Source organism: Poromitra crassiceps (genome assembly GCF_964638095.1).
Source record: "Poromitra crassiceps genome assembly, chromosome: 10".
NCBI classification, from domain to species: Eukaryota; Metazoa; Chordata; class Actinopteri; order Beryciformes; family Melamphaidae; genus Poromitra; species Poromitra crassiceps.
Genome location: NC_139631.1, coordinates 46,903,306 through 46,975,394, shown reverse-complemented (window position 1 = coordinate 46,975,394; position 72,089 = coordinate 46,903,306).

Below are 72,089 nucleotides of genomic sequence, written 5' to 3'. Positions count from 1 at the left end.
ACAAGTACAATTGTTCCTGCAACCACCACAACAGCTGCTTCCACAAGTACAACAGTTCCTGCAACCACCACAACAGCTGCTTCCACAAGCACAGCTGTTCCTGCAACCACAACAGCTGCACCCATAAGTACCACCGCCCAACCCACAAGTACAACAGCTCATCCAACCACCACAACAGCTGCTTCCACAAGTACAACAGTTCCTGCAACCACCACAACAGCTGCAGCCACAAGTACAACTGTTCCTGCAACCACCACAACAGCTGCACCTACAAGTACAACAGCTAATCCTACCACAACAACAGCTGATTCCAGAAGTACAGCCGTTCCCCCAACCACCACAACAGCTGCACTTACAAGTACAACAGTTCCTGCAACGACCACAACAGCTGCACCCACAAGTACAACAGTTCATGCAACCACCACAACAGCTGCTTCCGCAAGTATAACTGTTCCCGCTACCACCACAACAGCTACACCCACAAGTACAACAGTTCCTGCAACCACCACAACAGCTGTACCCACAAGTACAACCGTTCATGCAACCACCACAACAGCTGTACCCACAAGTACAACAGTTTCTGCAACCACCACAACAGCTGCACCCACAAGTACAACCGCCCAACCAACAAGTACAACTGTTCCTGCAACCACCACAACAGCTGTGCATACAAGTACAACCAGCGAACCCACAAGTAGAGCTGTTCCTTCAACCACCACAACAGCTGCACCCACAAGTACAACAGCTCCTGCAACCACCACAACAGCTGCACCTACAAGTACACGTGCTCCTCCAACCACCACCATCGCTACGCCCACCACAACAGCTGCTCCAACAACATCGGTCAGCTTCTCATCGGGCGAGACATTTAGAAGTGGCCTGCTGGATTCATCATCTTCAGATTTCGTATCTCGAGCCACATTGATAAGAACAAAGGTAAGACTCCCACTTAAAATTAAGCCTCTGGTAGCAACTATTGTAGTCTGATCAGTGCCCAATTCAGGGTCCCTCTTTTTGATGCCAATGCGGAAATTGCATTCATTCAAATGGCCAGTGGGGGGCGCAGTTTGTGTAGCACTCCGCAGGAACATCCATTCAACTCTATGGGAAACGAGCCAACTTCTCTCTCGGTCTATGTCTTAAATAAACACTTTCCAAATTAGTTTATGGTCTGAAAAAACAATTTCAAGTATTTTTCATGCTTTCAAGTCAAGTCCTCCATTTTCTGAATTATAGCCCCATTTCGAGGAAAATAGGCGATATACTTCGGATAATGAGAACAGTAATACTTCCGCACATTAGAGGCAGCAATGTGCAAGGCATCTAGTCTGCGGAAAGTACACGAATAAGAAATTTGTTAAGAAACCTAGCAAACAATGCTAGCAGATAGCATGTCATAGTTGAAAATAGCGTTACTTTATGATATTTTAATAATGTTAGTAGACACACGTAACTGTATAGATGGCATACATGTAACGTGACGCTCATAACATGGCGGACCATTTAACGTTATCTACTGTATGTATGTAAAGTAATGTTAAATGGTCTTCCCATGTTATACAGTAAGCGTCATAAGGTTATGTTAACGTGACATAACATCACAAGTTTTTGCAGACTTGAATGCTGTTGGTCGTTTGTTCAATTTGCTCTTCTGTATGGTATTGGACATTTAAAGATGATACACACTTGTCTTGAGGCATCGGCCAAGCTCAGCAATTTAATATGTCATCCTTATTTGAAAACATACTTTATCGGATCGATAGAACTCAAAATAGCCTAAGGTCTTGCACGAATATGTCTTCTGGTAAATTAGGCATATATAGATAATCTACCAAGCAACACTTGACACATAGGTAACCATTTCACAGCAGTCCATGTTGCATGGTGGAGCCTTTGTGTATGCCGAATTGTTACAGATCAACCATATTTCAATAAACATAAATCATTCGTTGATTTGAAGCAGTCGGTTGGTTCTCCATCTTCACATTCGTCTTCCTCTCATCATTTGGTCCAAGCTGGTTCACTCAACGTCAAAGATCTATATATCACATCTTATTAACAACCTGCCTGCTCTGACCAGACAACTATATAATGGGCTCGTTCTGTGATATTTGCGGTACCTTCGGGTACATGATTTACCTTAGTACATAGCCTACACAACAAGGTTCTTTGTTGGCAATGTTTATTGACAAAAGCACACTGGCAGATACATACCAAATGGTTCAAAGTAAATATCTCAGTCTCAAATCTGTCAGCATTATATTGTCAGCATTTGGCTTATGTTATTGCAATATCCTAGGTTGAACAACTGATCATCAGCAATATTCTCACAGTAATATGTTAACGTTATCATATAAGCTCAGGAGATATGTTAACATTACCATTATAAGCTCAGGAGAGCAGAAAATTATATAATGATCCATGCACATGGGAATTAAAACGTAGCATTAATTTTCACAAATCATTTGACCAGGGGACAATGTGCCTCTGTTGTGTTTTGCTGTTCCTGCTCCACCATGGTACTCCGGCGGCCATACTTTGAAGAAACAAACAACACTGTGTTATATTAATCCCTATAACATTAACGGCACAAAATTTCAGTTACAGTGCAAGGGTTACAGTATAGCAACGGTGCTCACCACCTTGCTCACATGTTTACGTTAGCACACAATGCTAATCGAGCTAGTGTTGGCTTACAAACATGAGCATCACTCAAACAGTCCAACATAGCAGAGCACCAAGTGCGCGATCAAATCCACCTCAGTTATAAAGTTTAGAGTCCGCCCAGAGATATAATAAGTATAATAGCAGTTTACCTTGTGGAGGCTTAGCAGCAGCTAGCAGGCTGGAGGCTCACACCAGGCTCACACCACGACCACACCATGGTCTCTTGGCCAGGCCCCGGACAAGACGATGGTCGGCTGGCTGGACTGCTACTCGCCCATATCTTCGGGCTAAAAGTTATTGGGCTCTATCTTCCAACAGGCGCTATCCCCTAATAGTGCTTTGCGCACTGTTTGCGCGTGCCTTAAGGCACGGAAGATAGCATTCCGCCTTGGGCCGTCCGCCAGGTGTTCTGCTGAGTTTTGCCCCCCTGCCGAGCAGCAAAAAAAAGCATCCCCACCTCACGGGAGCTACTGAGTATTTCTAAGTTAAAACAGCCCCGAAATATGTTGGGGATGCAATTCTCGGCGGGCATGCGGAAACGTTCACGGCACCTGTCGCAAGCGCAAATTAGAGGTGTGGCAAAATCATCTGCGCCCCGAAATGCCTGTGCAAAAGGGATTTGGGCGGTCTTAACTACCAGAATTATTCACAGGCGTGGCCAGGCAAGGCTGGGCATTACGTCAATCAAAACCAATCAGATTCCCGTCTCGCAATGGTTTGCTTGCGCGAGGCATGCAATATGCTGTAATTATCTCCCTGTGCGAGGACACAGGGAGCTTATTGACAGATCGTCTGTGGTGCCAACGAACCTCCGGCTTATGAAGGTAAATAGCCTATGTCCATTGTCTAACAAGTTTTCTCAATTCATTTCCCTCTTTGCGATGTGATAAAAGTTTCTCAGTGAGTTATAGTTGATTGCCTCACTGAATTATCTGCTAATACCCAATTTTAGCAGCATAATTTGATGTCTTGGCGTGGCAAGGCTGTGCGTAATGACATATCCAAAATTAATTCCACTTTCCACTGCGCAAATACCTCCCAGCGCAGAGAGGTATTTGCGCGTAAGAGGTCCTTTTCAAAGCTCTTAGCGCAAAGTATTTGCGCGCTGCTGACGATAGCATAATGCCATCTATCACCACATTTTAGCGCTGAAACGCCTGCTTTGGCTTGTGGCAGACAATGCCCAGTACAGTTATCAGAGGCATGCGCTTGTGTCCGCCCCTAATTTGCATTGCGCACGGCGTTAAACGAGCGCAAACGCTAAAATAGCGCTTTTGGGAAGATAGAGCCCATTATATTTGTTTTCCTGGACCATTTCACCACTGCAACCAGCCAGCCAGCGAGCAAGCTAGCAACCAGAAGCGAACAACAAGATGGCAGTCAGTTCAAGCCTGTGAGACAAATTTGGAAACTCCCCTGGCAGCCGCTAGGGGCAGCTGTGCCCTCTCCTCGTACTTCCGTGTAGCATTAATCCATTCAACCAATCAACGATGAGCAGGAAGCGGGAGATTCAAGCCTCATTGCGTTACATCAAAACCCAATGGGTGACGTCACGCTCACAATATCCAGATCTATATGTACTGTACAATCAATGAGTCTGATAGAGTAGTCTCTCACGCCCACAGAACATGGACACAGGAAGTTGGGGGGTAAAAAGGAAGTTCAAACCAAGAGGCCAGAGCTAACATTAACTTAGCCACTAATCATGTTAGTCCTAGTATGAGGAAGCAGAGTCATCAACCCACATTCGACCAGATGAAGGGGTTCATAGTCAAGATGAGTAAGTCCACGTCTGACAAAGTAACCAACTCACTGGATTTCCGTGGACTGTAGGCCACTTTCGGTGGTAGAAGATGTCAAATATTGATATGCGATTAAAATGCAATAAACTTCGATTAATTAATTACGAAGCCTCTAATTAATTAGATACATATTTTTACTCCCACCACTATAAAATAGATTAAGAAAAAAAGATTAACAAAGTATCCAAGTATGTTTACAATGTGCTTTTATTCTTGCAGCTGGAGCCTCTTTACAGAGCAGCCTTCTCCTCCTTCAACTCATTGACAGTGATGTCATTCAGGTATTTTTGTAATGTTCAGATTTGCTAGAACGAATGAATAATGGCCAGAAAGTCATGATGACAGACAATATTAAAAATAATCATCTGTAATTCTATTTGCAGTGATGGATCAATCGTCAATAACATGGAAGTAACTTTTGTGGACTCATCTGTTCCTAATGCTGCCCAGATTGGAAATGTGTTGTTGAATGCAGCTTCAAGTATTACAGCTTTCGACATTGACACCAACACTGTTTATGTGGATGAGAAGCTTATATCAAGACCCCCTCAAACCACCACAGTTCCTGCAACCACGACAACAGCTCCACTCACAAGTACAGCTGTTCCTGCAACCACCACAACAGCTGCAGCCACAAGTACAACTGTTCCAGCAACCACCACAACAGCTGCACCCACAAGTCCAACAGCTAATCCAACCACAACAGCTGTTTCCAGAAGTACAGTCGTTCCCGCAACCACCACAACAGCTGCACCCACAAGTACAACAGTTCCTGCAAGCACCACAACAGCTGCACCTACAAGCACAACCACCCAACCAACAAGTACAACTGTTCCTGCAACCACAACAGCTGCACCCACACGTACAACTGTTCCTGCAACCACTACAACAGCTGCTTCCACACGTACAACTGTTCCTGCAACCACCACAACAGCTGCAGCCACACGTACAACAATTCCTGCAACCACCACAACAGCTGCACCCGCAAGTACAACCGCCCAACCAACAAGTACAACTGTTCCTGCAACCACAACAGCTGCACCCACAAGTACAAATGTTCCTGCAACCACCACAACAGCTGCAGCCACAAGTACAACATCCCCTGCAACCACAACAGCTGCACCCATAAGTACCACCGCCCAACCCACAAGTACAACAGCTCATCCAACCACCACAACAGTTGCTTCCACAAGTACAACAGTTCCTGACACCACTACAACAGCTGCAGCCACAAGTACACCTGTTCCTGCAGCCACAAGTACAACTGTTCCTGCAACCACCACAACAGCTGCACCCACAAGTACAACAGCTAATCCAACCACAACAACAGCTGATTCCAGAACTACAGCCGTTCCAGCAACCACCACAACATCTGCACCCACAAGTACAACAGTTCCTGCAAGCGCCACAACAGCTGCTTTCACAAGTACAACAGTTCATGCAACCACCACAATAGTTGCTTCCACAAGATCAATTGTTCATGCAACCACTACAACAGCTGCTTCCACAAGTACAACAGTTCCTGCAACCACCACAACAGCTGCTTCAACACGTACAACTGTTCCTGCAACCACCACAACCGCCCAACCAACAAGTACAACTGTTCTTGCAACCACAACAGCTGCACCCACAAGTACAAATGTTCCTGCAACCACCACAACAGCTGCAGCCACAAGTACAACATCCCCTGCAACCACAACAACAGCTGCACCCATAAGTACCACCGCCCAACCCACAAGTACAACAGCTCATCCAACCACCACAACAGTTGCTTCCACAAGTACAACAGTTCCTGCAACCACCACAACAGCTGCAGCCACAAGTACAACTGTTCCTGCAACCACCACAACAGCTGCACCCACAAGTACAACAGCTAATCCAACCACAACAACAGCTGATTCCAGAACTACAGCTGTTCCACCAACCACCACAACATCTGCACCCACAAGTACAACAGTTCCTGCAACCACCACAACAGTTGCTTCCACAAGAACAACTGTTCATGCAACCACTACAGCTGCACCCATAAGTACCACCGCCCAACCCACAAGTACAACTGTTCCTGCAACCACAACAGCTGCACCCACACGTGCAACTGTTCCTGCAACCACTACAACAGCTGCTTCCACAAGTACCACAGTTCCTGCAACCACCACAACAGCTGGTTCCACAAGTACAGCTGTTCCTGCAACCACCACAACAGCTGCAGCCACAAGTACAACTGTTCCAGCAACCACCACAACAGCTGCAGCCACAAGTACAACAGCTAATCCAACCACAACAGCTGTTTCCAGAAGTACAGTCATTCCCGCAACCACCACCGCAGCTGCACCCACAAGTACAACAGTTCCTGCAAGCACCACAACAGCTGCACCTACAAGCACAACCGCCCAACCAACAAGTACAACTGTTCCTGCAACCACAACTGCTGCACCCACACGTACAACTGTTCCTGCAACCACTACAACAGCTGCTTCCACAAGTACAACAGTTCCTGCAACCACCACAACAGCTGCTTCCACAAGTACAGCTGTTCCTGCAACCACCACAACAGCTGCAGCCACAAGTACAACTGTTCCAGCAACCACCACAACAGCTGCACCCACAAGTACAACAGTTCCTGCAAGCACCACAACAGCTGCACCTACAAGCACAACCACCCAACCAACAAGTACAGCTGTTCCTGCAACCACAACAGCTGCACCCACACGTACAACTGTTCCTGCAACCACTACAACAGCTGCTTCCACAAGTACAACAGTTCCTGCAACCACCACAACAGCTGCTTCCACACGTACAACTGTTCCTGCAACCACCACAACCGCCCAACCAACAAGTACAACTGTTCTTGCAACCACAACAGCTGCACGCACAAGTACAAATGTTGCTGCAACCACCAAAACAGCTGCAGCCACAAGTACAACATCCCCTGCAACCACAACAACAGCTGCACCCATAAGTACCACCGCCCAACCCACAAGTACAACAGCTCATCCAACCACCACAACAGTTGCTTCCACAAGTACAACAGTTCCTGCAACCACCACAACAGCTGCAGCCACAAGTGCAACTGTTCCTGCAACCACCACAACAACTGCACCCACAAGTACAACAGCTAATCCAACCACAACAACAGCTGATTCCACAACTACAGCCGTTCCACCAACCACCACAACATATGCACCCACAAGTACAACAGTTCCTGCAAGCACCACAACAGCTGCTTTCACAAGTACAACAGTTCATGCAACCACCACAACAGTTGCTTCCACAAGAACAACTGTTCATGCAACCACTACAACAGCTGCTTCCACAAGTACAACAGTTCCTGCATCCACCACAACAGCTGCTTCCACAAGTACAGCTGTTCCTGCAACCACCACAACAGCTGCAGCCATAAGTACCACCACCCAACCCACAAGTACAACAGCTCATCCAACCACCACAACAGTTGCTTTCACAAGTACAACAGTTCCTGCAACCACCACAACAGCTGCAGCCACAAGTACAACTGTTCCTGCAACCACCACAACAGCTGCATCCACAAGTACAACAGCTAATCCAACCACAACAACAGCTGATTCCAGAACTACAGCCGTTCCACCAACCACCACAACAGCTGCACCCACACGTACAACAGTTCCTGCAAGCACCACAACAGCTGCCTTCACAAGTACAACTGTTCCTGCAACCAGAACAGCTGCACCCATAAGTACCACCGCCCAACCCACAAGTACAACTGTTCCTGCAACCACAACAGCTGCACCCACACGTACAACTGTTCCTGCAACCACTACAACAGCTGCTTCCACAAGTACAACAGTTCCTGCAACCACCACAACAGCTGCTTCCACAAGTACAGCTGTTCCTGCAACCACCACAACAGCTGCACCCACAAGTACAACAGCTAATCCAACCACAACAGCTGTTTCCAGAAGTACAGTCATTCCCGCAACCACCACAACAGCTGCACCCACAAGTACAACAGTTCCTGCAAGCACCACAACAGCTGCACCTACAAGCACAACCGCCCAACCAACAAGTACAACTGTTCCTGCAACCACAACAGCTGCACCCACACGTACAACTGTTCCTGCAACCACTACAACAGCTGCTTCCACAAGTACAACAGTTCCTGCAACCACCACAACAGCTGCTTCCACACGTACAACTGTTCCTGCAACCACCACAACCCCCCAACCAACAAGTACAACTGTTCATGCAACCACAACAGCTCCAGCCACAGGTACAACATCCCCTGCAACCACAACAACAGCTGCACCCATAAGTACCACTGCCCAACCCACAAGTACAACAGCTCATCCAACCACCACAACAGTTGCTTCCACAAGTACAACAGTTTCTGCAACCACCACAACAGCTGCAGCCACAAGTACAACTGTTCCTGCAACCACCACAACAGCTGCACCCACAAGTACAACAGCTAATCCAACCACCACAACATCTGCACCCACAAGTACAACAGTTCCTGCAAGCACCACAACAGCTGCTTTCACAAGTACAACAGTTCCTGCAACCACCACAACAGCTGCTTCCACAAGTACAACAGTTCCTGCAACCACCACAACAGCTGCAGCCACAAGTACAACTGTTCCTGCAACCACAACGGCTGCACCCATAAGTACCACCTCCCAACCCACAAGTACACCTGTTCCTGCAACCACAACAGCTGCACCCACACGTACAACTGTTCCTGCAACCACTACAACAGCTGCTTCCACAAGTACAACAGTTCCTGCAACCACCACAACAGCTGCTTCCACAAGTACAGCTGTTCCTGCAACCACCACAACAGCTGCTTCCACAAGTACAACAGTTCCAGCAACCACCACAACAGCTGCACCCACAAGTACAACAGCTAATCCAACCACAACAGCTGTTTCCAGAAGTACAGTCATTCCCGCAACCACCACAACAGCTGCACCCACAAGTACAACAGTTCCTGCAAGCACCACAACAGCTGCACCTACAAGCACAACCGCCCAACCAACAAGTACAACTGTTCCTGCAACCACAACAGCTGCACCCACACGTACAACTGTTCCTGCAACCACTACAACAGCTGCTTCCACAAGAACAACAGTTCCTGCAACCACCACAATAGCTGCACCCACAAGTACAACAGCTAATCCAACCACAACAACAGCTGATTCCAGAACTACAGCCGTTCCACCAACCACCACAACATCTGCACCCACAAGTACAACAGTTCCTGCAACCACCACAACAGTTACTTCCACAAGAACAACTGTTCATGCAACCGCTACAACAGCTGCTTCCACAAGTACAACAGTTCCTGCAACCACCACGACAGCTGCAGCCACAAGTACAACTGTTCCTGCAACCACAACAGCTGCACCCATAAGTACCAGCGCCCAACCCACAAGTACAACTGTTCCTGCAACCACAACAGCTGCACCCACACATACAACTGTTCCTGCAACCACTACAACAGCTGCTTCCACAAGTACAACAGTTCCTGCAACCACCACAACAGCTGCTTCCACAAGTACAGCTGTTCCTGCAACCACCACAACAGCTGCAGCCACAAGTACAACTGTTCCAGTAACCACCACAACAGCTGCACCCACAAGTACAACAGCTAATCCAACCACAACAGCTGTTTCCAGAAGTACAGTCATTCCTGCAACCACCACAACAGCTGCACCCACAAGTACAACAGTTCCTGCAACCACCACAACAGTTACTTCCACAAGAACTGTTCATGCAACCGCTACAACAGCTGCTTCCACAAGTACAACAGTTCCTGCAACCACCACGACAGCTGCAGCCACAAGTACAACTGTTCCTGCAACCACAACAGCTGCACCCATAAGTACCAGCGCCCAACCCACAAGTACAACTGTTCCTGCAACCACAACAGCTGCACCCACACATACAACTGTTCCTGCAACCACTACAACAGCTGCTTCCACAAGTACAACAGTTCCTGCAACCACCACAACAGCTGCTTCCACAAGTACAGCTGTTCCTGCAACCACCACAACAGCTGCAGCCACAAGTACAACTGTTCCAGTAACCACCACAACAGCTGCACCCACAAGTACAACAGCTAATCCAACCACAACAGCTGTTTCCAGAAGTACAGTCATTCCTGCAACCACCACAACAGCTGCACCCACAAGTACAACAGTTCCTGCAAGCACCACAACAGCTGCACCTAGAAGCACAACCGCCCAACCAACAAGTACAACTGTTCCTGCAACCACAACAGCTGCACCCACACATACAACTGTTCCTGCAACCACCACAACAGCTGCACCCACAAGTACAACAGATCATGCAACCACCACAACAGCTGAAGCCACAAGTACAACAGTTCCTGCAACCACCACAACAGCTGCACCCACAAGTACAACCGCCCAACCAACAAGTACAACTCTTCCTGCAACCACAACAGCTGCACCCACAAGTACAATTGTTCCTGCAACCACCAACACAGCTGGAGCCACAAGTACAACATCCCCTGCAACCACAACAACAGCTGCACCCATAAGTACCACCGCCCAACCCACAAGTACAACAGCTCATCCAACCACCACAACAGTTGCTTCCACAAGTACAACAGTTCCTGCAACCACCACAACAGCTGCAGCCACAAGTACAACTGTTCCAGCAACCACCACAACAGCTGCACCCACAAGTACAACAGCTAATCCAACCACAACAGCTGTTTCCAGAAGTACAGTCATTCCCGCAACCACCACAACAGCTGCACCCACAAGTACAACAGTTCCTGCAAGCACCACAACAGCTGCACCTACAAGCACAACCGCCCAACCAACAAGTACAACTGTTCCTGCAACCACAACAGCTGCACCCACACGCACAACTGTTCCTGCAACCACTACAACAGCTGCTTCCACAAGAACAACAGTTCCTGCAACCACCACAACAGCTGCACCCACAAGTACAACAGCTAATCCAACCACAACAACAGCTGATTCCAGAACTACAGCCGTTCCACCAACCACCACAACATCTGCACCCACAAGTACAACAGTTCCTGCAAGCACCACAACAGCTGCTTTCACAAGTACAACAGTTCCTGCAACCACCACAACAGTTGCTTCCACAAGAACAACTGTTCATGCAACCACTACAACAGCTGCTTCCACAAGTACAACAGTTCCTGCAACCACCACGACAGCTGCAGCCACAAGTACAACTGTTCCTGCAACCACAACAGCTGCACCCATAAGTACCAGCGCCCAACCCACAAGTACAACTGTTCCTGCAACCACAACAGCTGCACCCACACATACAACTGTTCCTGCAACCACTACAACAGCTGCTTCCACAAGTACAACAGTTCCTGCAACCACCACAACAGCTGCATCCACAAGTACAGCTGTTCCTGCAACCACCACAACAGCTGCAGCCACAAGTACAACTGTTCCAGCAACCACCACAACAGCTGCACCCACAAGTACAACAGCTAATCCAACCACAACAGCTGTTTCCAGAAGTACAGTCATTCCCGCAACCACCACAACAGCTGCACCCACAAGTACAACAGTTCCTGCAAGCACCACAACAGCTTCACCTAGAAGCACAACCGCCCAACCAACAAGTACAACTGTTCCTGCAACCACAACAGCTGCACCCACACATACAACTGTTCCTGCAACCACCACAACAGCTGCACACACAAGTACAACAGTTCCTGCAACCACCACAACAGCTGCACCCACAAGTACAACCGCCCAACCAACAAGTACAACTCTTCCTGCAACCACAACAGCTGCACCCACAAGTACAATTGTTCCTGCAACCACCAACACAGCTGCAGCCACAACTACAACATCCCCTGCAACCACAACAACAGCTGCACCCATAAGTACCACCGCCCAACCCACAAGTACAACAGCTCATCCAACCACCACAACAGTTGCTTCCACAAGTACAACAGTTCCTGCAACCACCACAACAGCTGCACCCACAAGTACAACAGCTAATCCAACCACAACAACAGCTGATTCCAGAACTACAGCCGTTCCACCAACCACCACAACAGCTGCACCCACAAGTACAACAGTTCCTGCAAGCACCACAACAGCTGCTTTCACGAGTACAACAGTTCCTGCAACCACCACAACAGCTGCAGGCACAAGTACAACTGTTCCTGCAACCACAACAGCTGCACCCATAAGTACCACCGCCCAACCCACAAGTACAACTGTTCCTGCAACCACAACAGCTGCAACCACACGTACAACTGTTCCTGCAACCACTACAACAGCTGCTTCCACAAGTACAACAGTTCCTGCAACCACCACAACAGCTGCTTCCACAAGTACAGCTGTTCCTGCAACCACCACAACAGCTGCACCCACAAGTACAACCGCCCAACCAACAAGTACAACTGTTCCTGCAACCACAGTAGCTGCACCCACAAGTACAATTGTTCCTGCAACCACCACAACAGCTGCTTCCACAAGTACAACAGTTCCTGCAACCACCACAACAGCTGCTTCCACAAGTACAGCTGTTCCTGCAACCACAACAGCTGCACCCATAAGTACCACCACCCAACCCACAAGTACAACAGCTAATCCAACCACAACAACAGCTGCTTCCAGAACTACAGCCGTTCTACCAACCACCACAACAGCTGCACCCACAAGTACAACAGTTCCTGCAAGCACCACAACATTTGCTTCCACAAGAACAACTGTTCCTGCAACCACTACAACAGCTGCTTCCACAAGTACAACAGTCTCTGCAACCACCACAACAGCTGCTTCCACAAGTACAGCTGTTCCTGCAACCACAACCGCTGCACTCATAAGTACCACCGCCCAACCCACAAGTACAACAGCTCATCCAACCACCACAACAGTTGCTTCCACAAGTACAACAGTCCCTGCAACCACCACAACAGCTGCAGCCACAATTACAACTGTTCCTGCAACCACCACAACAGCTGCACCTACAAGTACAACAGTTCCTGCAACGACCACAACAGCTGCACCCACAAGTACAACAGTTCATGCAACCACCACAACAGCTGCTTCCACAAGTATAACTGTTCCCGCTACCACCACAACAGCTACACCCACAAGTACAACAGTTTCTGCAACCACCACAACAGCTGTGCATACAAGTACAACCAGCGAACCCACAAGTAGAGCTGTTCCTTCAACCACCACAACAGCTGCACCCACAAGTACAACAGCTCCTGCAACCACCACAACAGCTGCACCTACAAGTACAAGTGCTCCTCCAACCACCACCATCGCTACGCCCACCACAACAGCTGCTCCAACAACATCGGTCAGGTTCTCATCGGACGAGACATTTACAAGTGGCCTGCTGGATTCATCATCTTCAGATTTCGTATCTCGAGCCACATTGATAAGAACAAAGGTAAGACTCCCACTTAAAATTAAGCCTCTGGTACCAACTATTGTAGTCTGATCAGTGCCCAATTCAGGGTGTTATGGAAAAATAATATAAACCTTGATGAACGAGCAAGAGCCAGATGAAAGAGATGTCACAACGGCAAGAGCACTCTTGAAAGTAAATGAAGTATTTATTAAATCTGCAGATTGAGCAATTTCACTGAGTCAATACAGGGTCAGTAAAAGAACTGGGGTTCCACCGCGCAGGATGAAACCTTTATACAGCCAAAGGCTGGGTCTCAGAAAAAGGGAAGTCCCCATGTGTTGCATGTAGATAGCAAATCTGCCCAGTCACAGGGTGTACCTTCAACCGTTCAACTGTCCTTGTGGCGAAACATGTGTACGTGCGTCTTTGCACAACAATAAGAAGAAGATTTCAAGAAACGGTTCGTTTCATGAAGTCTCCTTAGGACACGAAACTAAAAACCAGACTAGTGCACAACCTGTTTTAAACAGGGGTATCTCAGCAGTCTGACGTTACGATACATGAAACATAGTACTGAAACTCCTGTCTGGGTCCAACACATCCGTTATCATAGTTCTGGCACATCCTATAGGTCACGCATAATTATAAACAATTTTTTCCATCACAACGGTCCCTCTTTTTGATGCCAATGCGGAAATTGCATTCATTCAAATGGCCAGTGGGGGGCGCAGTTTGTGTAGCACTCCGCAGGAACATCCATTCAACTCTATGGGAAATGAGCCAACTTCTCTCTCGGTCTATGTCTTAAATAAACACTTTCCAAATGAGTTTATGGTCTGAAAAAACAATTTCAAGTCTTTTTCATGCTTTCAAGTCAAGTCCTCCATTTTCTGAATTATAGCCCCATTTCGAGGAAAATAGGCGATATACTTCGGATAATGAGAACAGTAATACTTCCGCACGTTAGAGGCAGCAATGTGCAAGGCATCTAGTCTGCGGAAAGTACACGAATAAGAAATTTGTTAAGAAACCTAGCAAACAATGCTAGCAGATAGCAAGTCATAGTTGAACAAATCATCAGAAAATAGCGTTACTTTATGATATTTTAATAATGTTAGTAGACACACGTAACTGTATAGATGGCATACATGTAACGTGACGCTCATAACATGGCGGACCATTTAATGTTATCTACTGTATGTATGTAAAGTAATGTTAAATGGTCTTCCCATGTTATACAGTTCAATCATGAGAGACCAGAGGGTAGAGTTTTAACAAGCAAGCTTTATTCAAGTATGGCAGAGTGATAAGATCTATGGCATGGGACGGTATGACAACTAATTCTGATGGCATGGCAGCATGGCGACTAGTTCTTTGGCGTAATGACTCTGCTCTAAGATGCCTCTCTTCTTGCGGTGAGAGAGGGCATCTGCTCGGACTAGAATAGAGAATCCCCCCCCGTAGGGGATTCTTCAGGAGTCAAGACATTGGTGATGGCCTGGGGAGGTGGGTGGGTCGAAACGCAGCTTTCAGAGAATGGGATGCGATCAGCTCGGGTACCGCGACCAGAAGATCAGGGAAAGAGGACGATGACCCACAGAGCATGGCTATAAATACTGCTACATCATAGCCTTGGCACTGACGACATTATCGGCGTCATATAGGCAAGTGCGTCACTGCTGGGATTACACTTGTGCTCGTCACACTAGGATTACATGAGGTGGGTGAGGTCACTAGGATTGCGCGTGGTGTGAGGCAGCGTGTCTGGTCTGCATCTTGAAACTAGGTTGAGACCACCATTAAGCGTCATAAGGTTATGTTAACGTGACATAACATCACAAGTTTTTGCAGACTTGAATGCTGTTGGTCGTTTGTTCAATTTGCGCTTCTGTATGGTATTGGACATTTAAAGATGATACACACTTGTCTTGAGGCATCGGCCAAGCTCAGCAATTTAATATGTCATCCTTATTTGAAAACATACTTTATCGGATCGATAGAACTCAAAATAGCCTAAGGTCTTGCACGAATATGTCTTCTGGTAAATTAGGCATATATAGATAATCTACCAAGCAACACTTGACACATAGGTAACCATTTCACAGCAGTCCATGTTGCATGGTGGAGCCTTTGTGTATGCCGAATTGTTACAGATCAACCATATTTCAAAAACATAAATGATTCGTTGATTTGAAGCAGTCGGTTGGTTCTCCATCTTCACATTCGTCTTCCTCTCATCATTTGGTCCAAGCTGGTTCACTCGACGTCAAAGATCTATATATCACATCTTATTAACAACCTGCCTGCTCTGACCAGACAACTATATAATGGGCTTGTTCTGTGATATTTGCGGTACCTTCGGGTACATGATTTACCTTAGTACATAGCCTACACAACAAGGTTCTTTGTTGGCAATGTTTATTGACAAAAGCACACTGGCAGATACATACCAAATGGTTCAAAGTAAATATCTCAGTCTCAAATCTGTCAGCATTATATTGTCAGCATTTGGCTTATGTTATTGCAATATCCTAGGTTGAACAACTGATGATCAGCAATATTCTCACAGTAATATGTTAACATTACATTATAAGCTCAGGAGAGCAGAAAATTATATAATGAGCCATGCACATGGGAATTAAAACGTAGCATTAATTTTCACAAATCATTTGACCAGGGGACAATGTGCCTCTGTTGTGTTTTGCTGTTCCTGCTCCACCATGGTACTCCGGTGGGCATCCTTTGAAGAAACAAACAACACCGTGTTATATTAATCACTATAACATTAACGGCACCAAATTTCAGTTACAGTGCAAGGGTTACAGTATAGCAACGGTGCTCACCACCTTGCTCACATGTTTACGTTAGCACACGATGCTAATCGAGCTAGTGTTGGCTTACAAACATGAGCATCACTCAAACAGTCCAACATAGCAGAGCACCAAGTGCGCGATCAAATCCACCTCAGTTATAAAGTTTAGAGTCCGCCCAGAGATATAATAAGTATAATAGCAGTTTACCTTGTGGAGGCTTAGCAGCAGCTAGCAGGCTGGAGGCTCACACCAGGCTCACACCACACCATGGTCTCTTGGCCAGGCCCCGGACAAGACGGTGGTCGGCTGGCTGGACTGCTACTCGCCCATATCTTCCGGCTAAAAGTTATTGGGCTCTATCTTCCGACAGGCGCTATCCCCTAATAGCACTTTGCACACTGTTTGCGCGTGCCTTAAGGCACGGAAGATAGCATTCCGCCTTGCGCCGTCCGCCAGGTGTTCTGCTGAGTTTTGCCCCCCCTGCCGAGCAGCAAAAAAAAGCATCCCCACCTCACGGGAGCTACTTGTAATCATTTATACAGAAATGTAACTGTTTAAAAGTGATATGATTGTCTGGTAGATGTGACCTCCCTGATTTCTAAGTTAAAACAGCCCCGAAATACGCACAGCCTTAAACGAGTGCAAACGCTAAAATAGCGCTTTTGGGAAGATAGAGCCCATTATATTTGTTTTCCTGGACCATTTCACCACTGCAACCAGCCAGCCAGCGAGCAAGCTAGCAACCAGAAGCGAACAACAAGATGGCAGTCAGTTCAAGCCTGTGAGACAAATTCGGAAACTCCCCCGGCAGCCGCTAGGGGCAGCTGCGCCCTCTCCTCGTACTTCCGTGTAGCATTAATCCATTCAACCAATCAACGATGAGCAGGAAGCGGGAGATTCAAGCCTCATTTCGTTACATCAAAACCCAATGGGTGACGTCACGCTCACAATATCCAGATCTATATGTACAATCAATGAGTCTGATAGAGTAGTCTCTCACGCCCACAGAACATGGACACAGGAGGTTGGGGGGTAAAAAGGAACTTCAAACCAAGAGGCCAGAGCTAACATTAATTTAGCCACTGATCATGTTAGTCCTAGTATGAGGAAGCAGAGTCATCAACCCACATTCGACCAGATGAAGGGGTTCATAGTCAAGATGAGTAAGTCCACGTCTGACAAAGTAACCAACTCACTGGATTTCCGTGGACTGTAGGCCACTTTCGGTGGTAGAAGATGTCAAATATTGATATGCGATTAAAATGCGATGAACTTCGATTAATTAATTACGAAGCCTCTAATTAATTAGATACATATTTTTACTCCCTCCACCATAAAATAGATTAAGAAAAAAAGATTAACAAAGTATCCAAGTATGTTTACAATGTGCTTTTATTCCTGCAGCTGGAGCCTCTTTACAGAGCAGCCTTCTCCTCCTTCAACTCATTGACACTGATGTCATTCAGGTATTTTTGTAATGTTCAGATTTGCTAGAACGAATGAATAATGGCCAGAAAGTCATGATGACAGACAATATTAAAAATAATCATCTGTAATTCTATTTGCAGTCATGGATCAATCGTCAATAACATGGAAGTAACTTTTGTGGACTCATCTGTTTCCTAATGCTGCCCAGATTGGAAATGTTTTGTTGAATGCAGCTTCAAGTATTACAGCTTTCGACATTGACACCAACACTGTTTATGTGGATGAGAAGCTTATATCAAGACCTCCTCAAACCACCACAGTTCCTGCAACCACCACAATAGCTGCACTCACAAGTACAACAGTTCCTGCAACCACCACAACAGCTGCACTTGCAAGTACAACTATTCCTGCAACCACAACAGCTGCACCCACAAGTACAACCGCCCAACGCACAAGTACAACAGCTAATCCAACCACCACAACAGCTGATTCCAGAAGTACAGCAGTTCCTGAAACCACCACAACAGCTGCACCCACAAGTACAACTGTTCCTGCAACCACCAGAACAGCTGCACCCACAAGTACAACTGTTCCTGCAACAACCACAACAGTTGCTTCCAGAAGTACAACAGTTCCTGCAACAAGTACAACAGCTGCTTCCAGAAGTACCACAGTTCCTGCAACCACCACAACAGCTGCACCCACAAGTACAACAGTTCCTGCAACTACCACAACAGCTGCACCCACAAGTGCAACAGTATGTGAAACCACCACAACAGCTGCACTCACAAGTACAAGCTTTCCTGCAACCACAACAGTTGCACCCACAAGTACAACTGTTGCTGCAACCACAACAGCTGCACTCACAAGTATAAGCTTTCCTGCAACCACAACAGTTGCACCCACAAGTACAACTGTTGCTGCAACCACAACAGCTGCACCCACAAGCACAGCTGTTCATGCAACCACCACAACAGCTGCGCCTACAAGTACATCAGCCCAACCCACAAGTACAACTCTTACTGCAGCTACCACAACAGCTGTGCCTTCAGGTACGACCTCCCAACCCACAAGTACAACAGCTCATCCATCCACCACACCAGATGCTTCCACAAGTCCAACTGTTCCTTCAACCACCACAACAGCTGCTTCCACAAGTACAACTGTTCCTGCAACGACCACAGCAGCTGCACCCACAAGTACAACATTTCCTGCAACTGCCACAACAGCTGCACCCACAAGTACAACTGTCCCTGCAACCACCACAACAGCTGTGCATACAAGTACAACCACCAAACCCACAAGTACATCTGTTCCTTCAACCACCACAACAGCTGCTTCCACAAGTACAACTGTTCCTGCAACGACCACAGCAGCTGCACCCACAAGTACAACATTTCCTGCAACCGCCACAACAGCTGCTTCCACAAGTACAACTGTTCCTGCAACCACCACAACAGCTACAACAAAAAGTACAACAGTCCTTGCAACCACAACAGCTGCAGCCACAAGTACAACAGTTCCTGCAACCACAACTGCTTCACCCACAAGTACAACCGCCAAACCAACAAGTACAACTGTTCCTGCAACCACAACAGCTGCACCCACAAGTACAATTGTTCCTGCAACCACCACAACAGCTGCAGACACAAGTACAACAGTCCCTGCAACCACAACAGCTGCACCCATAAGTACCACCACCCAACCCACAAGTGCAACCCCTCATCCAACCACCACAACAGCTGCTTCCACAAGTACAACAGTGCCTGCAACCACCACAACAGCTGCAGCCACAAGTACAACAGCTAATCCAACCACAACAACAGCTGATTCCAGAAGTACAGCCGTTCCCCCAACCACCACAACAGCTGCACCCACAAGTACAACAGTTCTTGCAAGCACCATTACAGCTGCTTTCACAAGTACAACAGTCCCTGCAACGACCACAACAGCTGCACCAACAAGTACAACTGTTCCTGCAACGACCACAGCAGCTGCACCCGCAAGTACAACAGTTCCTGCAACCACCACAACAGCTGCACCCACAAGTACAACTGTTCCTGCAACCACCACAAAAGCTGCACCCACAAGTACAACAGTTCCTGCAACCACTATAACAGCTGCCCCCACAAGTACAACTGTTCAAAAAACCACCACAACAGCTGCACCCACAAGTACAACTGTTCCCCCAACCACCACAACAGCTGCACCCACAAGTACAACTGTTCCCCCAACCACCACAACAGCTGCACCCACAAGTACAACTGTTCCCCCAACCACCACAACAGCTGCATCCACAAGTACAACAGTTCATGCAACCACCACAACAGCTGCAGCCACAAGTACAACAGTCCCTGCAACCACAACAACAGCTGCACCCTTAAGTACCACCGCCCAACCCACAAGTACAACAGCTCATCCAACCACCACAACAGTTGCTTCCACAAGTACAACAGTTCCTGGAACCCCGACAACAGCTGCAGCCACAAGTACAACAGCTAATCCAACCACAACAACAGCTGATTCCAGAAGTACAGCCGTTCCCCCAACCACCACAACAGCTGCACCCACAAGTACAACAGTTCCTGCAAGCACCACAACAGCTGCTTTCACAAGTACAACAGTTCCTGCAATGACCACAACAGCTGCATCAACAAGTATAACTGTTCTTGCAACGACCACAGCAGCTGCACCCGCAAGTACAACAGTTCGTGAAACCACCACAACAGCTGCACTCATAAGTACGACCGTTCCTGCAACCACAACAGCTGCACCCACAAGTACAACCGTTCCTGCAACCACAACAGCTGCACCCACAAGTACAACTGTTGCTGCAACCACAACAGCTACACCCACATGTACAGCTGTTCCTGAAACCACCACAAAAGCTGCACCTACAAGTACAACGGCCCAACCCACAAGTACAACTGTTACTGCAGCTACCACAACAGCTTTGACTTCAAGTACAACCTCCCAACCCACAAGTGCAACAGTTCATGCAACCACCACAACAGCTGCACCCACAAGTACAACAGTTGCTGCAACCACCACACCAGCTGCTCCCAGAAGTACAACAGTTCCCCCAACCACCACAGCTGTGCCTACAAGTACCACCGCCCAACCCATAAGTACAACAGCTCATCCAACCACCACAACAGTTGCATCCACAAGTACAACCATTCCTGCAACCACCACAACAGCTGCAGCCACAAGTACAACAGTTCATGCAACCACCACAACCGCTGCACCCACAAGTGCAACAGTTCGTGAAACCACCACAGCTGCACTCACAAGTACAACCGTTCCTGCAACCACAACAGCTGCACCCACAAGTACAACTGTTGCTGTAACCACAACAGCTGCACCCACAAGCACAGCTGTTCCTGAAACCACCACAACAGGTGCACCTACAAGTACAACAGCCCAACCCACAAGTACAACTGTTACTGCAGCTACCACAACAGCTTTGCCTTCAAGTACAACCTCCCAACCCACAAGTGCAACAGTTCATGCAACCACCACACCAGCTGCAGCCACAAGTACAACAGTTCCTGCAACCACCACAACAGCTGCTTCCACACGTACAACTGTTCCTGCAACCACCACAACAGCTGCAGCCACAAGTACAACAGTTCATGCAACCACCACAACAGCTGCAGCCACAAGTACAACTGTTCCTGCAACCACCACAACAGCTGCAAGTACAACCTCCCAACCCACAATTACAACAGCTAATCCAACCACCACCACAGCTGATTCCAGAAGTACAACAGTTCCTGAAACCACCACAACAGCTGCACTTACAAGTACAACTGTTCCTGCAACCACCACAACAGCTGCGCCTACAAGTACTACCGCCCAACCCACAAGTACAACAGCTCACCCATCCACCACAACAGATGCTTCCACAATAACTGTTCCTGCAACCACCACAACAGCTGTACCCACAAGTACAACTGTTCTTGCAACCACCACAATAGCTGTGCCTATAAGTACAACAGCTTCGACGATGACCACACACGCTGCTCTCACAACTACAAGTCCACCAACCACCACAACTACTGCATCCACAATTACAACAGCTTCTCCAACCACCACAACAGCTGTGGCAAAAACTACAACAGCTCCTTCAACCACCACAGCAGCTGCTCCCACAAGTACAACAGCTCCTCCACCCACCACAATAGCTGCACCCACAAGTACAACAGATCCATCAACCACCACAAAAGCTGTTCCCACAACTACAGCAGGTCCATTAACCACCACAACTGCACCCACAAGTACAACAGCTCCACCAACCACAACAACAGGTTCTCCCTCAAGTACAACAGCTTATCAAGCCACAACAACCACCCCTGTCACCAACGCCAGAACTACAGCATCAACTGATCCCCCACAAGATGATGAGGGATTCCTGATTCTGTTCTTTGCTATTGATCGTGTATTCATGCAAGCTTACAATGACCCACATACCCCCCAATACATAGCGCTGGCTAATAATGTTACAACAGAGGTAATAACATACCACCACTACTACTACTATTTATTCAAAAGTCCTCCTTTCAGTTAAAATAGATGCAAGATGGATTTACATATGGAATTTACATTGTCTTAATTTAGTTAGATGACAATCATATTTAAAGACATTAAATAAACTAATCTACATTCATATTTTTCCCATTCTTTAGTGTAATAGAGCGTTCAGCTATATGTATCCACTGATTTTCCGGAGAAGCATTGTGATACGTTTTAGGTAAATAATACTCACACACTTTCCAAAATGTTTGAATGATTGTTAATAAAATATTCCAAACTGACCAACTTTTCCCTCAATAGCCCTGGCTCTGTTAAGGTGGAAACCAATGTGATATTCAAGAACCAGACAGTGGTTCCGACAACCGCCAACGGTGCAGAATCTCTCCAAATGGCAATCAATACACAAATTGCATTCCTTGATCTCATCCCCAACAGTATTAGTGCAGGTTAGTGTCCTTGTCAATGCATCATGTCATGTTTTATTGACAACTCTTACAATTGTGAACAATATTTATAATCTTTCATACTATACTATGCTATAACAACATAACTATATACATATATAACAATAAAAAAAAAATTATGAGTAAACATTAATACCTGCTTTACTGTGTGCTATTGTAATTTGGTAGTAGTGCAGCGGGCGGGCGAGCTCAGGAATTGAGAGCACGAGGTGCCTTGTGTGTGTGTGTGTGTGTGTGTGTGTGTGTGTGTGTGTGTATAATATATATATATATATACTATGTCAATGACTTTCAGTTACAACTTATATTTGTTTTCTCTTTTACAGTTCTGCCAAATACAACGGCAACTACAGCTGTTGCTGCCACAGGAACAGGGACACCGACAACTCCAACTAAAGATAAATCACCAACAACGGTAACACAGACAACAACTGTGTCTACCACCAGCAGAGCTATGACATTAAGCAGACCATTTAATGTAGTTACATTACTGCTTATTTCTCTTGCTTACATTGTAACAGACTGGCAATGGTTTGTCTAGGGATTGACTAAAATGATTACATACATGCCTCAAAGAACTAACTAGCTCTAACATGAAATAACTTTGTGTCAAGTGATATATTTCTGTAGCACATGTAAATGTACCATGGCTGTTTTAATGGGCCATTGGCAGTTTCATTGTACCGGCCGTGTGTATATGGCTTAATCTTTGAGACAAGCCTGCTATTTGCAGGATCAACCAGGTATTGCATATATTTTGCAACAAGTCATTAATTTATTAAATTGTTCAATTAGTAACTAAGTAGTAGTTGGAATCATAACACAAATGAGTATATGTATTATTTATTGTACATTAATTGTACCTCAATTGTTTTGTTGTGTGTTATTCTAGTTGAGATATTTATGGCTTAATCTTTGATACCTGCTATACTGGCAGGATCAACCAGGTTTTTATTTTGCAACAAATCGTTAATTTATTAAATTGCTCAATAACTACTAGCTGAGATAATAATACAAATGAGTCTAAGTATTTATTGTATATTAATTGTACATCAATGGTTTTGTTGTATTATTCCAATTGAAATATGGTATGGCTTAATCTTTGAAACAAGCCTGCTACTGGCAGGATCAACCAGGTATATATTTTGCAGCAAATCGTTCATATAAAATTGCTCAATTAGTAACTAGTAGATAAAATCATAACACAAATGAGTCTGTATTATTCATTGTACATCAATTGTTTTGTTCCTAATGGAAATATTCATCATTTTAATCTGTATCTAGTGTAAAAAAGAAATGCCATCATTGTTAAATTGATAGGCTACTGATTGATTAAAGCGACTCCAGAGTTGAAGTAATTTTCAAAAATGTTTTAATGGTTTGGTATCAAATATATGACTGAACTATTGATATAAGGCATGTAAATATGTAAACATATAGATATGGTAGTTTAATATACACATAATTTTAAAGCGGTAATATCAGCAATCATAATGTAAGAATTGACAATAATGTACACATTGTAACAATGGATCTGATGTTATGGATTTGTCAATAATAAATTGCATTAATAGAGAAAAATACTTGAATTCCTCTAGCCCCAATCCCCATCTACCAAAGACTGAGACACATCCCAAGTGTCACATCTAACACTTTTTATGATGTGACACAAATGCTAACAACACTTTAATTAAAAGCAAAATACATCTAATTTCTTCCATCTTCATATAAATGTGGAAAACTAGTGCAATCAATACCGCACCCCACCCCACGCGCACACACACACATGCACATACGCACATGCATACACACACACAAACACACACACACACACACACACACACACACGATATGAAATCTTCAACTACATTTCTAAAATAGGTACTGGTACAAGAAGTCATATTTGACAAAACACCTAATGCATTACTTTTTGTATTTTGATACCTAAATAAATTCTTATACAGTACCACATTTTACTGTAATGCTGTGATATTGGACACAGGAGCAGAGACGACAGAGTCAAAGTCAGTTTTAAGTCTTTTACTGAGACTTTCAAGAGTTCACAAAATAAACAAGGAATAACTGAGAGCTAGCCTAAACAGGGTCGGGCGGCCGACAATAAACTAAAAGTTCTGAAGGCAGACAGGCACAGTCCAGAGGCTTAAACAGGTTTCCCAGGAAGCAGGATTAGTCCAGAGAACATTTCACAGAGGAGCTCGGGCTGGAACAGACGGTGACACAGCAGCAGTGATTCAACGATCAGCAACGGGATCTGAAAGCAGAGATGGTTATATAGGCAGCCAACCATGTGCAGAAAATCATAATGAATTAGCAAAAGATTATGTCACTGTGTTTTAATAGGCTGCTTTCTCCCGCTGCTCCACTTAGCGCGGGCTGGCTGTCTAGTTCCACGGACAGCAACGGCTTGGCCTCCGCACGCTCTGTTTCAGCACCTCCGACAGTTCCTCTGCTGAAGCCTGGCGCGCCGCCACTGGCTTGTTCCCGGGGTTGTGTCAGTACCCCCCTCCTTAGGAGCGCCACCTGGCGACCCCATGGCTTGACCAGCACGCTTGAAGTCCTGAATGAGAGTCCTGTCCACAATATCCCGGCACCCAGCATCGCTCCTCCGGCTCAGCTGACACTCGAATGGACTCATACCTGTGGAGGAGGACTGCAAAGTAGTGTGCGCATACTCTGCCCACAGGAGTTGCGAGCTCCAATCTGAGGGGTTGGAGGCCACCAGGCAGCGTAGTGTCATCTCCAATTCTTGGTTCACCCTCTCCGTCTGCCCATTAGACTGGGGGTGAAAGCCCAAAGAGAGACTAGCCGTAGCCCCAAGGAGTGAGCAGAATGCTTTCCAAAAGCGGGAGACAAACTGGGGACCCCGGTCGGAGACTAGATCCTGTGGGAGACCATGCACATGAAACACATGATTAAGAATCAATATAGCAGTCCCTCGTGCTGCAGGAAGCTTGGCCAGTGCGATGAATCGCGCCGCCTTGGAAAAGCGGTCTACTACAACTATCTCCTGTTTGAATGTGTTTTACAGCATTTTGGGGTGTGGGGGGGGGGGGGGGGGGTTGGGGGCCAACCATCATGGGAGTCTTTTGAGGACAATCAACACTTTTGCTCTTGTGTGGTAAGTAAATGATGATGCAGTGATCAACCAGGGATTTGTACAAAAATCCTTAACTTATATTGAAGTAAATAAAAATCCTGAATAAAAAAATAGTAAAAATCCACACCTGTGATACAGAATGAAATAATCACTAATTAGATTGTATTTATCCTCTCATTTTGCTTTCAGAGAAAAACAAGACAATGCAGTTATGCACTAAATAATAAGCATGCTTATTTCCACTCACACCGGCAATAAGCATGCGTATACTGCTGCTCTCTCCCATTCCAATAATGCATACTCCCTGTGCACCTAGCAAAAGCACTAGCGCACTTGTACAATAATCAGAGAAAATTAAACAGTTTACGCAGTGGTTCTCAAACTTTTTCTGTCTTGCCCCACTTTGGAGGAGGAAAAATGTTCATGCCCCACCACCCCAACAAAATGGTAAAAAAATGGAACAAGTTTAACTTTTATTGAAATAACATCAAGATCATGACCATTCCTTTCTATTTTCTATCAGTAATGTTGTCCAAATAAAAGTTTACATGAAATGTATGGTAAATTGATCTATATGCCAAACCTGGGGAAATCAGGGGAAATACTCAAACACACTAAAAACTACAAATTTGAGGCCTTACCTCCACGATGAATGCCTAACATCAGGTAAAAAAAATTGTTTTTGAAAAAGTTACTGGAAGTGCAAAAAGGACACTTTTGCCAAGATGTAAACAAACTATTTGAGGGGTTAAAATACCATATAAGTTACCAATGAGTAAGAAAAAGTAAAAAAATAGAGGACAGAATCTGTCCTTAACCAGACAGCTGTAACAGCTAAACTAACCAGATACAAGGGTTCTTATTATCACTGTACTGTGTAGTTGCTGCAATGTTTGCAAGTGTCTTTTTAATTGGTTGGGTTTCAAATTGTCCACTGCCAGAGTTTTCAGACATGAAAGACAGGCTGGTCTCTCATCTCCTACCACATTCACTGTGAATCTCAGAGCAAGATAGGCGTAATAATATTTTCTTCTTGTGTTGTTTTGGTTGATTACCTTCGCCCGACTCTATCTTCTTATTTGTCTTGGAAGCATCGCCTGCTTTTCTTTTTGCCCCATTGGGCATTTCTGCGCCCCACCTGTTATTGGGGGGGGGGGGGGGGGGTCGTCAGATTATGTGTGAAATTCGACATGATTCTTTTACTATGCTGAACATAATCTTCAATTGGCGTCCAAGCCATGGGCTGCCAGCCGGCTGCTGCCCAAGATCAAAACAGAAACTTAACTTAATCCTATAATAAAATTTCCTGCCAGGTCACGATTTGTGTCACGAAAGTGACAGCCTGATGTCACTTTCGTGACGAGGCCCCAGCTGAACAATACCGCGCCACCCCCTAAACCAGTGATACTCAACTTGCGGCCGCATGTGGCCTGCGGGCGCCCCCTGTGTGGCCCGCGATGGAATTGCAAGAAAAAAAATTACAGCGCACCTGAAAGCAACATGCAAGATACCCGCTGAATAAGTGTCCAAATGTTCATGTCATTCTGGCCAATACTCCACTTCTGTTATAGCATTTCAGTCTCGAATATGGAATATCTTTCAATAATCTATGATTTAGCTGCTAAATTGTCAAATACCGCTCACTACCCAGGCCCTTATGTATGTACTTAACCTGACTAACTTAACCTAACTAACTATCCGGTGTGCACAACATTGTCAGACTAAACTCCAGCTGACACCCCAAAAACCTACAATCCGCTACAGAAAAATGTATATTGTTTGTTTATTCATTTCACAAAAGTGGACAACAACTGAATGATGAACAGGGTCCCCTCCCTAATTTGATTGAACTGGGGCAGAACTGAACGAAACCCTGATCTATAAATGCTTGAACTCAGCCCTTGGTATGGTACTGTAACACATAAAATTAAGGCAACATTTTTATGATTATGGTACACACCTAGACAAATGAGATTGCTTGGTAACACTTTATAATAATGTTCAGTCGTAAGTCATTTATAAGCCTCTCCTCACATTAATTATTATCTGACGACTGAACTCTCGTCAAGTCAGTCCACAGGCCAGCGGCAGGAAAGTCTCGCGGGACTTGACGAGAGTTGGTCTCACTGACCCGACAGGAGGAAATAGGATCCGGGAAGAATAGAGGGGGAATGGAGAATGGAGAATGGAGGGGCTCTCCCCCGGGAGAGCCCGGGGGAGAATAGCAGTCTGGGATCAGATTATGACGATGTGGGTCGAAAACGGGAATACAACTGTCTATTTACATGGATGAAAAGCACGCTGCCACGTGGCCCCCACGGAACTCCATTCTAGGACTGGCTTGCACACTATTGATCTCAAAACAACGCCTAAGACGGTCAAAAACGCTGCGGAGAACACTGGGTGAGTCGTCAGGTAATAATTAATGTGAGGAGAGGGCTCCAGGTTAAAAAAAAACGAAATTCTCCTTTAATGATGAACTAATCATTTGCAAAAACATTGATATACATTTGTAGATTGTGTGTCAATGTGTCATCTATAAACTTTTAGCAAATTAAGTCTTCCTTCCTCACCTGTTATAAATGATCTAAATCATTTGCAATTCATTTAAAAAGCTTTCTGCATCCCCTAATCTAAAATGTAAACCACTCATCACACATAAATGTGTTACATACAAGGGGGTAGCTCTGTCAAAATTGAAGCCAATGCGGACATGCACTTAAACCTGCATTATTTTGGCCTGCAGGGGGCAACCTATTGGTTTGTTCCGTTTTGACAATTCACATATGGCATTTTCGCCATTGCCATCTTAGATCTCGACACAAGACCAGGGGTTTCCCACAGAGCACTGCATGCTATTGGTCTGTGATCGGCGAGCTGCGGGATCAATGGACAAGTGACCTGTCAATCATGCCCCAAAACATAGTCTGCAACTACAACATACTGTAGTCTGAAAGTAGTGATTGAGACATGAACTCATTAGGAAAGTGTTTACTGAGGCCATACTTGAGGCTTCAAAACAGAAGTCCACAAACCAATGGTTCGCCCCCTGCAGGCAAAGAGGAGTCTGTTATAATCAGTAGTGGGCACCAATATACATAGATGGCGCCGCAGTGGTGGCTGCCTGTCTAAACAGCTCTACTATGTTTCTGCTTCAACCAGTTTTTAACTGGTTTTAAGCAACCCTGTCCTCTTTTCTTGAGCCTCTTTTAATTCCTTTTAACTTCTTAAACCTTATTATTTTCTCTACTAACTTTTCCGACTCAACAATGTCTGATCGGCGGACAAACGATAGTCTACACCCGTGAGAGGCTCGTTGCCCTCAGGAAGCAAGCGGCTGCTCCTCCGAGGGACTTGCCTGCCGAGATTAAAACACGTAAGCGGGGATGCAGAGCTGGAGCGATCGTAAGGGAGAGGAGAAATAATAACGACAAGAAAACATACCTGCCCTCTGTCGTCATGGGGAACGTGAGATCGCTGGCCAACAAAACAGACGAACTTTCCGCCCTGGTGAAGAACCAAGTGGAATATAAGGAGTCCAGCCTACTATGTTTCACAGAATCCTGGCTGCATGACAATATCCCAGACTGTGCCGTGGAACAGGACGGCTTTACCATGGTGCGAGCCGACAGAAGCAGAGACAGCGGTAAGAGGAGGGGCGGTGGACTTGTTGTCTTTGTGAACTCCCGTTGGTGTAACCCTGGACATATAACTGTCAAAGAGCAGCTATGTACCCCAGACATAGAGCTGCTGGCGGTAGGACTGAGACCATATTACCTGCCGAGGGAATTCTCACATGTAGTCGCCATCACTGTTTATATCCCACCGAGTGCAGTGGCGGCGCACGCTTGTGACGTCATCCACTCCACTGTAGCGGAGCTGCAGACCAAACACCCCAGTGCGTTCATGCTAATAAATGGCGATTTTAACCATGTTAAAATATCAAAGACCCTGACGAATTTTAAACAGTATGTGACCTGTAAAACAAGGCAGAACAAAATCCTGGACATGCTGTATGCCAATGTAAAGGAAGCTTACAGATCTACTGCCCTTCCTCCACTAGGGGGCTCAGATCATAACCTGATTAGGCTGACACCAACATTCAGGCCTATTATCAAAAGACAACCGGCTACCACCAGGACCATCCAGCAGTGGTCAGAGGAGGTGGAGGAGGAGCTGAGGGCGTGTTTTGAGTGTACAGACTGGGGGATGTTTCAGAGAGCCCACGGGGAGGACATTGAGGGTCTCTCCCACTGTATCACAGACTACATCAAGTTCTGTGAGGAAAGCATCGTACCCACAAAAAAGGTGCGATGCTTTCCTAACAATAAGCTCTGGATTAATGGGAATATTAAAGCCCTGTTGAATAATAAAGAGAGCATTCAGGGCAGGAGACACGGAGGGGGCCAAGGCTGTACAGAGAGAGCTGAAGAAGGAGCTGAGGACAGCTAAGGAGGAATACAGGAAGAGACTGGAAGGGGGGCTGGAGGCCCATAGCGCCAAGGAGATATGGGGGGGCTTTAGAAAAATAACTGGCTACAAACAGAAGAACATTGCAGTTGAGGGGTCCCTGGAACGGGCAAACGAACTAAACCGTTTTTTTTTAACAGGTTTGACCATCCAACCCCAAACTCACCGGAGAAGACCGGGTCCCCCTGTCACACCCCACACCCCTCCCCCCTCTCTCACAGAAGCCGGTCACCCTGCTCTCCCCCTACTCCCCCCCCGAAGACCACAGCCTAAGATGCACACCTGGAGATAGCCTGACACCCACCTTTATAACAACGAATGGGGTGAGGCGGCGGCTCTCTAAGATCGATGTGAGCAAAGCCAGAAAACCGGACAACATCAACCCTAGGGTGCTCAGGGCATGCGCCGGAGAGCTGGCAGAAACATTCCAGCACCTTTTCAACCTCTCACTGCAGCTGAAGAGGGTGCCAAAGCTGTGGAAAACATCATGCATCGTCCCGGTGCCCAAGAAGGGACGCCCCAGCACCCTCAACGACTACAGGCCTGTCGCACTCACGTCACAGGTCATGAAGATCCTGGAGAGGCTGGTTCTACAACATCTTAAGCCCCGGGTGAGAGATTTTCTAGACCCCCTGCAGTTTGCGTACCAGGAGAGAATCGGTGTGGAGGATGCCCTCATTTATATGCTCCACAGGTCCTACACACACCTGGAGAAGCCGGGTAGCATGGTAAGAACCATGTTCTTCGACTTCTCTAGTGCTTTCAACACGATCCAGCCATCACTGTTAGCAGAGAAGCTCTCAGCGATGGGGGTGGAGGACGACCTAGTGGCCTGGACTCATGACTACCTCATCGATAGACCTCAGTATGTCAGACTGCAGGGCTGCCAGTCGGAGGTGCTGGTCAGCAACACCGGCGCCCCCCAGGGAACAGTGTTCTCACCTTTTATGTTCACCGTCTACACATCTGACTTCTGTTTTAATTCAGATAAGTGCCACCTGCAGAAGTTCTCCGATGACTCCTCCATTGTCGGATATATCACAGACGACAATGAGGAGGACTACAGAGCCCTTGTTGAGAACTTTGTGGGGTGGAGCGACACCAACCACCTCCAGCTCAATATAGGGAAGACCAAGGAGATGGTGGTGGACTTCCGCGGAGTAAAGGGAGGTCCCCAACTCCCATCACCATCCACGGGGAGGAGGTGGAGATGGTGGTGCACTTGAATAACAAACTGGACTGGTCTGACAACACTGAGGCCCTGTTCAAGAAGGGGCAAAGCAGGCTGTACTTTCTGAGGAGGCTGAGGTCTTTTAATGTTTGTAACAAACTGCTACAGTTATTTTATCAATCTGTTGTGTCTAGTGTCCTTTTCTTTGCCGTTGCATGTTGGGGGGGTAGTACCAGCATGAGGGACACTGGGAAGCTGAACAAGCTGGTGAGGAAAGCCAGCTCTGTAGTTGGAGCTGAGCTGAGCAGTCTGGAGGCGGTTGCAGAGACAAGGTGGAGGGGGAAACTGCACGCTATGCTGGACAACCCCTCCCATCCCCTACATGGTGTGCTAATGGGGATGAAGACTCATTCCCCCCCGACACTCCACCAAGCGCTTTGGCCAGTCCTTCATGCCAGCGGCCATCAGGCTCCATAACAAGAAGTGAGACCTGTTTTAGTCACTTTATGCATTTTTGCACTCGTTCATTTGCGTATGCATTTTTGCACATGGCCCTGCACTTTACAAAACGGACTTTGCACATAGACTAACTTATTTTTTTAAATTGTATTGTTTTTATCTGTTTTTATTTATCCCTATTTATCTGTCTGCTCTGTATTTTTTAACCCCTGCTGCTGTTGCTGTTTTTAGACGCCTGAATCTCCCCTCGGGGATAAATAAAGGTTTCATTCATTCATTCATGTATGGAAATATGATTTGGCAAACCAAAATCACTGTATGGAAGTGCATGTGAAAAAACTGTAGGTTATATCAGTTTAGATGTGGTCAGAACTAGGGATGTTCATTTAAAAAAAAATCCATAATCGAAAATCGGGGAAAATTAACGATCAATTATCGATTATCGATCATATTAATAATAATATTTTTTTATTTTTTTTATTTTATTTTTTTACAAAATGAATGCCTATGGCAGAAAATACGAAAGACAACGTGTTCTCCTCAATGAACTCTTTATTTCAATGTGTCTCCTCCCCAACACTCTGCTGTCCCCAGCGCATGCCGGTGTGAATTCCCATTGTTTAAAACAGTTTTGTTGGCACAAAGGCCCGTGCCCAGCCAGAAAACTAGAGACTATATGAAGCTCCACCTCACGTTAGTCGGCTGTGCAATGGAGTGGGGCGAGGAGGAACGAATTCCACCCAAACCTAGTACTAAAAAAAAAAAAAAAAAAATTTTTTTTAACACATTCACTGCCAGCCGTTTTTCAATACTGTAGTTAGCTTCTGCCAAGGTTTTTTTTTGAGGATTTTGGCTCATCTTTCAAGAGCCGAGGATTCGTTTCTGTTAGGATTTTGTGAACACACAATATCTCAAAAGAACTAATATGTGTGCTTTCTCTGTCTAAAAGAGTTAGTTTGTAGAGTTAGTAGTTATGTAAGCATTAGCAGTTGAATACAGCATGGTTTCAGCGTCTGAAAATGTATTCTGAGATAAACAGCTTTTTGTGAAATTCGATAGAACAATCACTTTAACCATTTATTTTTGGCATCAGTAAGACGTCAGACATCTAAACAATAGTTTTGAACAGTAATTTCCTCCATAACAGCAGGAAACCCCCCTCTGCTTCCAACTCCTCCCTCCGTGGGCGTTCTCCTCCGCCCTCCTTGGCTCTGCAGCGGGTCTGTGACAAACGAGTTGCTGCTGCCTGGCTGCTGCCTGGCAGTCTGGATGGGGCTCGCTGGATGGGTTTCGCTCGTTTCTTGGCGTTTCGGTTGAGAGCTCTGATGAAGCTCTTGCGATTCTGGGCTTATTTATGGTGCGTGTTTCAAAGTGTGCATCCAGTCTATTCTTGGAACCCCCCACCGTTGCCACCGCTGTGCGTCAGCGCGAAAGTGAAAGCGTTTTCGCCATCCATTTTACAGTATGAGAACGGCTTCCTCGCGCTTTTCCCTCCAATTTTGGCTCGCCTCTTTCTACTCTGGAGAGACATGTCGCCACTCAGTGGGTCGGTAAAATAGATTATACACATTCAATACCTCCAATATTGGTATAGGAGGCGTAAAAGGGTTAGATCAACGTCCCACCGTCAAAAAAAAAAATCATTGGCAGTCAACCGTTGGATTTTTTTTGACGGATTAATACGTCATTGGCAGTGAACGTGTTAATAATAACAAAATCGATAAAAATGCCACATGATCGATTCCATTCCGTAACTGGGCTGCAGCAAATAACATGCTTCTCAACGGCAAGAAGTCAATGGAGCTGAGAGTATGCTTCGCTAAGGACCCTCCCCAGCCAGCCCCTCTAATCCTCAACGGCCAGGTTGTCCCTGTTGTCAAAATACCTGGGTTTCCACCTGGACAATCAGCTCAGTGGAGATGTTCACGTTGAGGAGGCTGTGAAAAAAGCCTCCAAGCGTCTGCATTTTCTCACTGTGATGTCAAGAAATGGGCTCCCTGTAGAAGACCTGGTTGATATCTATAACACACTGATCAGACCATGTCTAGAATATGGGAGTGTACTGCTTGTGGGCTGTACGGCTAAACAACGAGCCACCATGGACAGGGTTCAGAAAAGGGCTGTCAAAATAATGATGAGGTTCAAGGACATCTCTTTGCATCTACCTGATCTGCAGACACGAAGAGAACAGGCCACTGTGAAGCTGATTCAGGACATGCACCAGCCTAACCACCCGCTCCACCACATCCTCCCTCCTAGTAAGGAAGAAAGGACTGGCCGTGTTCTGCGCAGAGGCAATCAGTTGTCTTTGCCAAAAACCAGAACAAATAGACTGAGAAACTCCACCATCTCCTGTGGCGTCAGGCTTTTTAATGGGCTGTAGCGTTGATTGTATTTTTGATGTTGGGGTCTGTTTTAATAATGCATAATGTATGTGTATTTTTTTGTTTTTTCGAGTGTACATTCTGCATAATTCAATCATGTATTGCAAGTCAGAATGATTAAACTCAAACTCAACTCAACTCGTAACGATCAACTATCGATTTTCGATAACTGATGAACATCCCTAGTCAGAACCAGTGTTGGGGGTAACGCGTTACTGTAATCACATTACTTTTGTCGGTAACGAGTAGTGTAAGGCACTACTGTCCCTAACTTCAGTAATCACATTACAGTTATTAATCAAACAATTAACTCGTTACTTGCGTACTAGCAAGATAAGTATAGAGAGAAAAGATCTCCGTTTTAATAACAGATCCGTAAGATGGGTCACTTAACTGCACACCAGAATCACCCATGGTGCCAACATTTCAACTTTGTATTACCATGCAGAACAGCACCAGAACAGCATTAGTCGACACATAACTTTGCAGATAACAAACATCATATAGAACAAGAAGTAAATTTAACCCCAAAACACATTGACAAACATTGACAAAATAAATCTACAAACAAAACACACTAGCCCAGGGCATGCTGGGAACTCCGCCCACTTTCCTCTTCCACAGGTTAAATTTCCCAGAAAGCTTTGCATAACTTTTTACACTCTGTTTTACAATTAAATCAGGCTAAAAAGTGTTAATATTTATTTTTAACACAACATGAAATTCTGGAATATTTGAATATTGGACAAATTATATTCTCTGTCAATATTACAACCTCTTCTGTAAGGTATTGCCACCAAGTGTAAAATGAATAGTTCCTACTGACAATGTTAGGCTGAGGAAAAAATTGTGCATGATTTTTTTTCAGTACCGCATTGTTAAAAAACTGTCCCTTCCAAAAAAACACAAACTAAAAAGATTTAAGAATTAATCCATTTACTGTAACACTGCTACAACATTGGCCTCATAATCACAACTTCAAAACTGCTTGGACAATGTGTTCGAAATGTAAAGCGGCAATGTCAATGTCAAAATACATCTAAATGATGCTAGATAAACTGTTAAACAATATAAACTTGACTTAAATGAAGTAATAATGAAATAAAATGAACTGAAATCAATCTAATACTATTTGAAAAATTGCAATGGTATTTTATTTATCATGATTGAACAAATTCTTGATTATGTAAAAAAGTACAGACCCATGGCACATGTGTTGAATTCCATTCGCTGGCACTAGTGACTGCGCTGTGTGTGTGTGTGTGTGTGTGTGTGTGTGTGTGTGTGTGTGTGTGTGTGTGTGTGCGTGGGGAGGGGGGGGGGGGGGTTGGGGGCAAATATATAAGTACAAATTGTTAATTAATTTCAGTAGTTAAAATACTTTGTTGAAAGTTGATTGTAAAAGTAAAACCAAACAAAACCAAAGAAAACACATATGAACCAAAATTGCCCCATGGATTAAATACAGCATTGACATGTGTTATACTGTGAATTTGTGTTGTTAATATATTTTTGTGTGTTTATACCTAAATCTCATTTAAGAGCACAACCAATGGCGCTGAGACCATATCTACGAGATCACCTACCACAACAGCTGCACCAACAACTACCACAACTGATTCCAAAATAAGTATTATTACAACCACAGAAGCACAACCATCTCAAACCACTACAAATGTATCAACAACTACAACTATAGCAACTCCTACAACTACAGAAGTTGCAGGAAGAACTACCGCTGCTCCTCCAACTGCAACAGCACAACCAACTACTACAAAAGCTCATCTAGCCACCACATGTGCCCAAACAGCAGCACAAACAACTGTAACTACTGCACTTATGTCTGCCCCTACTACAGCTCCCAGTGCAAGAGCTGTTTCCACAGCTTCAACATCATTCAATGCAACTTCACCACCATTCAATGCAACTTCACCACCAATCATTACAACTTCATCACCATTCAATGCAACTTCACCACCATTCAATGCAACTTCATCACCAGTCAATGCAACTTCACCACCATTCAATGCAACTTCATCACCAGTCAATGCAACTTCATCACCAGTCCAACAAGTCAATGCAACTGGCTGGCTGTCCCAGGGAATAGGACAAGAGCTATTGGTGCATTATCTTATCACCCAGACCATATGTGGGTGAAGGACTGGCTACCAGAAAAGAAAGGCACACTCTATTCAAGGAGTTTGAAAAAGTATTGTGAAGAACTCTGGTGCGTTTAAAGCGGACCAAACAGCTTATATGTGAAAGCGACCTAAACTAGCGCTAGCCACCGGCTAACTACCATTTCAACCAGAGAGACGATTTCTTGAATGACAGGATGATTTAATACATGATAAGATACATGAGCCTGTAGGCACATAAATATAGATATATATTTGGCGATTAGACTCCATCATGACGTCAGCTTGATTATGACATCATGATCAGCAGGGGTAGATGCAGCCAGAGTAGATTGAATTTTCCCCCCATGGAGTCTAGACCTGGTGGTGGTGAAGGTAGACTTGGTCTTGCTGGAGAAGGCTTCTGATTCTGAAGACCTCAGAGAGGCCTGGGGGAGAATGGGGTGGAGGAGGGACGCAGGAACGCACTGAAACCCAATGAGACCACCAGAGAGAAACAGGAGGTATTTAGCTATGACAGTACACTACGATAGGCTGAACGGGAAGATGTGTCGTACTCTGATTGGCTTAATCTAAATGTTACCGCCCACAAACAGTGACACTAGGTAGAAGCGGGAAAGGGGTGATTGATGACTGAGTTTTATGAATGAGTGGGCGTGGTTTTCTCCTACTGGGAAAGATGTGAATGAGGACAGAAAGGATGAATGAGACCCCATGACAACTAAATGGATTCTCCTAGAAACAGGGAAATGCAGGTTGATTAAGGAGTGGGTATGACAGCTAGAGTTTTATCCTAGGAGAGTGAATGAATGAAAAGTGAGTGAATGAATGACATTACAGTCTCTCTTAAAGAATTTTCGCTAAGCTTCATTTAAACAAACTTGGCCTAACTCTGTTTGTTGACATGGACAACAGTTTGACAAAATGAGAAACTTCATGAAGTTTATGAGGATAAGGTCACTGTATCTCCCTCTGAAACATCCAAGAGCACTTCTAAACCTTTTATAATTTTTTGTTCATTTTGATGTCGTAATCGAGTTGAAATCATTCATTTGAAATCAGTTGAAATGATACCGCATCAACTATAGTTTGCCTATAGCTTATGTTTGCTTGTTGACATGTCTCAGCTGTTTGGCATGATCACCTGACATGTTATCAGTGTTGCGGCTGAGTTTCAATTGCATTGCAGAGGGCTTTACACCATGCAAATCAATTGCAACTTAGTATCACCTAGGGCTGGCTTTACACAGTGAAACTTTCATGCACCTTTAGTTAGCTGAAACTCAGCTGCAACAGTCGCAAAACTCTGAACTTTGTGAAACTAGTTTCATGCAACTGCCAATAAAAAGTAGTAATATAGGCTACTAATGCACATATGGCTCTCTTCCTATTCTCCGGGACAGCCATAATGAAAGAAAGTAATGAAAGCCAGCTGGCAGAAGAAAACCTGATACAACACGTCCAAAATTATATTATAACTATACAAATTATGATACGTGAATCTACTGTAGCAAGAGAGCAAAAGAAAAAACAATATGACAGATAAAACATTACTAATCTAACTGGTCTGTTTTAGTGAAACAAACTGTGATGCATGATAGTTGATTATTTTTGAATTGCTTTGTATGCAGTGGAAAACACTTTATATAATTGGCAGAGCAGAAAAAAACACAGCTACATGAAATATCTTAAAATTGACAAAACTGGCTGGAGGAGGGCTTTAACCCTGTAATGCACAATCAAGTGATATAGAGAGGCAAAGTGAACGTCACTTCCTGCTTTTCTCCCTGTACCAAGCGCTGAAAAAATATGAATGGCGGTGAACGGAGAATAACGTTACTTTTTTGATCCCGTTTGAATTGTGCCATAGAGACACTTGTAACGCGTCATCATTCAGAAACCACGCCCAAGACGGGGGAAAACACAAACTCCTGTCCAATCCTGGCGTTCTCCTATGTCACGTGCATGGTTGCGTGTTGCACCAAAAGATCGTATATATGGAAGATGAACACTCCAACTTACTTCTGGATAGCTAGATCCACATTTTTCTTCTCGCCAATTCTCAATGGCTTCCTTGTTTTGCTCAGGAGTACAAAAAAACTTTAACTGATGATTTTTTACATTTGTTTTCTGCGCAGCCCACCACACAACAGCTTTTAGCTATGTTTACTTCAAGGAAAATGACGCTGGTGTGTGGAAATGAACGGAGCTCTTCCCCTGTGATGGGTGTGGCCTATTACATGCAGTGTCTCTATGTGGGTGCCAATGTAAATTTTGTCCATTTAAAACATAACTTTGCATGTCAAGAAAGTCGCAGTTTGTCGCCAAACTGTTGCACTATAAGAAAGACTACATACACTGTCGCCTAAGGCTGTGTGTCCATCTAGCATCTTTTCATCAGCCCCAGCGTCTTTTTTCAGTTGTTTCCAATGGGGGGAGAGCGTATGCGGGCGCACACGGACATCTAGAGAAAGTGTGCTGCGCCCAGCGTTTATTTTCAGAGCGCTCCCAGCGCTTCCAGCTGAATTTCTTTTATATTTTCAGAAAGTCGCTCGTGTCGGGTGCTCCTTTTCAGGGAACTAATCATACGAGAAACTCTCACAATAGAGACAGAAAGGCTCAATTGTGGGAGCAGATTGGCTAGACACTTGATATTTCTGGTGAGTGTTGAGCTAAATCACTAGTGTGTTGTTAGCTAATGTTAGCTGTCAGCTATCAAGCTAGCTACTGCACTGAGCTAACGTTACTTTCAGACTGCTTCCTTGCATATTGTGCGCTCCCCAGCGTACTTCCAGCGTTTAACCATCAGAAAAAGACGCGAGATGGACACACGGCCTAAGTGACGTCACTTTCTCTACCGGCAAAGCTGAAGACTGGCGACATGCCATGAGCTTCCACGAGCTATGTCATTTTTATACGAAACGAAACTAACCCCTGCGTTTCAGTTTGACGACAAACTTTCTTTACATGCAAACTTATGTTTTAAATTGACAAAATTAACGTTGGCACCCCATGACAAAATTCAAACGGTGTCAAAAAAGTAACGTTATTCTCCGTTCACTGCCATTCATATTTTTCCCAGCGCTGGTACAGGGAGAAAAGCAGGAAGTGACGTTCACTTTGGCTCTCTATACATAATTTTTCATGACAACCTGGACCATCAGAATATGTATGCTGCAGTGATGTCATTAGGACCATAAAGACAAAATAAACTAGAAATACCGCATCGCAGTTGTTGCCTCTGCCAACAAGTCAACAGTCTACATCGATGTCTGTCCAGACTCATACAGGCACAAATACCTTGAAGCCCACAGGGCAGCGGTGTGGGCATTCAGCTTTACGGCACTTTAGGCAAAGTTTGGGAGTACCTCAACAACACGGCTCATTTTAAATATGGAAAATGCTCCTACCCCTACCCCAAACCCCCCCCCCCCCCCCCCCCCTCCAATCAGTCCCCCTACCCACCCCGACACTCTATAGCTGTTTTCACACATACAGACGGGGAAATTACCTGTAAATCAAGACTGGCTATTTCCCGGAATTTCCCTTCACACCTGAGGGATCAGGTGTGAAAATAACAGCGAAATTACCTCGAGATATTGTGGTTTGCACTCGCCGACTTTAGGCATACGAGCGGGGAACATAGGACCCTTTTTCGGGAGCGGGGAACATAGGACCCGGGGAACATAGGACCCTTTTTCGGGAGTGGGGAACATAGGACCCGGGGAACATAGGACCCTTTTTAGCAGGAGCGGGGAACATATAGAACCCGGGGAACATAGGTACGCTCCCTGCTTGTCACACAATAAATCACACTCGTTTGACTTAAGAGGGCATGTATGTTGTATCCTTCACATTCGCTAACCAGTCTTTGAACTGAACTCTTTGAAGAAGTTGGGATCCCTGTCGGAGAGAAATAGCCTGGCTGGTTCGATGTTTATCCGTTCACCTGCGTCGTGTTGAAGCACTTTTTACAGACTGGCTTCGTTTGACGTGTCTGGGCTTGCCTTAGCTGTCAGCAACGTAAGCAAAATACTTCCACATTTTGGCTATCAGGGTTGAGAAATGAAACGGCTATTCAGTAAAAACAAGTTTGGTGATTCATTCATGTGCTGATGTACGGTCGTTTGAGAGTGAAAGCACACTCAGTAGGCTCCTGCACATAATAGCGTTTCATTGTGACTTTTCACGGGCTGTTCTCACTATTCCCATTGTACAATGTAACATGCTGATCACTTGGCTGCCACTTCTGAGTATAAAATCATCTGCCCCAGCGCGAGGTCCGCACGTGACTCGCGGAGCTCCGCCTCGCGGAGCCTTGCTCGAGTATAATGAGCCCTTTAGCGCACAGACGCCGGCGCAAAACTGGATGGTATCGTGTCCAGTGCGCAAATTGGCACTTGCGGGAGGTGGATGATAGCATAAGACGCAGGGAAGATAACGCATTACGGTGCGCAAACCGGCGTGCAAGTGCTAAAAGCAGATAGTGCCTGGATGACAGTTTAGAATCCATTTTAAACACAAACAAGCTCTTATTACTTCCTCTATTCTGGCAAACGTCAACTTCACTCCATCTCTCACAGACCTTTTAGATTATCACATAGCAGAGGGACCAAGCCTGTGAAGGACCTTTTTAAAGATGGCCACTTTATTTCTTTGAACAGTTGAGGAAGGACTTTAATATTCCCCATTCACGTTTCTTTGGGTACTTACAGGTATGTAGCTATGTCAAAACACAGTTCTCTCTAACAACTCCACAGAGCACATGGATAGATGATTGTTTTGAGTATGGATCCCATTGGCAAGGGTCGGTGTCTAGATTCAACACGTTCTCATTCCGAGCACGTAGCATATTGACGCTTTGTCCCGTCCCTTGTGCGTCGCTTGTTACTAACATGGTACCCTTGAGCGACCCATGAAACGACTTGGGCTTTCCGACTAAACTCAATGTAAACCCATGGAAGTCATCTTTGACGCTTATGGCAACTGCTCCCCCATTAGGGTCTGGGGGGAGGTTAGGTTTAGGTGTGGGGGGTGGGAGAGGTTAGGTTTAGGGTTAGGGTCTGGGGGAGGTTAGGTTTAGGCGTGGGGGGTGGGAGAGGTTAGGTTTAGGGTTAGGGTCTGGGAGAGGTTAGCTCCTCCAGACCCTAATGGGGGAGCAGTTGACTAATGGGGGAGCAGTTAGGCTAATGGGGGAGCAGTTGCCAAAAGCGTCAAAGATTACTTCCATGGGTTTACATTGAGTTTAGTCGGAAAGCCCAAGTCGTTTCATGGGTCGCTCAAGGGTACCATGTTAGTAACAAGCGACGCACAAGGGACGGGACAAAGCGTCAATATGCTATGCGCTCGGAGTGAGAACGGGTTGGAAATGTCGGTTGCATGGCGGGCACGGATCTATAAATGTTATGAAATAATTTGCGTGGATTTCTGGTGGGCGGTTGGTTCATGCATACACGCTGATTAGGATGGCATAAAATCTCATCCGGGCATCTCTACAACACAGTGTCTGACAGTCTTTCATGCTTTCACCGGGTGTGACACTGTATCTGCATTCACTGGATTTTTTAAACGTACTGTAAAAAAGGACATCATTTGAGTGGACTCACCCTTTATTCCCCCCTCGTTAAGTGCCTGGCACCGCTTGGACTATCGACATGACGTCACAAATGACGTCTGCATCTGCCCTCCCCAGACATGTTGCGACTTGCAATATTTTCAGTACGACAGCAGTCCCGACCGACGCGCTTCTGGATGTAAACTTTTTCCTGACTTTTTCAACTCTGGATTACTTCAGCAACGTTCATCAGTCCTCGTGTGCGTGCAGCTAATTGTAAGTCCAAACATTGAAACGGGCGGACTGTGGAAATAGACTGGGAGGGGGGAATGGGTATTTGATTGAAGTCCGATATGTCATGTTACTATCCTGCAACAAGTGGCAGACTAACTTGTTGTTCGTCAATGTCTTGCTATAATTGTACAATGTATCATGTATCTTGTAATCTTGGTTCATTCTGTTTATAATTAGGCTTAAACATTTACCGTTCATGGTCGTACTGTTACAAGTAATATATCTCTGTCTGATGCGGTATCGATGGGCTATCGCAATTACGTTGATGCACAGCGGAGCGGCCCGGCCCTTTCTCCCATGCGTGCTTTCGCGCATGTGCAGTGAAATGAGTCTGACTCAGGCCAGGATTGTTATTATTGTAGTTACCTCCTATTTCTGCTAGATGGCGGCAGGGCCATTTGACATTCTTATTTTCCACTGAAGTGAAGCTGGATGTATGTGGAGTTACAGTTAGATAATGTTAGATTAGTCCAGCCTTTATCTCATAGCCCAAGTAGAATGTTTAATATCATTATTTATATAATTGGCCTACTGTTATATTATACTGTATCAAAACTGACACATTATACTGTACTATTAAGTAGCGTTAATTCCATCTGATATATATTTCATCTTTACATCATAAACATAAATGTCTCCTTTTCTAATAAGGTAATGTGAGAGCAATGTGTGTTTGCACATGTCGCCACTGGTGTGCTATGCACTATTGTTTTTTGTTGTTGTTTTTGTTATGGCACTGTGTACCTATGTGGCAGCCTGTATGTCCAAGACAAATTTCCCTCGGGACAAATTAAAATAATCTTGAATCTTGAATCTTGAAATCTACATGTACATGTAAATATTCCGGATTTGTGTATGGCCTGCTGTTATACATGCCCTACTATATATTGTAAACCTATTATTATAACCTGTATTTGATATGCTGTGGGAAATCCTTTGTGTTTGAGTTTCCCAGTAGAAACCTATCGGCATCTTCCAAATGATTGTGACACACATTCAATTCTGTTGTTTATTTTTTTTCCAGAACCACACACAGACTGTAACAGCTGAAAGAGCATGTGTTAACTGTGGCATTTGTTAATAAAGACCTCTGAGGAATAATCAGCATCCGGATCAGTTCTTATCGGACACCCTGCAGCGGACCTGGGTCTTACAACAACCAGTCAGTTATTAGTATAACGAGTGCAGCCTTTTAAGCCCACCGTTTTTATACGTACAGTAGGCCTATATTAGACCGACTGACCGTGACCGTTAACAACAAAAGTCAAGTCTGACTGATTTAAATTGTGGCAATATCACAAACTGTTGTTTATTTCTGTTGTCATTTTCAGCCGTAACTGTAACGTTAAAGATATAAATGGAGTTATTGTGATAACTGAAGTTCAGGAACAACCATTTCTCCCCCGATCACAATCACATGTGCCTCTCCAACTCAACCACCTGCGCTCGATCACACTGTCCAGCCTACATAACGTCGCTGTGCAATGAAAACCACCTAAGTCCATTTTTTATGATTTTTACTTTTTAATAAATTGAATATATCCATTCTCCTCCATCTACTGGCAGGTTTTGGCATCTAAATGACCAATAAAAACATGTTTTACTGGGTAAGTATGTAACATGTACCACCATTGGATGCCAGTCCCGCCCATCACATCACGTATGTGACAGTCAGACCTCCATGCTCCGCCCCACCTCATGAGGACTTCCCCGGAAAAGTCACCAGGCACGCTGCTGACCCAAATGCCGGCTGTGTTTCGGCTTGGTTTTGTGTGATTCTGGAATTGTCTGACGTAAATAGATCAATAAGGTGTTTTCGGGTTGTCCTTGGGCTGCAAACTCATTTACAGTATGCAAATCGAAGTTGTTTCTGACAAGAATAATGTCACGTTACTCCGGGACTGCTCAACCCCATGACAGAGCCACTCTCCCCGGCTTGGCAGAGTGAAGAGCTCCGCCCGCGTGTCCCCGCTGCCTGGAGCACAGCAGCTTGTGCTCATGCTCTAAAAGTCAGGTGCCCACGAGCTGCTGCCTGGCCGGCAGAAAGTGCTCCAGACTCGGTGTGATAATCCTGTAACAGCATTTGAGCTTATTCAGGTAAGATATTAATAATGTAATGACACATTCAGCGATAAACTGTCTACAATGAAGACGTGTCAAATATGACAACGTGGTGTTCAGTATTTTAAGAGTAGAGGGTTTTTTTCATTTCCTGAAAAGTTGGCGTTTTGGAGATAAGTGGCTTTCATTGCACAGCGACGATAAGCATGCCTACCCCCACTCCTCTCCCGTTTGCCAGTTGCCACGAATGCACTCGCACTAACTGCCAAACCCACCCAAAGAAAGAAAGAAAGTAAGAAAGAAGTAGTAATCGTTATAATAACTCACCATGTCGGATAGCGAGCTCCTCCTCCGCGCCTCGGATGATGGCTACTGATGCTGATGCTGCGGATGATGATGCTTGTCGGTTCCTCCGAGGCATCCGAGTACTCCCGGACCCTGTCCCAGGCGGGTCCCACGCCGCCACGGCTGCATACTCCCAGGGTCGCAGTCCACATCCCCGCTCCCTACGTGACGAGCATTCCTCCAGGCGTCACGCGCACGTCAGCTCAGGCCGGCCACGATCTTCCCCACCACGCTGCCGGAGGCACCGGGGCCCCTCGGCGAACGGTCAGGCTTCCAGATGCGTCGAGCCCACCAGCCCCGCCTCCCAGCTCATCTCGCCACGCACGGCTCCCTCGTACCCCCCCACCATCACGGAGTGGACCGTCGCCCGTCTACAGCAAGCCCTCCGGGATAGGCGGATCCCCTTCCAGCGGACAGACAACAAGGCCATGCTGTTCCAGCTCTTAACGGCGCCAGTTGTTTCCAGTGGCCGGCATCCGGGGGCCCGGCCCAACATCACGTCCACGCAGCGTGCCAGTGACGTCACCCCGCAGCCTCCCGGCACCCTGGACCTAGCCGCCGCCACACTCGTCAGTGGACAGGTTGTACCCACTCCCGTTATTACCTCCCCATCTCCCGATGTTCCTGTCATGTTGTTTAACCTGTTTTCCACCCTGCGTAGGCAGATCACACTCGATCCCCATGCACATGCTTCCCCTCGTCCCCCCCTCCCTCTTTCTTCCACGTCCACCGCCGCGGCGCTTCCTCTACAGCTGGCTACAGCAGCCGCCGCTGCTCCGGCCACCTTGGCCCAGGGTATTCCTTTTCCTCCTGTGCCGCTACCCGCCCCCTCTCTCCCCCATCACCCCCATGTGTTCTCTGCCATCTCCGCACCTGCCGCCTCTGACCTTTTTGCTTTCCCTTACCTCGATCCCACCGCCGCCACTACTAACTTTACCCTGGCCACCACCATTCCCCCCGCCCAGTCCCCACGGGCTACACACAGGCAGCAAATCCTGGTGGGCAATTATGTCGACCTCACCCTGCTCCTTCAGCCTTCCTTGCAGTCACCCTACCAGTAACAGTAGCATCGGCAGAGATGAGCTTTTCAAAATTAAAGCTAATCAAAACCTACCTGAGGTCTTCCATGTCACCGGAACGTTTGAGTGGTCTGGCCATTGTGAGCATAAATCATCAAGTGGGAAAATGCCTGTCCTATGATGACATCATTGATGATTTTGCCTCCAGAAAGTGCAGAAGAGCAACATTTTGAGGTAAGATTTTTTTCACTCAAACGTTTTCACACTTAGTAAGATTAAGATTGTATGGCATGAGTGCATTTGTGTAAATGTGACTACTTAACTAACTGTGACATACTTTCCCAATTTATTCCAGGCAAGTAGTGATGTAGGGTAAGTACTACCTAGAAAAACATAAAAAACAAAATTTTAGAACTTCCGCAAAAAGGGCACTTCCGCTTTTCGAAAAAGGGGGGGGCATGGCTTCTTTTTTGGGTAAAAATTAATTTTACAGTACTTCTGCAAAGGGCACTTTTGAAATAATCACTTTCTTGTGGAAAGTCCATTTTTCAGTACTTCTGCAAAGGCCACTTCTGTTTTTAAATCACTTTCTTGTGAAAAGTCCATTTTTCACTACTCTCCAAAAGGCCACTTCCGCATTTTCCCCCCATATCACCAGCTCACGACAAACAGCAGCGTTTTTTTTTATCTCGGGCAAATACATTTGGCCCATTTGAGCAATCATTATGTAACACAGCGGCGACCATTTTCACTGTTTACAGATTCCTCTCCTTTGCTCACTGTTGTTATGGGCGAGATTGTGAAACATCAGCCAATACAATTTTTTTATCTCGGCCAAATACATTTGGCCCATTTTAGGATCTGAAACTAGTATTTTGTTAACAGCGGCGACCATTTTCACTGTCTCAATCAATCTCTGACTCACCCATAGAGACCCAGGCTTCCCCTGCCAGCCCATCCCACCCCATCCCCCACGTGACATTGTCTATTACCACGGCCGGTGTTCTGTCGATTTCACAATCACTTCCGTTTTAAATAAACTTGTTTGTTTTTGACCGTCAGGTGGGGCGTTCCCGACAGCACGTAACGCCCCTTGAAAGCTACGAATAGCGGCGAGATCAGGTGGGCGTTCCCGGCAGCACGTAACGCCCCCTTGAAAGCTATGAATAGCTGCTTGCTCACGTATTTCTCTGACTCACCCATAGAGGCCCCACAGGTTCCCCCTGACAGCCATCCCACCCCATCCCCCCTTATATCCTTTGCGTGCCTGTCAAGGCCATCTTATACCAATGTATCCACCATTCAAATATTCCATAATTACATGTTGTGCATGCAAATATTCCATAATTGCATGCATTGATAAAAGTTAGGCATAGCAATTCTGTCAAATATTCTGTAGATTCCCTACGCGCAACACACACACACACACACACACACACACACACCCACCCACTCACACACACACACACACAGCCAGCCCCCAAACACAGCCACAAACATAGCGCGCGTTAGATTGTGGGCTATGTGTGGGCAGGTTTTCTCATTGAAACATTCCAGATCACATCCCAGATCACAGATTTTCCCCACTCCGGATCCAATTGTGACATCACCATGATGTTTTTTGATAGGCTATAAGCCTATTAAGCTTTGAACTAAATATGATCAATACAGATTGAGGTGGAGTGAATAGCTACAGACTGTTTTTTCAATTCATTTGAAAACGAATGAATACAGACTATGGTGTATGACTATGCCGTTTACCTGTCTCTCAACCAGACCAGAGTTTCCCCACTCTGGATCCAATTGTGATGTGACGTCACATCACCATGATAATTTTGATCACTAGTGTGTTTCAACACTGTGTTTTTGGAGATTACTTATGTGCTATGTTAGTTATGTTATATGGCAGTAAAATGCCACTGAATGACCAAATTGATTTATCTTGATTTTTTATTTAACACCAGCGTTAGTTTGTTGTTTATGCGTATGCAATTACGGATGCGTTATTATATTTACTGGAATACATACACACGCCAACCTATGTGTCCTATCAGAGTTTGTTACGTTATTGTACAGCATTTGGTTCAAACACAGCTGCATCACTATACGTGTGAGCGTAAGTATTAATGGTTTGCAACTTGGTTGTGTTGTACAGCATTTGATTCAAACATATGGCGACATTGAATCAGTGTTAGCTTAGAGCTAGCTAGCTAGCATACACTACGATCTGTGAATAGAATTGGCCTGGCCTTAGTCGATATGACCAAAAATTGATATAACGTTACAGTAGCATGGACCCCTCTCGTTTTTTATTACAGTTGAAGATTTCACAATCTCAACCACTCTCAATCTTGTTACAACCCAGACCCCAGGATATCCGTGACCTACGGGTATTATTTCAAAATATGGATTGAATATGAATCTTGGAACGTGAACAAACATCTTAGTTTTATGTATCTGTATTTTATATGATTATTTTAATAGTTACTAACTATATTATTATATAACTAACTAGTCCTCCACACAGAATTGGTTAATTTACTGTGAGACTTTATGTTTTGTAGACAAGCACCAAGTATATATATATATAATAATAATAATAATAATAATAATAATGGTATATAATAATAATAATCTTTGTAATACAATTGTTATAAAATTAAAATGTATATCACACTTACAATATGTTTGTTGTATGTATTACAACTTAATTCAACTTTGTCTCTCCTCACCTCTCCTCCCCTCCCCTCTCCTCTCCTCTCCTCTCCTCTTCTCCCCCCTCCTCTCCTCTCCTCTCCTCTCCTCTCCTCACCTCTTCTCTCCTCTCATCAACTCACCTCTACTCCTCCCCCATCCCCCCTCTTCTCCTCCCCTCCCCTCTCCTCTCCTCCCCTCACAAGCCTATAGATGAGGGATTTCAGACAATGTGACTATTGTTACAATATTGTCAACAATAATAGTACTATTCTAAATAACATAACTTAATTCAACTTTACCTCTCCTCTCTTCTTGCTTAACATACACAAATAGTGTAGTAGCCGTACCGTACCGCACTACAGCTGCTACCATTACGTATGTCTAATGTTTAATTGTATGTCTAATAAGATACATGCTATTTGCACCTGTATGTCAAATACGTTGAATTTAAAATGTTTAAACACGTCTAATGTATGCACATGACATGTGCACCTATGTGCAGTGAATATGCCACTGTCTCAGACTTGTCTTATCACTATACTGCCTTATTGCATATTGTTGCTTATTGGTGCTTATTACCATATTGCTTATTGTTTTTGCACTCACGCCTTGCTATATTTGTACTATGTTGTAAACAGAGTCCACAGCTCCCCTCTCCCCATCCTCTCTCCTCTCCTCTCCTCTCCTCTCCTCTCCTCTCCTCTCCTCTCCTCTCCTCTCCTCTCCTCACCTCTCCTTGGCTCCTCTCCAGGAGGGTGATTGAGGTGAAATTTGGATCCAGATGTTAACTGCATACATAATGTTATGTCTCGAAAGACAAGAGCTATGTAGCCTACTTTAAATCAGATCACTCCGGTGCACAAACATACATTGGTTGTCTAATAAAGTTTTACAAATCAATTAATTTGGTTGTCAACCACCGTTAAACGAAACTTAGTAGTTGTAAACTAAGTAGTTGTATCGATAAAGACTCTAATCGTTAAGCAGTCTCGAAAGTGGGGTCAATATCAATCTATCAAAAACCTGAAAATACTGTAAATACTGTAAATAAACTAAACTAAACCTAAAACATGCTAAGTTGTACTGTGTGTTAATTGAATGTGTTTTGAAAACACATACATATAAAATCTCAAGTGAGATTTTGAGAAAGAAAAAAGAGAAAAGAAAAAACAGGACCCAATTTTTAAAAAGCCACACCCTCCATCTTACTTTTTGTTCACATTTGTTCTCTAACAAATTCCGGTCAGCGCCATTTTTTTTGATGATCTCCTCCCATAGCCCTACGCCACGCCCTCCCCTAGACCTAGCTCCTCCTCCTCATCACAACATAAGGATAAAAGAGACGGGTTCAAAAGAGACTCATACCATTTTACACAATAAAAAAGACAGATATCATCATGGAGACCCCTGCTGCAGACCATCCCGTCATTACAACTCACAGCCACTCTGATTCGGGGGATGAAGAAGAAGAGTTGAACCGTCTGATGTACGGATGGTCCCCGTCGTCGTCACGAATGTTCTTCATTACCCCACCTACCTCGACTCCTTCCTCACATCCTTCCTCACCGAAAGACCTTCCTTCTCCTCTGATCTCACCCCTGACTCTGGATCAACCAGATGGACTGCTCAGTTTTACTTTTCTGAACATTATAAACGCCTGCACCAGCACTCTACTCGGTGAAGTGATATTGCGGATGCAGAAGGCGGAGTGTAACGGATGCCTTAGTAACCCTTTTTGTCGGTACCCCGGCTAAGAATGGCTATGTCTCCATCGAATTCAAAGAATTGTTGAAAGAATTGTGGAACGAACACTTTCTTCCAGGTGTCATACGTGTTTTGGAATCTCAAGGCATCGATGTTACCCTTTCAAGAGTGCTGGATGCTTCGGAAGCTTTTCTGCATTAACTGAGGGAAATATAAATACAAATTCAACATATGTAACTTGTATAATGTGCCAATAAAAATAAAATTGATTCTCATCATAATCTGGTTTTTCCTTAATAATATTAATATTGTACAAATGTCTGTTGTAATGAAATAATGAATAACATTATTACACAATATAATCCTAATGTTAATTTAAAATTAAATATTCCTCTAAATATTGCTCCTCTAAATATTGCTCCTCTAATATATAAGTTGCAGACTCTCATTGTTCAACATTGTACGTACACCGACTCCCTTTACCCTTGAGAAGTGGTCACGGGTTAGGGTTGGGGGTTTGAGTCAGGGTTTGAGTCAGGGTTTGGGTCAGGGATTTCCAGAGGTTTGGGGTATCGACGGCAAAACAACGCAGAAAAAGAGTTATTTCTTTTTATTATCTTTATTGTTTATTTGAACAGGGACAGTATACAATAAACATATTGCATATAAAAATATTGGCACCACAGGTGCAAACCTACGTCACCAAATACAACATGGGCATAATCGTACAATTACGTTGAGCTTCTCCTCCTTGCTCATCGTTCGCTGTTGCCACAGAGTCTGCGTCAGGGGTAACTTTTTTTCTCTTTTATTTTTATATTGTCTTCCTCGTAATAGAATTGGTAGTGCCGGTCCTGGGAAAAGTCGACAAAACACCCCATCTCCCAAAGGGATATTGAACAGTCTCCTCGCTACTCCCTCAGATAACACCCGGTATGGTTCACCTGGTCGGTGAACCGGCCATCCCGATTCAATGCCTCTCGAAGCTTTTCTCCCTTTAGCGCATACACTTGTAGAGTCAGCTTTTCCCGCTGAGACATCTTCCTCAGCACCTTGCTGTTTAGCATATGGTGCCCCTTGTCTTTCCACGTTACATTCACAAAGAATGTGACGTAACTATTCAACGGCTCGTCGGGGTACAACAGCTTGTCAGAATGCTTTGGTATGTCATCGAACTTAATCAGCTTGATGGTGAGCGTTTCGTCAACATTGACTACACCACAAGGAGCATGTGGTGCTAGCATGCTTCCATCCTCTCTGGTAATCAGAGGATACAACCCCGAGGGATTGGCGCCGACTCTCAGCTGCTGTATCGATTTCTCGATGGTACAGGGTTTTCCGCACGAATGTCCCCACGTTTTGACGTTATTCTGCTTCCTAACGTAGAAGCTATGTATGTGGCGTTTTTCATAGTTACATCCGTGTCCTTCCATGCATGCCATGCTTAGTAACGTGCAGAAATCGTATAGGGGCACGGCTACTTATTCACAGCCAAACTCCTCCCCCTTCAGCCAACGGGCCTCTTCTGTCAACGGGCCCTCCCCCATTTCGAGTAAAATTGACGACAAACATCGGATAATAAGAACAGTAAGAACAGTAAGAACACCGCAAGGCATCAGGTACCAAGTAATAGTTGAGCAAATTATCATATGTTATCTTATGTTAGTAGACACACGTCACTATATAGCTACCATACATCTAACGTCCATAACATGGTGGACCATTTAACATATTCAGATTTAACTCTGTATTCAGACCATTGGATTCAGCCAGAAACCAGAGTACGTTATAGCGTTATAAATATAGCCACATTATAAACAGCTAACCAACGCCGGGGTTAAATCAAAAATCGAGATAAATCAATATGGTCATTCAGTGCCGTTTTACTGCAATGCAAAGTAAGTAGCGTTAGTCGCTACATTAGCCAAAGTACCGGCAGTATCTGACTACCCATAATGCATTACGGTGATAAGGGAGACAGTGCAAATTCGGAAACTCCCCCGGCAGCCACTAGGGGGAGCATTTCATTCAATTTAATTCATTCCGCCAATCAAACGAAATCAAACAATATCCGGAAGTGAGCTTAATTTTGCTGTGTTAAAGTCAATGAGCACCATGGGGCCATTAATATATATGTCAATGGTCTCCACCACGCTGGGGTTAGGGTTTAGGGTTTAGGTTTTAGGGTTTAGGGTTAGGGTGAGACAGGGATTTTCAGAGGTTTGATTGTGGGACAGTGTGGGTAAATGCAATTACAATTACACAAACTGCTCGAGAAGAGTCGTTTTCCACGCAAAGTGTACTTTAAAGTTAAAGTTTTATAGAGACCAGCACAAAATAGCTTGTTTATAATAATAAACTTTTATTTGTATAGCACCTTTCATACATAAAATGCAGCTCAAAGCGCTTTACACATGAAGAATAAACAAAGGTAAATCAGTGAAAATCAGTAAAACAGTGAAATGTATGTGATGTAAAGTTATGTGACCTCTCTTCTTGGTTTTAGTTAAACTAATTGAACTAATTGTAGCCTGTCAGTATTACTACTATTACAGTAGTCAGGGTGTTATGAAGAGTTTGATAAGTTACTTTGATAAGTACTTAGTTTACCACGTGGTATTTGGATGGCCAATTCAGTACCACTTTTCGCCTCTAGGTGTCAGACATAATCACATAGCTGGGAAGGGTTTATATACTTTAAACTTTTTTTCTTTCTCTCATAAATCTCACTTGAGATTTTATATGTATGTGTTTTCAAAACACATTCAATTAACACACAGTACAACTTAGCATGTTTTAGGTTTAGTTTAGTTTATTTACAGTATTTACAGTATTTTCAGGTTTTTGAATAATAATAATTAACAATTAACAATACTTTGAATATATTATACAATTATATTTACTATATATATATATATATATATATATATATATATATATATATATATATATATATATATATATATATATATATATATATTGTCTGTAATATTTTTGATCAAGTCATTACAAGGACTGACCTGAGGCACCCCAAATGTGCCAAGTCTGGCTATACGCCAATGATAACAAGGTCCTCATTACAATGTCTGATCTTGGGCACATCCAATGTGCCAAGTCTGGATATACACCAGTGATAACAAGGTCCTCGTTACAAGGACTGATCTGGGTCACACCAAATGTTTTGACCAAAATTATTGAGAAAATGGCATTACATGTTGAATTTGTGGTAATTTGGTCATTTGTATCAGTAAAACATACATTTGTTTGATACATCTGTGGATCATTGAGTCCAATGTAGTATGTACCTTATACAGGATGTACCTTGTACAGGATGTACACATACAAGGAAACTGGATCCGGTTTGCTTAAAAACCGGGATCACATAAAACAAACAAGAATCACTATGAATCACAATATGAAAGAGTGTGTGTGTGTGTGTGAAAGGAATATATGTACAGTTATAGGCAGTTACGTATATATGAGAGGGGTCAATGTGTGGGTGTGTGTGTGTTTCACAAAACACGTTAAAGCTAAATTAATTGACATTAAGACCTGTTGGATTTGACTTGACTTGACTTTATTTAAAACTTTAACATGCTATACATTTGTTTTGATAAGGCAACCAAATAAGGTGGGCAAAACAATCATCTATACTTTAATATGTATAGTTAATATACATAATAACCCCTAATAATAATAATAATATAATAATTAGAATAATAGTAGATAATAATTAGAATAATAGTAGATAATAATTAGAATAATAATAATATAATAATAATATAAATAATAAGTTAATATAACCAAATCTCAGAAAATATCTTGTAAAATACATCTTACAAACTTCATTGCAAAAGCATTACTTGCTTTGCTTAACCAATTTACCAATTTCATTTACCACAATATTTATTACAATGCTTGTGATCACCATACCTTGCTATCAGGTCCATGGACAGAAGAGCCCCTCCGAGGTCAAGGGGCAGGTACAGTGTGGAGTTAAAAACAGACTGTATAGTGTGTGGCACAGAATGATAAACAAAGTTGTATCATACACACAATGGACAATAATCATATAATTTCCCCCGGTCATTACCGACCTGACTGATAATAGTTTGACCTAACTGATTCAGTTATATTATATCCAGTTTTTTATTCCGGTTGAAGATTTCACAACCTCAATCTTGTTACTTTTGTACATCAGTACAGAGTACTGACTAACAGTAGTTCATCATAGTTCTCAAAGTCAAATGTAAAAATAATGACAGAGTAGAACTCTGACAGAGTTCTACAGATTATTACACGCTACATATTATTTATGTACCATAACACGTCTTGTGTAGTAGCATAGCATGCTGCCACCACTTGTCATAAACTGTTTACTGTTTAGCCATTGCTTCTAAGCCTGACAAAGACAATGATGACGCACCAAGAGGTACAGAAAATCATTGACACAGCCAACTGATATGCAGGCTTGTAGGTATGTATGACACACTTACAATCACCTGAAATTACACATTGGGTAATTAGAACCGCAAATCACATGCCATTAAAAACAACCCACTTGTAAGTATGCAAGTATGAAAGATTGCAACTATGCAATAACTTACAATAACCTGAAATGACACACTGTGTAGGCTAATTAACTGTTTTAAAAACTGTTTTACGTGACGTGTAAAACATTTCAGCACATCAGAACATGAAAAACATGTTTGACTATTATGTGTAACTAACATGTATATATGCAGCACACATTTCAGCAAGTCAGAACATGAAAAACCATGTTTGACTATTATGTGTAACTAACATGTATATATGCAGCACACATTTCAGCAAGTCAGAACATGAAAAACCATGTTTGACTATTATGACTAACCCATACGGTAGAGGCATATATGGATATATGCAGCATACGTGATGTATGTACTTTTGGGCCAGGTCTATGAAACCAGCCCAATATTGTAACACATTTACACATAGTGGCTGACATTAGTGGTACAGACGACCCTTGCAGGCACCAGGATAAGGGTTTGGTATACAAATCTGACAATCTGCGTTCATTCAATCACAGTCCCTATAGGTACTATGAATTTCACTCAAGTGCTTGTGTAAATTCACTGTCTAGAAATTGTTAGAAATGGTCAAAGTTACAACTGATCCAAATTATGTTTGAAGCAAATAGCAAATGGTGGAACTAAAGTTACTTCTGTGTAGTAATCACTACTTCTGGATATTGGATGTTGGATATTTTGCATGAGAGAACGCCAAAATAGTGAATCAAATCAATCTAGATTCTAGATTGATATTGACCCCACTTTCGAGACTGCTTAACGATTAGAGTCTTTATCGATACAACTACTTAGTTTACAACTACTAAGTTTCGTTTAACGGTGGTTGACAACCAAATTAATTGATTTGTAAAACTTTATTAGACAACCAATGTATGTTTGTGCACCGGAGTGATCTGATTTAAAGTAGGCTACATAGCTCTTGTCTTTCGAGACATAACATTATGTATGCAGTTAACATCTGGATCCAAATTTCACCTCAATCACCCTCCTGGAGAGGAGCCAAGGAGAGGTGAGGAGAGGAGAGGAGAGGAGAGGAGAGGAGAGGAGAGGAGAGGAGAGAGGATGGGGAGAGGGGAGCTGTGGACTCTGTTTACAACATAGTACAAATATAGCAAGGCGTGAGTGCAAAAACAATAAGCAATATGGTAATAAGCACCAATAAGCAACAATATGCAATAAGGCAGTATAGTGATAAGACAAGTCTGAGACAGTGGCATATTCACTGCACATAGGTGCACATGTCATGTGCATACATTAGACGTGTTTAAACATTTTAAATTCAACGTATTTGACATACAGGTGCAAATAGCATGTATCTTATTAGACATACAATTAAACATTAGACATACGTAATGGTAGCAGCTGTAGTGCGGTACGGTACGGCTACTACACTATTTGTGTATGTTAAGCAAGAAGAGAGGAGAGGTAAAGTTGAATTAAGTTATGTTATTTAGAATAGTACTATTATTGTTGACAATATTGTAACAATAGTCACATTGTCTGAAATCCCTCATCTATAGGCTTGTGAGGGGAGGAGAGGAGAGGGGAGGGGAGGAGAAGAGGGGGGAGGGGGGAGGAGTAGAGGTGAGTTGATGAGAGGAGAGAAGAGGTGAGGAGAGGAGAGGAGAGGAGGGGGGAGAAGAGGAGAGGAGAGGAGAGGGGAGGGGAGGGGAGGAGAGGAGAGGTGAGGAGAGACAAAGTTGAATTAAGTTGTAATACATACAACAAACATATTGTAAGTGTGATATACATTTTAATTTTATAACAATTGTATTACAAAGATTATTATTATTATATACCATTATTATTATTATTATTATTATTATATATATATATATATATATACTTGGTGCTTGTCTACAAAACATAAAGTCTCACAGTAAATTAACCAATTCTGTGTGGAGGACTAGTTAGTTATATAATAATATAGTTAGTAACTATTAAAATAATCATATAAAATACAGATACATAAAACTAAGATGTTTGTTCACGTTCCAAGATTCATATTCAATCCATATTTTGAAATAATACCCGTAGGTCACGGATATCCTGGGGTCTGGGTTGTAACAAGATTGAGAGTGGTTGAGATTGTGAAATCTTCAACTGTAATAAAAAACGAGAGGGGTCCATGCTACTGTAACGTTATATCAATTTTTGGTCATATCGACTAAGGCCAGGCCAATTCTATTCACAGATCGTAGTGTATGCTAGCTAGCTAGCTCTAAGCTAACACTGATTCAATGTCGCCATATGTTTGAATCAAATGCTGTACAACACAAACAAGTTGCAAACCATTAATACTTACGCTCACACGTATAGTGATGCAGCTGTGTTTGAACCAAATGCTGTACAATAACGTAACAAACTCTGATAGGACACATAGGTTGGCGTGTGTATGTATTCCAGTAAATATAATAACGCATCCGTAATTGCATACGCATAAACAACAAACTAACGCTGGTGTTAAATAAAAAATCAAGATAAATCAATTTGGTCATTCAGTGGCATTTTACTGCCATATAACATAACTAACATAGCACATAAGTAATCTCCAAAAACACAGTGTTGAAACACACTAGTGATCAAAATTATCATGGTGATGTGACGTCACATCACAATTGGATCCAGAGTGGGGAAACTCTGGTCTGGTTGAGAGACAGGTAAACGGCATAGTCATACACCATAGTCTGTATTCATTCGTTTTCAAATGAATTGAAAAAACAGTCTGTAGCTATTCACTCCACCTCAATCTGTATTGATCATATTTAGTTCAAAGCTTAATAGGCTTATAGCCTATCAAAAAACATCATGGTGATGTCACAATTGGATCCGGAGTGGGGAAAATCTGTGATCTGGGATGTGATCTGGAATGTTTCAATGAGAAAACCTGCCCACACATAGCCCACAATCTAACGCGCGCTATGTTTGTGGCTGTGTTTGGGGGCTGGCTGTGTGTGTGTGTGTGTGAGTGGGTGGGTGGGTGTGTGTGTGTGTGTGTGTGTGTTGCGCGTAGGGAATCTACAGAATATTTGACAGAATTGCTATGCCTAACTTTTATCAATGCATGCAATTATGGAATATTTGCATGCACAACATGTAATTATGGAATATTTGAATGGTGGATACATTGGTATAAGATGGCCTTGACAGGCACGCAAAGGATATAAGGGGGGATGGGGTGGGATGGCTGTCAGGGGGAACCTGTGGGGCCTCTATGGGTGAGTCAGAGAAATATGTGAGCAAGCAGCTATTCATAGCTTTCAAGGGGGCGTTACGTGCTGCCGGGAACGCCCACCTGATCTCGCCGCTATTCGTAGCTTTCAAGGGGCGTTACGTGCTGTCGGGAACGCCCCACCTGACGGTCAAAAACAAACAAGTTTATTTATACGGGAAGTGATTGTGAAATCGACAGAACACCGGCCGTGGTAATAGACAATGTCACGTGGGGGATGGGGTGGGATGGGCTGGCAGGGGAAGCCTGGGTCTCTATGGGTGAGTCAGAGATTGATTGAGACAGTGAAAATGGTCGCCGCTGTTAACAAAATACTAGTTTCAGATCCTAAAATGGGCCAAATGTATTTGGCCGAGATAAAAAAATTGTATTGGCTGATGTTTCACAATCTCGCCCATAACAACAGTGAGCAAAGGAGAGGAATCTGTAAACAGTGAAAATGGTCGCCGCTGTGTTACATAATGATTGCTCAAATGGGCCAAATGTATTTGCCCGAGATAAAAAAAAAACGCTGCTGTTTGTCGTGAGCTGGTGATATGGGGGGAAAATGCGGAAGTGGCCTTTTGGAGAGTAGTGAAAAATGGACTTTTCACAAGAAAGTGATTTAAAAACAGAAGTGGCCTTTGCAGAAGTACTGAAAAATGGACTTTCCACAAGAAAGTGATTATTTCAAAAGTGCCCTTTGCAGAAGTACTGAAAAATTGATTTTTACCCAAAAAAGAAGCCATGCCCCCCCTTTTCGAAAAGCGGAAGTGCCCTTTTTGCGGAAGTACTAAAAAATGTGTTTTTTATTTTTTCCCCAGGGGTACATACCCTACATCACTACTCAGGCAGTCTAGATAGACTGGTGCCCATGCATGCTGATGCAGAAAATGCCCGGGCTGTAGAGAGAACCAAACTAATCATACAGTTGTGTGAGTTGTGTGTGTTGGTTTATTAATACTTTTTTTTTATATTACTACTATTTTGAGACAAAGCTGCGTTCAGCCATAGCCTATAGGCTTATGTTTACATTGTTTAATTACCAGGCAGTAGAGCCAAAGCTCAGTGTTGTATTTTTCTACATTTTATATGTTCTACTATTTATACTACTACTTTCTTCTACTTCTACTTGTTTATATTAATGTTAATGGACCCTTTTACTGTTTGTAAACAGCATGACGTATTTCGTGGGCGGAGCCGAATTCTTTGCAGAAAGTTACAACTTTACAACTAAATATGGAAGATCCTAACGCCTCCTCCACATGTTTTAAAGCTTTGCCAGCAACAGACAGGTTACCTGACACAAATAAGCTAACTCTCTCAATGGGGTGAGGTTTCTTGACCCGTACTCACTGTCAGGATGGGTCTAGGATCCAATGCATCGCCAAAGTTGCAGTGCCGCACATCGTCATATTCCTAGTGGGAATGTCCAGCGTCTGATACGCATACGGCATAAGACGTCTTTTTCCTGTATTCCTGGGATCTCCCTCGTTTCGGCTTGAGTTCCGCGGAGTTGTGCATACCGCGATGCATGCATGCGCAACTACCCCTGTGGTCTATATTCACTTATCTTAAGATTATATTCAAAATATTATATTCAATAAATGTTTGTTTATACCTCATTCTGTTCTGCATGCCTACTTACTCTGAGATTGACAGATGGAGCAAGGAGGGAGAATTGTAGTGGGAGCACTGAGGGTGTCAGGTGCGACTGTGTGGCAAAGGCAAAAGGCCAGGTAGGAGGGGCCCTTAGCAGAATCTTGCTTAGGGCCCCTGGGAGGGTGCCATGGCACTAGTCCGATACCTTACGAGTCCGACACCTCACGAGTCCGAAAAAAGAGGCATTGGACAGGGGATCATGTCTATGTTCCCCGGGTTCTATATTCCCCGTTTTTCACTAACCCTAAACCTAACCTCCCCCAGACCCTAACCCAAAACCTAACCTCCCCCAGACCCTAACCCAAAACCATGAGGTGTCGGTCTCGTGAGGTGTCGGACTAGGGGGCAGTCCCCCCTGGGAGGTCAGGACCGGCACTGGATCAAAATGAGGTGGTTACCTACCGTTTGACCTCCCGCTTCAGTTGAAAGAGTGTCACGGCATTATTCAGCTGACACAGAAAACTGAGTTTTCTTTTCAAACTGTTCGCCAAACTGTTTTGTTGTTCTTCTCTTCCTGGGATAGTGACGCCATGACCCGCCCTACTCTGCCTCTGATTGGTTGGTACTCGTGGTTGCCTTTCCTTGGGTTAGTCTGGGCACCTTTCACCCCACAACCAAGGAACCGGAAATAAGTGCGCCAAAAAACGTCTTTGTTGCCGTTAGCTTGACGCGGTGAGGTTACGTTAGCTAAAGCCTGAAAAGAACAACACAAGTTGTATAGTAGCGTTAGCACATTTCTAGTAACTGCCGAGGAAGGTTTCTGAAGAGCCAAAGACAATGGAGTACTCGCCATGTGAAATCTTATATCAATGTCCATGTCTTTCCCAGCACATGGCAGCAGAGATGCTTCAACTGTTGTACTCGATCCTCCATTATCGATAACAGCGGACAGACAACTAGCGTTATAACTATTCCATCAACTGACCATTTGTTTGAAAAGTAAAGCTTCTGTATTGGCTTAAAATATGTGAGATTGTGAATCCGCAATGTTTCTACAAGAACTCCTTCAAAAACCTTGTTCGGTACGTCTTTTGTTTTGTTGTTTGCCCTCTCCAAAGTCATCAATGACCTCCTCACCTCCGCTGACTCTGGTGCCCTCAACATCCTAGTTCTACTCGATCTGAGCGCAGCCTTTGACACTGTGAACCACTCCATCCTCCTCCAAAGGCTGCGCCAACTGGGTGTTGAGGGCACCGCACTGGACTGGCTCACCTCATACCTCACCGACAGACAACAATTCATCTCCCTCTCCGGTCATTCCTCCACCCTCTCCAGTGTTTCCCACAGGATTTATAGAATTTGTGGTCGGGGCCCGCAGCCCCCCTAGGGGGGCGCGGGGGCATGCCCCCCCGCGAGATTTTTTTAAACATTTTAAAGTAAAATGCATGAATTTGGTGTACTTTGAGAAAGCTTAAGAGCAAAATTAAAAGGCTAGATCTATGAAGAACATGTCATCATTACTGTGCTGTGGGTTTACAATGACAAACTAAATTTCTCCCTATAGGTCAGGGATACTCAACTTGCTTTGCCACTTTCGTGAAATGATAGAAGGCTAGGGGCCAGTTAACACATTGACTGCCAGCCGTTTTTTTCTTGCTGTAGGTAGCTTCTGCCAAGCCGTTTTTTGAGGATTGTGGCTCATTTTACAAGAGCCGAGGATTATTTTCTGCTTGGAGTTTGTGAACATACAATATCTCAAAAGTACTAATAGAATGTGTACTTTCTCTGTCTAAAAGAGTTAGTTTGTAGAGTTAGTAGTTATGTAAGCATTAGCAGTTGAATACAGCATGGTTTTAGCGTCAGAAAAAATATTCAGAGATAAACGGCTTTTTGTGAAATTCGATAGAACTGTCACTTTAACCATTCATTTTTGGCTCTCTCTCTCTCTCTCTCTCCCTCCCCCTCTCGCTCTCTCTCTCTCTCTCTCTCCCTTCCCCTCGCTCTCCCTCCCTCTCTCTCTCTCTCTCTCCCTCCCTCTCGCTCTCCCTCCCTCTCTCTCTCTCTCCCTCCCTCTCGGAGAGACGCACTAGGTTTAATCCTAGTGAGAGGGGGAGAGGGAGAGAGAGAGAGAGAGAGAGAGGGAGGGAGGGAGAGAGAGCGAGAGAGAGAGAGAGAGGGAGAGAGCGAGAGGGAGAGTTGCTTCAACTCCTCCCTCCGTGGGCGTTCAAAGCACTGAGACTGTGACGGCCGCTGCAGCCAAGAAGCTGCTGTCCTGTGCCTGTCTGCACGGCCGCTGTTTGAGGAAGTCGGCATGGACTCGCTCGCTTCTTGGAGTTTTGGTTGAGAGAAGCTTTTGCGATTCTGGTCATATTTATGCTGCGTGTTTCAAAGTGTGTTCCAACTGTAATCTATTATGTAAATTTGCAATCCCGCATCGCCAGCAATCAGCGCGAAAAAGAAAGCGTTTTCCCCCATCCATTTTCATGAGAATGGCTGGGGTGAGAATGGCGTGACAAGTTAAAAAAATGCTTGCCTTACTCTAGTCAGGAGAGCACTGTTGCCACTTAGTGGGTCGGTGGAATGGGTTGTAAACGTTCGGTGGCTCCAATAATTATATAAGAGATGTAAAAGGGTTAGATGCACATCCCACGGTCAAAAAAAAAAAAATCATTTTTTTGACGACTCTACTCGTCGTTGGCAGTGAACAGCTGGATTGTGTTTGACGACTCAACTCGTTCTTGGCAATTAACGTGTTAATAAACAAACAATATACATTTTTCTGTAGCGGATTGTAGGTTTTTGGGGTGTCAGCCAGAGTTTAGGCTGACAGTGTTGTGCACACCGGATAGTTAGTTAGGTTAAGTTAGTTGGGTTAAGTACATACATAAGTGCCTGGGTAGCGAGCAGATGGCGGTATTTGACAATTTAGCAGCTAAATCATAGATTATTGAAAGATATTCCATATTCCAGACTGAAATGCTATAACAGAAGTATTGGCCAGAATGACATGAACGTTTATTAGACACTTATTCAGCGGATATCTTGCATGTTGCGTTCATGTGCACTGTAAAAAAAAAAAAAAAAAAAAAAAAAAATTTTGTCAACATCTTATTGTGGCGGTCCAAATATTATTGTGGCGGCCCGCCACAAATTCCTTTATGTATGGGAAACACTGCTCTCCTCTGTTTTGCAGGGGGTCCCCCAGGGCTCAGTCCTCGGCCCCCTGCTCTTCCTCTGTTATATACTCCCCCTTGGTCACATCATCCGTCAATTCAACCTGGACTTCCACTGCTACGCCGACGACACTCAGCTCTACTTCACCACCAAATCCCTCCAGAACCCACCCCTCACCCACATCGAAAACTGCATATCCGCAATAAAAACCTGGCTAACTCACAACTTCCTCCAACTCAACAGCGACAAAACTGAACTCCTCCTCATTGGCACCAAATCCACCCTCAATAAAACCGGACCCATCACCCTCACCATCGACGACTCCACCATCACCCCCTCCCCCCTGGCACGCAACCTTGGTTTCATCCTGGACCCCACCCTCTCCTTCGATCCCCATGTCAGCTCCGTTGTCAAAACTTCATACTTTCATCTCCGCAACATCGCCAAAGTCAGACACTGCCTCTCCCCCTGCTGCTCAATCCCTCATCCATGCCTTCATCTCCTCCCGCCTTGACTATTGCAACTCCCTCCTCACCGGCATCACCTCCCGTTCCCTCCATAGACTCCAGATGGTCCAAAATTCAGCTGCTCGCCTGCTCACTCACACCCGGTCCCGCGATCACATCACCCCTGTCCTCCACTCTCTCCACTGGCTCCCCGTTAAGCAACGCATCGACAAATTACTCCTCCTCACCTTCAAAGCCCTCCACAGCCTAGCCCCCCCCTACCTGACTGACCTCCTCATCCCCCATCGCCCCTCCCGTACACTCCGATCCTCTTCTACTGCCACCCTCATCATCCCCCCATCCAGACTCAAAACCTTTGGTGACCGTGCTTTCTCCCGCGCCACACCCCGACTTTGGAACTCCCTCCCCCAGACCGTTCAAGACTCTCCCTCACTCCTCACTTTCAAAACCCGACTTAAAACCTACCTGTTCTCCCAAGCTTACAACCTCCCCTACCCCTGACCACCTCCTCCAAACCATCACCCTCTCATCACCCCCACCCTCTGCCCCCCCATCCTCCTCCTCCCTCCTGTTATCTTCCTCCCCTCTGCTTCTCCATACAACCTTGCCCTGAACCGCCACTGTCATTTGTATCTGTTCCCTGTAACTGTTGCTTGTCACCTGTATCTGTTGCCTGTTTCTGTTCCCTGTTGCTTGTTTCTTGTTCTCTGTTAAGCGTCTTTGGGTCTGGAAAAGCGCTATATAAAATAAATGAATTATTATTATTATTATTGTTTGCCGTTTTATTTTCTGATTGTTGTGTCTAATTGTCTAACAAGCTATTTCCGCTGTTACTTCCTGTCTAGGGCGGGCTCTAGGCCGGAACCAGGCAGGGTGAAAAAATCACTTGTGAACGGAGGCCAGGCTCTTTCTCGCCGAGAAGAGCCTGGTGAAGCGAGGTTAGCTTGGGATGATTAGATTTAGGCAGGGGACTGATGATTGGTTAAGGTTAGGGTAAGAATATCTGGGTCAGCTAATCAGAGGCAGAATAGGGCGGGCTCACCCTGTGACGGACTCGAACTACGGCAAGCAGCAAGTTATGGGAGGGAAAAACCTTTATGAACGTGTGCAATAGCAAGTGTGGCGTGTGCGCGTGTGAAGAGGTTAAATTGTGTGACTCTCATTCTCAAAGGGTGAGACTTGGCAGCTCTGTGGAATGAAACCAAATCTAATGTTACGCCTGTTCTCCCGGTGCCATGGCAGGAGTCCGATACCTCACGAGTCCGACACCTCACGAGTCCGAAAAAAGAGGCTAACTTCCCCCAGACCCTAACCGAAAACCTAACCTCTCCCACCCCCACGCCTAAACCTAACCTCCCCCAGACCCTAACCCAAAACCATGAGGTGTCGGACTCGTGAGGTATCGGACTAGGGGGCAGTCCCCGTTCTCCCCACAGGTCAAAGCCTCCTTGGCAGCAGCTGTGGCGGCGCCTGCAGCAGCTTTTGATTTTTATGACACAGATGATGAGGCGACTGTTGAGTATTGGGATCTGTTGATGGTCAGATCGGTACTATTCGGCCTTGGACCTTTGGATAGCATGGGTCGCATTAACATTGGGTAGGGACTTATTTTTTGTTTCTAACTTTATTTTCCAGCCATTGTTCCTGTGGCACATCTTAAATACATTAAATAATCTAAAATATAAGATAGTTTTGCTTTTTTGGTTGCTGCATAATTCCATTTGTGTTATTTAATAGTTTTGTTGTTTTTACTATGAATCTCAAATGTGGAAAATAGTTGCAAAAATAGAGAAAAATGTGGTGTCCCCAAACTTTTGACTGGTCATGTACATTCATTTTCCTTTTAATTATTTGTCATGGTGAGTCAAGAAAAATCACATTATCTTCAGTTCATCCATCCGACCTCTGTATGGTGCCATGGCACTAGTCCGATACCTCACGAGTCCGAAAAAAGAGGCATTGGACAGACATCTCATTAGTCCAACAGCTCGTTAACCCGACAACTAAAATCTCACTAATCCGACCGCTCGTTAGTCCGAAAATAATGCGCTCTGACTGCAGCGCATGAGTTCTCATTCAGTCGAGACTGAATGTACAAAACGGCAAATTGTTCTGCTGGTTTTCTCTCCTTTCTCTCTCACCCCCTCCCTCCTCCTCCCTCTCCTCCCCCCTCTCCCTAATGAACATAATTGTGTTTTTGATCATCCAATAGTTCCAGGCTATGACACTGCATGGCTATTATGGCCTGATGACACGGAGGTCTAATTTATGATCAGACGTGCGTTATTAGATATGACAATATGGAAACGCACTCCAGAACAGGCTGGAATGAACGTCGTAGCCTATATGCCTACTATTGTGTGTATTACAGCGGGTCGCGGTCTGTTTAATTAGGCATCATGCGTGTCGATCCTGAAAACACATGATCAACAGTGATCATTTGGATGCGCGCATGAAGACAGGACGCACAGACCTTGCCGGTCGGATTCTGATCCGCTCCCATGATGAAGATATAGGCTAGCTACAAACACACACACACACACACACACACTCTCTCTCTCTCTCTCCCCCCCTCTGCGTGTGTGTGTATGTGCGCGTGAGTGCGCTCACTGCGCATCTCTCCCCCTCTGTTTTTAGACGCAACTGGAACAGAACTGAACTCCTTTCCCCGCAGCCGTCTCAGTGCATAGCCTATAGGCTACTCCTTCCGAATTGCGCACTCCTTATAAACTGCTTGGCTTGGATGCGCGGGGACGCGCGCTGCATCTGAGAGCCGTGATTGTATTTAATATTATTTGGTTCTCTGTGTACTGACTTAATGCGTTCCAGCTAAGAAATAACAGCCATATGCCTGTTAAAACATATTTTGCCATACTAGAGCATCCCATTCATGGTGTGTTTTGTTTGTTTGTCTGTCTGTCTGTCACATGGCACATTCATTAGGCCATTTGTTACTTTTTCTGTTAATTGCTTGAGTCACTAAATGTGGTGAAATATTGACTGTTATTTCACATGAGTATTTATTTGTTTATCTAATAGGTTCAAATGCTAATATCGCCAAATTAGCCTAACCCCACAGATTTTCGCTGTCGGGTTAACGAGCGTATGACTAATGAGGTGTCTGTCCAATGCATCATTTTTCGGACTCATGAGGTGTCGGACTAGGGGGCAGTCCCCCCTCTGTATTACTTTGTGCTTAAGTGTGGAGCAGTTAGCTCAGCTGCCAAACATACAAGTGGTCCACTCTTACTTTCTGCATACCAGCAGCATTGTAGATGTGGCTGTTTTCCCCCTTGAGAAAATACTAATGTTTGCATGTTTTAATAATGTATGTGCATGTAGGAAACTTAGTAGGACTTTTGATACCGTGTGTTATTTTCTTGTTGATTTTTAATGATATTTGATCAAACTATGGGGTTTGTTGAAAAGACAAATTTATATGGGGAAAAAAAGAGTATTGAACATTGATGGTGGTTCCCGTGCAGCAGACCTGGAACATTCCTTTCTTTGGGTCTTGGGATTCAGTGAATTGTTTGTTTGTCTGATTTCTGTTTATCGGCCAGACTTTGAATTCTGCAGTTGTTTCTACATTAAACATTTTGTATGAAGCAAAGATCCTTGAAAAAAAAAAAACATCTTTGTGTCTGCATCTCAGAGTTAATGCCTCGAGTTTTATATGGTACCAGTCCTCAGTTCTGAATTGCAGATTCAAAGCCTCGCTAATCTATTTTCATATTGTCTTCTCTGGCTTTTAATGGCAGCTTGCATCCAAAATGGTAAATGTCATTTATTTACATAGCGCTTTTATCCAAAGCGCTTTACAATGAATTCACCATAATCCTGCACTACTGCCACCTGCTCGGGTTAGCGAGCAGTCCCAATGCTACCATGTTGTTTTCATGTGTAAAACAAAAACCTGAATTTAATTTAGCCTACTCATTGTACAATTTAAAAGTAACAAAGTAAACTCAAGTAAAAGTACAAGTAGATAATTTAAAAAATACTGTAAAAGTAGCCTACAGATCCTCAAAAAAAAGCATGTGCATAATAAAATCTCTGCAGTTGTTGCATTTGTGCCTGTGCATAGTCCATGTTAAATGGTACATCAAATTCCAGGTGTTCGGCAGGTGTCCAGATGACCAGCTTGCAGCACTGCAGTCCCAGACACGACATGGTTAACTGGACCTGGAGGAATGGATGTAATGATATGTTGCTTTTTATTTGGTCCAATGCTGGACATAAGGTTTCCTAATACAATTCCAACAAAAGTCTCAAACATTGTGGTGAAAGAAACGCTTCTTGGCATTTTATTTAATTAATTAATTTATTATTATTATTATTCATGTTCATACTTTTAACATACAGTATATTACCTGTAGGTGGTACCCACACTGGCCATTCAGCAGAATGAGGAATTGCCCATCACCCATGGGTCTGATGTCACCATGAGGGCGACTCAAAAACTGTGAAAGTGTGGATAGAGGACATTTCACTTCAAGAAGCTGTGTTGCATCCAGGATTCCATCAGGACTGGCTCCTAACCAGGGATGGTCAGGATGCACCACTAGGCCTTTCCTCTCCACTGTATGTCCTAGTCCTTCCATCAGCTGGACAACATTTTCCTCATTTGCTTGGCCATGCTTGGTGGCAGTGTTACCTTTGAAAGTTGGGAACAGATGTTCACTGAGGAACTTTCCTGGGTTGGTGGTGGAACGTTTACAGACTTTTTTGGCTGTGCTTGCAGTAAGGCGCAACTTCCTGGCATCATGCCACATCTGTGATGCACTTTGTGTCTGGCTTTCCTGGGTCAATCTTTCTGCTTGGTTAGTGGTTAACTTAATGTAGGTCTCATAAAAAACATGGCATTTCTCACAGGTCAGCTCAGTGCCCTGTGCAGTGTGGTAGATCAAATGATAGGCTACTACACTCTACTACACCCTACACCCTACACCCTACTATACTCTACTACACCCTACTACACTCTGGCTCGATGCGACTGCACTGCTCTCTACATCTGCCCTGTAGCACAGCTGAAGGAGACCATTGGTTAGAAGCTGGAAAAGTGGGGCCATTATAGATGAATCAATGTGGGATTTAAATTCTGCATGATTCTTGAAAAATTTGGGTAGTTGCTGATTCTGCTGCTGTTGCTGATGAATAGGTGTGGCCCGGTCGATGATGCCTAAATTTTATTTGTTTGAGCTTCCTCTGTCCTACATTTTTTCTTGTCCCTGCGTTCCACTTTCTCTGTACATCTGTGCATGACATCCCTGTCTTTCCCTCTCTCATTGCATTCTCAACCTGCAGATTAAAAACAAAACAAAAACACTGAATCCAAGTAATTAACATGTTTGCTTTTGACATACATTTATTTGAAAGGTAACATGGACAATTATTTAGTGTTCTCTTTCATGCAGGGATGCAAACTAGTCACTTTTAGGTGACAGTCACCTTTTTTTTTATCCCAAAATAGGGCACTGAAGTTAAGGATTTCTGGGTGGTTTTGTGTATCCGTCACCTTTTTCACTCTGCATGAGTTTGCATCCCTGTTCATGTAACATTATCTTATGTGCAACTGAACAAAAACCTCTAGAGTCTAGATGGCACAGTCTCCTTTCTGATCACTGGAGTCAAACAAAACAGTACAAAATAACTGTCTTGGCTCGCAAGTAGCAATCACTTCAGTTTTAAATGATTGCAGAAGCTCAACTTGGTAGGCTACTGTATGTTATCAGTTTGTTTGGCCTTCATTTAGACCTAAGGTTACGCTGCTAACTTGCAAGTTAATTAAGTGACTGACCTTCCACAATACAGCAGCTGCATGAATGCAAGAGCATCCAGGTCCTGCAATGCACGAGCACCCTGCTGTCTGTATGTCCCCTGTCATCTTCACTAAAACCCAAGCTTTATGATGTGCTAGCTTCAGACTCTGACTAGGCTCGGCATCAGCTTTTAAATACACTAATATCCCACAGACTTGAGCAGTACACGTCCAACTTTGTTGCTGTGGAGGTACTGGTAGGCTTCGGAGCTTTTGAGATTGTTCATAGCCTCCCTGTCACTAGCCAATGAATCAACAAAATAGCTAAAAATGCTACCATATGTTATCGTCGGCCACTTTTTCATGTTGTCCTCCCATCCGTCGATAGAAGAGGGAAGAGGCAGGATGGTATCGTCGCCTCTGAGTGATGTTTTAGAGTGCTCCCACATCTTTAAAAAAAAAGTAGCCTTCCGGCTACCGTGGAAACCGCCGCCTCCTGTTTTCACTGACAGGTGCGCGAGACAGGTGGGAGGGGGCTGGGGGGGTTATCTAAATTGGTTACACCGGAAGGAGAACCCATAGTTAACGTAAGATATCATGGCCACCATAAATAAGGTGGATAGGGAATGGGTTATTTTTTACCTGGGTTCTGGGCCTGTGCCAAGCCTGCTGTTTGCTTGTGCAAGCAACGGCAGCTGGAACGTTTCATGGTGCCCAGTGTACTAAAATGAGCTGACTGGTACAGACAAGCCAGTGAGGAGATGGTTAACAAACACAGAATCTGGATGATATGACAACTCCGTTGCTAGAGCATTGACATTTATTCAATGTCATTATTTCATTGCACCGTGCCGGTTCTCGCCCATGATTCTGTCAGTCATGGGCCATAGCCCATGACGATCTGCCTTGGGAAATCACCTGGTGGGAGCGCCCTGCTGGCTGAGCCCTGGAGTAGAGGAGTGAGGCTGGAATGGCAGAGAGGGGCATAGCACCACCATGTGCAAGCTGGAGTGGCGGTAGCTGCTTTCTGCAGGGATTGAAGCCAAGCATCAAACTGTTGAATGGAGTCAGTCAGGGACTGCAAAGCGTTCACCACGGGATCATCGGAGGGGCCGATGCTTGCATCGGAGTGATGGCTTCTCTTTGACGAAGGAGAGGGAGGGCCCGCTTTCTTGGATTTAGCTTTCCGGCCGGGAGCTGGCTTTGGGTGAAATCACTCTGGAGGGGCCTGGCTCATCGGGGGAGAGCTGTTTAGCCTCGCCGTAGCAGGACTGCTCCACTAGCTTGCGGAGGTCAGAAAGAGAGAGAGCTTGGGCTGGAGTGATTCCATAATCGAGAAGCTGGGCATCTCAAACTCCGGCCTTCCGAGCCGGTATTAGAGTCGACCTCCAGCGAGTCAGCATTGGGATCAGGATCCTGAATTTGGTCAGCGGCGGACTTCGGATTGAAAGGCACTGACAGCAGCAGAGAAAGTCCGAGAGTGAGTAGAATCTAAGCACATGCCATACGCAGGAACACACTGAAAAGCAACAGACCACACAGAGAGAAAAAGGGGGCTTTTAGCTTTGACAGCTAGACAATGATAGGCTGAATGGGAAGATGTGTATTACTCTGATTGGTTTAATCTAAACGTTATCTAAAACGTCCATGTTTCTGGGTCGGCGGCCATTTCGTGTGAAATAGGCCTATTGGCGTAAATGCTATTCATAAAGGTCCCTCCTTGTAAGATCCACTGTGTAGTTTGAAAAGGAGAAAGTTATTTCTTGTCTATTCGGTTGTTAAGACTGACGACAGACGTTCACCCCGCATCACCTGCGGGGCGAAGCGGCACCGCTCCTCATTCGCCCCATTCAAAACAACTATGGTCCCGTGAATCATTTTAGATATATTTTTAGAAATTATTTTTTAACTTAAAATAACTTTTTATAGATAATCTGTTTAGACTTAGCGCCAAACTTTGTTTTTCTACGTACTTTCTCCGAATTGTAACATACCTTATTAACTGCAGCCATTTCCTCTTCTCTTTCTCATCGCAAGGAAAGCGGTAGAATCACAGTTGAATCGGGTTTTTTTTTGCCTCAGATCTATTCAACAAAGAGGGACACAGCACTGCGGCATATTGACAATGCAGAGCAGCTTCTCGGTTTGGCGATTGGACCCGGAGGTAGTATTGTCGGGAGGTCATACGTCACAGCTTAACAACCGAATAGATTCCTTGTGTCTTCCCCACCTATTGCTCATGTTCCCTCGTTAGTCTGCCTTTTCCTCCCACCTGTTGCCTATGTGTCCTCGCTAGTCTGCCCTATCACCTGAGTTCTCCCCACCAATCAGTTCTCCCAATTTGCCCTCTGTGTTCCTACCTCCCCAGCTGCCCCTCATGTTCCTGATGATTCCTCTGTGTATATTGTAGCGATCCCACAAAGCAGTCGAAGAGTCAGGATCTCGTCACCGCACTTTATTGTGAATCGCTACTCCCAGGACTACTGTCAGCCGTAGTCCATGCCACCAACACCCCACAAACACGCTCCCACACCCCGCTAGCTTCTCCTAGCTTCTCAGCTCCCAACGCACACAGCCGTCTCTCTCAGGCTCCACACTTCAACTACCTCGAGCTGTTCTTTGTCCCCGCTCACAGCTCCCCTCCCGCAGCCAATCACAGGTGAACCCCTCTCACTCACCACACCCACTGGCTGTATGCTGCCTTTACGTAACCCCGTAAATCCCCACAGACATGTCACATGTTTACTTACAAACCCACATCGCTACAATATTTTGTTTCAGTCTGTTTGTAGTCCTTGTCACATCATGGT